The sequence below is a fragment of the Adiantum capillus-veneris genome, chromosome 30 (genome assembly GCF_014529385.1).
Source record: "Adiantum capillus-veneris isolate H3 chromosome 30, ASM1452938v2, whole genome shotgun sequence".
NCBI classification, from domain to species: Eukaryota; Viridiplantae; Streptophyta; class Polypodiopsida; order Polypodiales; family Pteridaceae; genus Adiantum; species Adiantum capillus-veneris.
The window spans coordinates 74,486,217-74,558,305 of record NC_140960.1 but is presented as its reverse complement, the minus strand read 5'-3'; the positions used below and the strand labels follow the sequence as shown (position 1 = coordinate 74,558,305).

At 41.3% G+C, this 72,089-nt stretch overlaps 2 pseudogenes; both read right to left on the bottom strand.

Annotated features, from left to right (window-relative positions):
• Positions 1–37,191: 37,191 nt before the first annotated feature.
• On the bottom strand, positions 37,192–39,034 carry LOC147418216 (uncharacterized; annotated as a pseudogene).
• A 4,287-nt stretch (positions 39,035–43,321) lies between these two features.
• LOC147418215 (uncharacterized) lies at positions 43,322–46,085 on the bottom strand (annotated as a pseudogene).
• Positions 46,086–72,089: the final 26,004 nt, after the last annotated feature.

The following is a 72,089-nucleotide window of genomic DNA, read 5'->3' as shown; positions in this document are numbered from 1 at the left end:
TTTGTTTTCTCCTTTTGGACATGTGGTCAAGGACACAATGAATTCTCCATTCTCTTTTATATATCCTTCTCTAGAAAATGCGAACTTTAGACCACTGACATCATATTGTAAGCCCTAAACTCTCCCATGTGGAATGAGCTTGCATAGTGGCATAGGAGGACACTTGAAGCAACTAAAAACTAGAGTTTTAGACAAGATATCCTCCCCTCTATCCATACGCAATGTGCTATGAGTATCATCAACAACACCATGTCAGATTGAAGGTTAGGCACTATCTACAATGAGAGTTCAATTGTTGCTTCCTCCTAGTCTAGCTCATGGAGGGACCCTAAACCTATATCTTGATCGTCACTGTCGTTGAAGCTATGTCTATGCGATCGAACTAACGTAGTCACTACACATAGGCAAGAGAGAAGTTGGGCACTATCTGCAATGAAAGTTCAGTTGTTGCTTCCTTGTGATCTAGCTCACAGAAATACCCTGAATTTATATCTTGATTGTCGCTATCATGAATCTATGTCTATGCGACCGAATGAAACTATCTATGTGATCAAACTAACCTAGTCACTACACAGAGGCAAGAGAGGCAGTTGCACTCACAACAACTACATAGGTGTCATCGCATGTGTCATAAAAAACGCGGTTTCATTCACAACGGTGTCAAATTGGCATCCCACAATGTACATAGCCAAACCCCAATGCAATAGCAACAATCTCGGATTACTATTGTCAAAACAACCAAACTATGATTGCAGGCGAGTCTACTACGACTATCTTTAAGACTAGCAAGTTTGTTTGTAATGTCGTGTGAACTATCCTCAAAATATCATTAAAACATAATAATCATGAGAATAGGGACATTAACTCAACAGATTGACAATGGAGTGACAAAGTAGCGCCAGTGGGTGATGAGAAATTGAACTTGCGATAGCGATCACAACGGGCTTCGCATATATTATGCCAGTGGTAAGCGCATGTCAAAAGAGAGCAACAACAATAACAATAGGCTATTGCTAGCATGCAGCCACAATAATCTTGTGAGCAGCAAATTGCCTGCCAAGTAGTCTCTATGAATGCCACCCTGCTTTGTGCCCAAAACACTATCGTGTTGGCGTAGCATACATTTGGATAGAGTAACGGCAACAACATGCTCTTGTCAGCATGCATCCACAACATCGTTAGTAGCAAATTACTTGCCCCTAGATTGTGGGATATCTATGCAAATCCCCTCATAGTTGAACCATACTTAGACAATTGTATTAAATAATATATTGAATAACAATATTTTAAAACAAGATGTCATAAAACTCAATTAACATTTCATATACACCAATACAACATTCTGTATCTAATGGATAATACATCCGTTTAGATCAAAAGTTTGATCTTTGATCATTACAAATTGATATCTTAATGCTGTATCTTTGTGTGTTCACCCTTTGGGATGAGCTTCCACTACATTTACATGGAGAAGAATCCAGTTCTTACTTGCATCTATACAAAAACATTCAATTAGAACTAGTTATGTTTGTGCGTATTGCAGGTGTCAACACTGGATCTAGTTGTCATCCATGTCACACCTGTAGACCTAGTTTATAGCTTACCCTTAGGATTGACTATTAAGTTAAGATTTTAAGTAAGATAACCTCTGAATGTAGATTCATGTGTATCCCAATATTCCCTGAGTTCTTGCAAAAAACTACTAGTGTCGATTAACATATATGATGCAAATACCTATGTTATTTTGGGTTAAAGCTCAATGTAAAACACCTGGCCAAAATCGGACAGCACCTCCTTTGTAATTTGAGTAGTATTTCAAAAAAATCAGTTTATGCCATCTCCCAAAAAGATCCTCCAAATGAGGTTTACGGCTTCAGTAACTAAAATATATCTCATGTATCACAAACTAGCAGTATATCATATGTTACTAGCTCAAAAATATGGTAACATTCTCAAAACAAATTAGAGACTACTATACTTTGCAAGAAACTCTTTTTTAACATTCCTTCATATCATATATGTTCAATCATGAATGAGAATCAATAGTCCTCATGAACCCACCAGTATCGATGATTTTTCAGCTTATGTATTGTCAATCACCATGCACGAACATGAATGAAATGTCTATACCGCATAAGTAATTACTATCCCTTACCTTAGATAGTAACTTATCTTTTAAGATATAAAGATAAGAGCATTCTCAAGTCTTTCTTTGATGAATAGATCATCATCTAAGTTACTCGTGAAGTAGAAACATGTCAAAAAATAATAATGTGACAAATGAATTTTAAGAAATATCAACATGTCAGGCATACCAAAATGAGAAGTCTCCTAAAATATATTTTTTCGATAATCATCTACTCATATGTTAGCTAGGCATATGTCCTAGTAGCTGACATTCATTTTTTACTTGGATTAGCAAAATCTCGACAGCATCTCCCGTGTATTCTGAATACAATTTCAAAAAACTCCAAAAATTTATGCCATCTCACTTAGAGACCCTCACAGGAGGATTAAGGTCAAACTATATATCATCTGACTCAACGTCTGCATTCCATGTTCAAAATCACCTTACCAAAATGCTTTAAAAGTCATAAAGCTCAAAATTTATATTCCCTTGCTCAAATTGAACCCATGAACGGTTCCATACTATCAGTCTGATTAACTTGGATACTCCATCGTCAATCTGCTTGTACTATTAAATCGGTAATGAGTATTAAAACTTATTATTTAGGAAACCAACCCAGATTTAAATAAGCTTCAAACAAGATGCATAAATCCTCATTCAAAAAAGGTCCTTAACAAAGCTTGTTTTACCCTGCTTTTCAATTGTAAAACAGAAACCAAATGGTGGTAATATTCTATCCATATCAAGAGCTACCATGTTCAAGTTTTCATATGCAAATGTGCACAGTAAATTATATTTAAGTAAATTATAACATATTTTCCTACTGCTTTTGTTGATAGTAACAATTCACCAGAACCATTCTAATAGGTGAAAATCACCTAATTCTGATGTTGTGCATATACCGGATGTGTGAGAATGTCTCCATTGCGAGTCGATTTCCAAAAAAGTGAGCTTCAATGGCTTCGTGATTTCCTCCCATCTGTGTAGGCGGTTGTTGCATATTGCCCTTATGATAGATAGAGAGCCAATTGTTGTAGTTCAGGCCTAACCATTGAGAGAGCCGATCTTTTCAAGCCAAGGCCAAAGAAGACACATCGAGAGAGGGTGAGAGTTCATCGGTCCTCATTGATGCAAGAACCTCATTGCATGTTCGTGCGGTGTGTTGATAGGGTATGTAGAACTGGAGGACTACGTCTACATGCACTAGCAGAAGGGTATCTCTTGTGAGCAAGCCCAGGATGATTCAAGACCTATGCGGCATGCCAAGAAGCACCCAAGAAAGGGTGTGAAGCTTACATAAGGGTGTGTGTGTGTGTGTGTGTGTGTGTGTGTGTGTGTGTGTGTGTGTGTGTGTGTGTGTGTGTGTGTGTGTGTGTGTGTGTGGGTAACGCTCGCACGTAAAGCAAAGCATATGAGGAAAGCAACCCAACTCATAGAGCAATGGTAGCGAGAACCGCATACAAATCAGCACGAATTGGGCTTGACCAAATATAAACGCTTCATATTGAGCCATTTAATTGCAAGTGGCATGTCTCACATACGAAGCACACCTGGATTCCTTTATGAGTGCCCAGATATAGATATGTATTATTAGTATCAACTAAGTTTGGTTTTCAATGGCATTATCCATATTAGGCATACAAGCCAAGATACTAAAAAGCAAAGACAACTGTAAGGTCTCTACTTTCGAATTTCACACAAGTTCTATTACGCAGTTGAATTTTCTTTAACCATCACTCATTATTTAAGATATTTGAGTTCAAATTATGAATCGTAGGTTGAGAAAACCTAGAATTTAAAATTTACGCTACAAAATTCTGACATGTTTAGCTATATGAATCACTAACTAACTTATTGTAAAACTTAGTTACTGATTGTAGAATTTTCTTTTACTACTGTAAAGTTAATATAAAACTGTAAAGTTTAACTTAAAAATGTAAAGTTAATTATCATTAAGGAAATAAATAAAATAATTATAAAGACAAAAGAATACACAGGGATGACAAATGAAGGCACATGGACTCACTTTGACTCACATAGGAGGGGACAAAGTGGGACACACTGTCACATGAAAAGGAGAGGCTAGTCTTGACTAATCTTAATGAGGGGGGGTTGTGTGGCCTTATCTTTTGATGATAATGACAAAGTGGTCAAGCTGATGGGTACCACAAGGGTACCAAAAACGCGGGTATGATTTTTGAGAAAAATAAAAAATAAAAACTTATTTTTTAAAAAATATTATTTTTTTTTGAAAAAAAAAAGTTGGGCGTTTTCTTTTCTGCTATAAATAGAGCATCCATGCTCACACTTTAGACATAGAGATTGCTTCTATAGTGCTCACGAAGTGCTGCCACTTCTCTTAGAGAGAAGGCGTCCACAAACCACTAAGAGAGCAAAAACTCTAGTGGACTATTAAGGTGCGTATTAATTAAGCATTCAATTAACTTTAGGAATGATGTATGTGTGCTATCTCTTACTCTAATCTCTCTAATAGATTAGTAAGATTCAATTAACTATGAGTGTGTGTGTGATATCTCTTACTCTAATTTCTCTAATAGATTAGTAAGATTCAAGTAGTTTTAAGAAGGATATGTGTGTGTGTGTGCTATCTCTTACTCTAATCTCTCTAATAGATTAGTAAGATTCAATTAGCTATGTGTGTGTGTGTGTGTGCTATCTCTTACTCTAATTTCTCTAATAGATTAGAAAGATTCAATTAACTTTAGAAAAGATGTGTGTGTATGTTTTCTTTTACTCCAATCTCTCTAAGTATATCTACTCTCTCTAGTTAGTACATCTTCACTATTAACTTATGTATAGTTAATTGAAAGTTAATACATAAGAGAACTCATCATATTCTTATTATACATGATGAAATTCTCATTCACTAATTTTATTGTCAATTAAATTAAGTAGAATTTTGAATAATACTAAAATTTTGATTTAATTGAAGTATAGAAATGGAAGTTAGAATTGGACTAGAAATGTGAAGCATAAAAGTAATGCATTCCTAAACTTTCACTCATAGTTTACACACTTAATTTTTTATTAATTACGATTAGCAAATATTTGATGTATAGAAATTAGATATAGAACAACAACACTAAGTGTGAATCCGAGTTGGCGAGGGTTCAAATTACAGACTCTCTTTGGAAACAAGAGGTTACTAGGGAAATTGACCAATTTAAAGTTCTAAGTGTATAACATAAGTGTAGTACAAAAAAATGGCTCCAAAGCGTGTTCGAACCCAAGGCGCTAATGATCATGAAGCTGGTACAAGTAACGGTGGAACCCCTGCGGAACATGCTATGTCTCCACCAATCGGAGCTATGGTACAGGTTAGTATTGCAGTTTCAAGTTATGCATCATTGCATATGCGAGACCATAGGAATATATTATTTACCTTATGAAAAGAAAACACGGACCGAAACCACGGGGCTTAACCCCAAGAAACTCGGCATATGTTTGACAAGTAGGAAAGAATGTCCAGTTAAACTGGTTGCTATAGGAAAGAATGTTTGTCCAAAACCTTCAGTATGGTTTCTCTCAAGTCTCTCTACTTATTAGCACTGGTATTATGTGGCAGATTTGCCGAGGCGTGAGATGACGCCAAGGATGGCACCGCTGATGCTATGGTGGGAGTACACCCAGATTAGCACAGCTGGACACTACAGTTTTTTTTTACCGTGGCGTGAGGATGATGCTCAGATTGGCACCGTTGTTGTTGTGGCGGGAGTACGTCCAGATTAGCACAATGAGTACTTGTCGAGCGGTATGGGACGCTCATGAGGACAAGGGTTTTTGTAAATAATGTATATACCGATCGGACATAATACCGCCAGTAGAGATTCTTGAGTGAACCTATTCCAAGGGTTGTTGGTTTAAAATTGGACGACTTCTTGTTTGACTATTGTTTGTAATACTGTTTGAAGGGCTGTTTTAATGAACCAGTATCATAAATAAAGTAAAGGAACATGTACGTTTAAACAGTGTGGTAGTAATTAGATAACAAAAGAAGGGTGAGTGAGGAGTGGAAAGTGGGAGAATGATACCCCGACGATATCATTGTATGGACCGGTGGACCCGATGAGTCGAGTAACTTTCCAATGCTAGAAATTACTTTTTTAATTCATAGATCTTAAAAGAGACAAACCTTGGCGGCTGTGCTTCTGAAACATGGGGAAAAAAGCGCACAGGTTGGTCACTCTAAGATTTATACTTTTAGGTATAATTGATTATAGATAGTTTTTAGATAGGTTTATGGTGGTCACGCTACGCCATAGCGAGATACGACCAATCCTTCACTAACGGTTCATGCCCGTGGCTACGTAGTAGCTAAGGCAATGTCTGTTGGTTTTTCCTTTTCAGGATTGGAGACCTATCAAAGGTACTCCGCTCCTCTCGACAAGGGGCAAGGACCTCACACTGGTATCAGAGCCTAGGTTAAAGCTTGGGGAGATTTTTAGATTGATGTTTGGATATTGAAGGATGCGAAAATTTGAAATAATAGAAGAACCTAGAAAAATTGTTTTGAGTTTTTATATGGTATTGAAGACTGAACTTTCCTAGTACAGGAAAATGTTCATTCAGCCTACCAGAAATTCCACGTGTTCACCATCATGTTTGAAAATGCATGTCAATCACCAAATTATCAGTTTCAAAAAAGGGTGATGATGATTTTGGATAGGGTGTTTGCACCACCTATCCCAAGGGTGCATAGAGGATGGGGCATCAACTGGAGTCCATCTGGAGGAATCTATACCATCGATGCTGATAAGATATGGTGCATGGATACCAACCTCAAGAAACTTCGATGGGCAGAGGAGTTAAAAGTCATCGAAGTTTATCTTTTCATTGGTACTAAGAATTCGGATGCTACCATTACCTTGGGAGGAGAAAAGATATCTCAGACTCAATGGGTCTATAACCAAGTTACCAAAGTTATCCATGGTGGTAATATTCGACCCATATGTGTATCTCGTAGCTTTCAGGGGTCAAAAGAAACTTATTATTTTGATCCTTTAGCCTATCCTTTTGTAGTCACTAAACTCAAAATATAGAGACATTACAATCCTTGTACCTAAAGACTACCAACCTTGGTAGCAAATAATGTGTATATAAATAAAGTTTGGATTAATACTATCTTTTGTTTGTATTATTGTCTGATCAAGTCTTGCCTTAAAGTGGATTAAAGTTAGAGTATCCAATAAAGTTTCACTTAATCTATATTGCACAGAGTGCGGTGTACACATCTCTTCAAGAGAAAAAGCTACTTCTCAAGCAAGCTAAACTTCCCTCTTTCAAAGGGGAAGGAGCCCTAGTTGAGCGCGATGCAGAAGTGTGGCTCAAAGAGATGGAGGATTATTTTGTTGCTGTTGGTACTACTCCCGACAACCAAGCAATGTTGGCTATGTTTCGTCTCACGGGGGATGCCAAGCTTTGGTGGAAACAACGCCGCAAAGATAATCAAGTAGCTGAAAACACTCAAACTTGGGAAGACATTAAGTATGCTGTCAAAGGACGTTATCTTCCACCTGCAGACGAATCCCTTAAGATGAATGAATTCTTCAACTTACGTCGGTTTCATCGTACAGTGGAAGAATACTACTCCAAATTTGTAACTCTTAGGCGCTATGCTCCGCCAATGACCGCAGATCAACAAGTAGCCCGTTTCTGCCAAGGGCTAAATGCTCCTTTAAATACACGTCTAGAAGCCATGAGGCCTGTAAATTTGCAAGATGCTCTTTTAAGAGCTAAACCCTTAGCTAAAGAGATGTCAAACTCTCAAAGGGTACGAAATGGAAATTTAAGGAATTCTGGAAGGAGAGGACGGCCTATGATGTGGAACCAAAGGCGAGTTCACCCAGTTCACCAAACTCATCCAATAGTTGCAGCTTCAGCAAATGGAGCTCAAAATTCAAATCTTAGATGCTATGAATGCAACGAGCTAGGACATTTCAAGAATGTTTGTCCTAGGCGAGTCTCTGCAACAAATACACCTAATCGAGCTAGAGGACGAGGCCAAATAATAAATCGTGGAGGAAGAAATGGTGGACAAGGTCGAGGATGCGGAATGGCTGCCAGAGTCAATGCTATCATAGGAGAACCAACATTGGGAGAAGAAAAAGAGGAAAGAGCAACTCTACATGCTGCAATTGATAACCCAAGAGCAAGACAACAATATGCTGTCATTCAAACACCTGCAAATCACCAAGGTGAAAAATTTGAGCTTCTTATTGATTGTGGCAGTACTCATTCTTTCTTGTCACCTAAATGTTTAAGGAGGTTAGGACTTAATCAACACCCTGCAAGAAAGATGAGAGTAGAATTAGCCAATGGAAAGGAGGTGTTATCTCAGTACACTGTGGGAAAAATAGATTTCAAGTTGGGAGAATACTCTACTTCTGCTACTTTTCGAACCTTACCCATACGAATCTATGACGGAATTCTTGGAATGGATTGGTTAGCTAGTCATAATACCAATATCCATTGTACCCAAGGAAGTGTTACTTTTGTGGACAACCAAGGTCAAGAAGTCACTATTCAAGGCCAGAATGGACGACCAAAAGCTTACTTGGTCAAAGCTAATCGTCTTTTGAAAGGGTTACGCAAGGGTCAACAAATTTTTATAGTCAAGCTAAACAAAGTAGAAAAATCTTCTTCCAACCCTGAACCAATGTGGCTAGAAGAATTTTTGGATGTTTTCCCCGCTGAACTTTCTGAACTACCACCACCTAGGGAGGTAGACCATGAAATCAAAATTTTTCCAGGTAGTGAACAAGTCTCAAGAGCGCCGTACAAGATGTCACTTCCACAGGCTATAGAACTCAAGGAGCAGCTCAAGCAGTTGATTGAGCAAGGGTTTATCCGACCTAGTACATCTCCATGGGGTGCACCTGTTCTCTTTTCAAAGAAAAAGGATGGCTCTCTTCGACTTTGCATAGATTATAGGGGCTTAAATCAGGTTACCATCAAGAATAAATATCCAATTTCTCGTATTGATGAGATGCTGGACAGATTACATGGAGCCAAAATATTCACAAAGATTGATCTTCGATGTGGCTATCATCAAATTCGAATCGAGGAGGCTGATATCTCCAAAACAGCTTTCAACACTCGTTATGGTCATTACGAATTTACAGTGATGGCTTTTGGACTTACGAATGCTCCTGCAACTTTCAATCGTCTGATGCACGATATCTTTAGAGAATTCTTGGATGATTTTGTCCTAGTATTCCTTCACGATATCTTAATTTATTCTAAATCAAAAGAAGAGCATGAAGGACATGTTAGGAAAGTGTTAGAGCTTTTACGCTGAAATAAGTTGTATGCAAAGAAAAGCAAATGTACCTTCTTTACCCCTAAGGTCTGTTACTTAGGGTTTATCATTTCACGTGAAGGAGTCTCTGTTGACCCTGACAAAGTCAAAGATATTGTGGAATGGCCTCAACCCACTTCACAAACCGAAGTCAGAGGGTTCTTGGGTATCACAAGGTGGTACAGGATCTTTGTAAAGGACTATGCTCTTAAAGTTGCACCACTAACCGACTTGCTAAAGAAAGGAGCTACGATACTTTGGGAAGAAAAACATGAATCTTTCTTCAAACAGCTTAAGGAGTATCTTGCTTCAGAACCTCTCTTAAAACTTCCAGACTTCACCCAAGAATTCGAGGTGATCACAGATGCTAGTAACCTTGCATTAGGAGGAGTCCTTACTCAAGAAGGAAGGCCTGTAGCTTATACTTCTCGGAAGCTTAGGATTCATGAAGTGAATTATGCTACACATGATTTACAATTGCTAGCAGTTATTCATGCTCTCAAGCTATGGAGACATTATCTATTGGGACGCAAATTCCAGTTGGTAACAGATCACAAGACCCTTAAGTGGATTTTTACCCAACCTAACCTTAACATGAGACAGAGGAGATGGATAGAACTCATGCACGAATATGATTTTGATATTAAATTTAGACCAGGTAAGGATAATGTTGTGGCAGATGCCCTAAGCCGTAAAGCTTTTCTAGGGGCAGTTTCCATGGCTAACAACCCTATTTTAGACAAGGTCTCGGATGCTGCTGTCAGAGATGCAGATTACCAGATGCTTGCTAGTATCCTACATGAAGAGAGGGTATCATCAAATCAGCCTAAACCTCTACATTACTCCTTAGAAGATGGGAAAATTTACTATAGGAATCGACTATGCATACCTAAGGATTCTACCCTAAGGAATGCTATCCTATATGAAGCACATGATGGCCCAACTTCAAGACATCTAGGTTATACCAAAACCATCAATGCAATTCGCAGAAGTTACTATTGGCAAGGTATGAAGGGTGATGTCCTTCGCTATGTCAAGTAGTGTTTGTCTTGTCAAAGGATTAAGGCAGAGAGACTAAAGATGCCAGGTAAATTACATCCTTTAGATATTCCCCAAATGAAATGGGAATGTATTAGCATGGACTTTATCACCGGGTTTCCTTCTGTCCAAGCTGGCTATGATTCAATCATGGTCATAGTCGACTTGCTTACTAAAGTGGCTCACTTAATCCTAGTCAAGACAACCTTTACAGCTTCAGATATTGCTCGTCTGTTTGTGAAGGAGGTTTTCAGAATTCATGGTTTACCCAAGAGGATTGTCAGCGATCGTGATGCCAAGTTTACTTCAAAGTTTTGGGTATCATTGTTTCAAGCTATTGGAACCCAGTTATGTTTTAGTATTGCTTATCATCCTCAAACTGATGGCCAAACTGAAAGAGTTAATCAAGTAATTGAAGACATCCTCAGAGCTTACTACAATAGATAACCTCGCAAGTGGATTCAATACCTACCCTTGGTAGAGTATGCATACAATTCCTCTACTCATAGAAGTATTGGAATGACACCTTTTAATGCTCTTTATGGTCAAGAATGTTTATCACCTCTTAACTTTTATGACCCCACTATAAGGATAGAAGCCTCAAAGAAAATGCTTGAAGAAATGGAAGCTCAAACCAAAGCTATTCGAAGGGATATTCAAGCGGCTCAAGATCGACAAAACAGGTACGCCGACTTAAAAAGATATGATCGGATTTTCAAAGAAGGTGACAAAGTTTTCTTACGAGTAAAGCCCAAAAACAGCAATCTGTCTCTCGGAAGGTATAAGAAGCTTAGCTACCGATATTGTGGACCTTACGAAATAATCAAGGTTGTAAGTGATCAAGCTTATAGACTAAAACTCCCTTCTCATCTCAAAGTGCATGATGTATTTCATGTAAGTCTGTTAAAACCTTATGTATATAACCCTGACCATGTCCTTGATGATGAGCAAATCATTTTACCTGCTCAAGATGTTCTACAACTCCAACCTGATACTATCCTAGAAACTCGGGAGAGAAAACTTAATAGATCCATCAAAGAACATCTTATCTTATGGAAGCATTTCCCTAGAGAAGATGCTACTTGGGAAGATGAGACATCCCTTCTTAAGAATTATCCTTCACTGTTCTTGAGATGAGGGCATTTCAAATTCTAAGTTGGGGAGATTCTAAGGTCTCTACTTTCGAAATTCACACAAGTTCTATTACGCAATTGAATTTTCTTTAACCATCACTCATTATTTAAGATATTCGAGTTCAAATTATGAATCGTAGGTTGAGCAAACCTAGAATTTAAAATTTACGCTACAAAATTCTGACATGTTTAGCTATATGAATCACTAGCTAACTTATTGTAAGACTTAGTTACTGATTGTAGAATTTTCTTTTACTACTGTAAAGTTAATATAAGACTGTAAAGTTTAACTTAAAAATGTAAAGTTAATTATCATTAAGGAAATAAATTAAATAATTATAAAGACAAAAGAATACACAGAGATGACAAATGAAGGCACGTGGACTCACTTTGACTCACATAGGAGGGGACAAAGTGAGACACACTGTCACATGAAAAGGAGAGGCTAGTCTTGACTAATCTTAATGAGGGGGGGCTGTGTGGCCTTATCTTTTGATGATAATGACAAAGTGGTCAAGCTGATGGGTACCACAAGAGTACCAAAAACGCGGGTATGATTTTTAAGAAAAAATAAATAAAAATTTATTTTTAAAAAAAAATTTAAAAAATTTTGAAAAAAAAAAGTTGGACGTTTTCTTTTCTGCTATAAATAGAGCATCCATGCTCACACTTTAGACATAGAGATTGCCTCTATAGTGCTCACGAAGTGCTGCCACTTCTCTTAGAGAGAAGGCGTCCACAAACCACTAAGAGAGCAAAAACTCTAGTGGACCAATAAGGTGCGTATTAATTAAGCATTCAATTAACTTTAGGAATGATGTATGTGTGCTATCTCTTACTCTAATCTCTCTAATAGATTAGTAAGATTCAATTAGCTATGAGTGTGTGTGTGTGTGATATCTCTTACTCTAATTTCTCTAATAGATTAATAAGATTCAATAAGTTTTAAGAAGGATATGTGTGTGTGTGTGTGTGCTATCTCTTACTCCAATCTCTCTAATAGATTAGTAAGATTCAATTAGCTATGTGTGTGTGTGTGTGCTATCTCTTACTCTAATTTCTCTAATATATTAGTAAGATTCAATTAACTTTAGAAAAAATGTGTGTGTATGTTTTCTTTTACTCCAATCTCTCTAAGTATATCTACTCTCTCTAGTTAGTACATCTTCACTATTAAATTATGTATAGTTAATTGAAAGTTAATACATAAGAGAACTCATCATATTCTTATTATACATGATGAAATTATCATTCACCAATTTTATTGTCAATTAGATTTAGTAGAATTTTGAATAATACTAAAAAATTGATTTAATTGAAGTATAGAAATTGAAGTTAGAAATTGACTAGAAATGTAAAGAATAAAAGTAATGCATTCCTAAACTTTCACTCATAGTTTACACACTTAATTTTTTATTAATTACGATTAGCAAATATTTGATGTATAGAAATTAGATGTAGAACAACAACACTAAGTGTGAATCCGAGTTGGCGAGGGTTCAAATTACAGACTCTCTTTGGAAACAAGAGGTTACTAGGAAAATTGACCAATTTAAAGTTCTAAGTGTATAACATAAGTGTAGTACAAAAAAATGGCTCCAAAGCGTGTTCGAACCCAAGGCACTAATGATCATGAAGCTGGTACAAGTAACGGTGGAACCCCTGCGGAACATGCTATGTCTCCACCAATCGGAGCTATGGTACAGGTTAGTATTGCAGTTTCAAGTTATGCATCATTGCATATGCGAGACCATAGGAATATATTATTTACCTTATGAAAAGAAAACACGGACCGAAACCACGGGGCTTAACCCCAAGAAACTCGGCATATGTTTGACAAGTAGGAAACAATGTCTGGTTAAAGTGGTTGCTATAGGAAAGAATGTTTGTCCAAAACCTTCGGTATGGTTTCTCTCAAGTCTCTCTACTTATTAGCGCTGGTATTATGTGGCAGATTTGCCGAGGCGTGAGATGACGCCCAGGATGGCACCGCTGATGCTATGGTGGGAGTACACCCAGATTAGCACAGCTGGACACTATAGTTTTTTTTTGCCGTGGCGTGAGGATGATGCTCAGATTGGCACCGTTGTTGTTGTGGCGGGAGTACGTCCAGATTAGCACAATGAGTACTTGTCGAGCGGTATGGGATGCTCATGAGGACAAGGGTTTTTATAAATAATGTATATACCGATAGGACATAATAGCGCCAGTAGAGATTCTTGAGTGAACCTAATCCAAGGGTTGTTGGTTTAAAATTGGACGACTTCTTGTTTGACTATTGTTTGTAATACTGTTTGAAGGGCTGTTTTAAGGAACCAGTATCATAAATAAAGTAAAGGAACATGTATGTTTAAAAGTGTGGTAGTAATTAGATAACAAAAGAAGGGTGAGTGCGGGGTGGAAAGTGGGAGAATGATACCCCGACGGTATCATTCTATGGATGGGTAGACCCGATGAGTCGGGTAACTTTCCAACGCTAGAAATTATTTTTTTAAGTCATAAATCTTAAAAGAGACAAACCTTGGCGGCTATGCTTCTGAAACATGGGGAAAAAAGCGCACAGGTTGGTCACTCTAAGATTTATACTTTTAGGTATAATTGATTATAGATAGTTTTTAGATAGGGTTATGGTGGTCACGCTCCGCCATAGCGAGATAGGACCAATCCTTCACTAACGGTTCATGCCCGTGGCTACGTAGTAGCTAAGGCAATGGCCGTTGGTTTTTCCTTCTCAGGATTGGAGACCTATCAAAGGTACTCCGCTCCTCTCGACAAGGTGCAGGGACCTCACAACAACTTATATAAGTAAGTAACATGTTTCGAGATATACCTAGGTAGGTAGCATGCTCAAAATGTTACATAGGGAAAATTGGAATCAATTTATCATTGAAGGTAACGGTAACTTATGTAAGCCGGCATTTCACAGTCATACACTACTGTAGAAAAACCCGAGCACGGAGAATTAGCACTATTCCACAAAGGGCGTGTATGTTAAGCCTTGTGTAGGTCTACATTTCAAGAGGAGGGGACTAGTTTACTAGCACTTGTGTCCCCTTATATGCCGAGGTAAAGGCAAGATTCAAATCCTTTTATGTGAGATTTTTTACCAGTATATTGGATGAGGTATACTTAAAAATGTGTCATGTCAAGCAGCTCTCAATATATATGAGCAACCAATACTCCGATTTACTATGAGAGAAGATTGTGTGGGTGTGTGTATGTGAACCGTTCATCCAACAATGGATATGCCCATGTAGATGTGTGTGTGTGTGTGTTGGGGGAGGGGGGTGTGGGTGGCCCTTCCCCATCCCAGATGAGAGATCCAATCACTCTCTGTCATGTAGATAATGTGTGTGTGTGTGTGTGTGTGTGTGTGTGTGTGTGTGTGTGTGAGACTGAGACACAAAAGGATGCCTTGTTTAGAAGACAAAAAGCTTCGAACAACAAGAAAAAACATTTCTACCTTGGAAGCATTTTTTCACATGTTAGTCAAAATGAGTATTCATTCCAATTATCCTATACATCAAGACAAGAAGTGAGTCTACAAATAAACTAGGTCTTCATTTTCAAAGTTAGACGAGAACTAATAAAGGATAGGACTCTCACTACATCCATATAAAGAGAAAAATAGATATTGTCAACCTTGGATATATATTACAAGTGTCAAAGAGCCTATCCATTGTTATCCTTGTCAAAAACTTAAAATTATTATATTAATCAAAGTCTTATTTAGTTCAATATTTTGATATATGTAAGTTAATAATGTTTTTTACCAAATAAAGTTGAAAATCTAGAGTCAATGATATCATCAAAGGTTCCAATAAATGTTTCTTTTTAAGGTAAAATTTTAATATTTTCTCCTTCTATTTAACTATCTCGGTTTCCTCAAAATTTCATCACCCCTTTTGATTAACATATGGTTTTGCCAACCAGTTTTGGTTTGTTGAAGCACAATATATATCCTTACTACGATGGTAGGAAGTAGCACCAGTGTACTCTTAAATGGTCCTATTAGGAACATCCGAGGAAAATAATCTCCTTTGCCATTGTATTTTATTAATTAGCAAAAAACAAAGAGAGCTTCTAAGACTTAGTGAGAAAAACTTAGTCCATACAAGCTTTGGTAGGCTACAACATAGTATATACTTTTGAGTAGATGGAGCTAGTATCACAACACATCAGGGTTAAAGACCACAGGTACAACCAAGAAGGAGTAAACAAATTATCCAAAGCAATCCCATCTACCATAGAAACACCATAACTAAGAGTCAAAAAGAGTACAATAAAAAAGAGGAAGCAAGTACCCCTAAATACCAACATGAATGTGAGAAATCATCCAAAGCTAACTCCAAAAAATCATCGAGCAACCCATCCCTCAAGTGTATCTTAACAAAGAGTAAATCATTACGTCAAAAGATAATTCAAATTGGTAAACATTATGGGTTAAGAGCACTAAAAAATTTAGTGGAAAAAGCTTTGAATAGGTGAATGGTCTAGATTGCAACACAAGGTATGTAACCGTACATTGCACACATGGTCATATCTAGATAGTCTACTAAGGTAAGAGCTAGTCAAGATTACCCTACCCATTTTGGGAACCTATATTCTGAGACAAGGAACCATCAAGCATTAGGACCCATAAAAAGGTGACAAACTTTAATGTTCAAAAAATAGCATAAGCAACCCCAATATTTCAAACCATGCCAAAGCAAAGGGCTCAAGTCAAAGTAAGAACAGACTCGGGGCAAGAAACCCCTAGTTCTCCAACAATCTCAAGTCAAACAAGTGAAAAGGTCACGACGGCTTTCAAAAACAATAAGAAAGTGATAAAATTGTTAGGTTGAATTAAACTAGTATCAGTGTTTGGGAAAGGATTGCCTCAATTTAGTCTTTAGCCGATTGAAAATCGAGACTAGTTAGCTGCAAACCATGGTAAACGGAAGAAAAACCGATGAAATATGCGAGAAAGTCGTCCAAAAATTCAACAAATCTCAAATTTTTTGCTAATATTTTTGGTGTTTTTCTTTGTGAGGAGGAAACTCGACCAGTAGCCACTTAATAAAAGAGACTTTCTCGAACGTTAACACTGATTGGAATCAAGCTATAGAATGCAAGAAATGTAAAGCCATGTGAAGTAGTGAAATGAAATGTGAAATAAAAAAAGAACTAATTAATATACGTGTATGTGTATAGAATTTATTAGAATTATGCAAGATGAAGCTTCACTTTAGCATTCTAAAACAATAGAATTCAAAACAAAGGTAAATACTTCACAATGGCCTCAAGAAGGCATCATTTTTTGTTGTAATAAATGATTATTAGAACACATTTGACATGTTAATAGTCTGTATTGGAGAAAAATGTGTCTCAACTTAATATCTTGTCGTTTATGGCTAGAAAAATACATGTTTGCTAAAGAGTCAAAATAAGAGGAAACTTGAAATTCGCTCGGTTTATAGGTCAAAATTTGAATCTTTTGCCGACAATTACACTAAAATTTGTGTAAATTTGTCGGTTTTCTTAAAGGCAAGCTTAAAATTTAGTCGGGATTTTTCAATTTTAACCGGTCAAAATACACTAGATTCTGGTTTTTTTCTAACACTGATGCCGTTTTCAATTACAAAAATGTCAGTTGAGAGCAAGGGAAAAAGGAGAAGTTCCACCCCGAAATAGAGAAAAATAATGTAAAAACTTAAAAAATAAATCTAATTTTTAACATTTTCTTTAGGCATATTCAAGAAAAGAAATTTTGTATGTCTGTAAAAATTTTTCCGAACACTTTAACGGAGAGAGATTAGAGAGAGAGAGAGAGAGAGAGATGCACGTACGCGCGCACACACACACACTCATTCTCATAATGAAAATATTCAAATGAATATACTAAGACTTGAAATGACTTAAAATTTCACCTATAAAAGTTAATGTGAGGGTGACCACTTGATGGTGAGAGAATTGCACGTTTTTCTCTACCACTTCCTTATGGCCTTCTTGGTCAAAAAAACATATATGTGTGTGTGTAAAATTTACTAAAATTATGCAAGGCTAAGCTTCACTTTAGCCTTCTATAAAACAATAGAATGCAAAAAAAGTAAAGACATATCGAGATGTGAAATGAAAAGTAAGTCTCCTTGGTACAATAAAAACAATGAAAGTTTCCGTAACCTAACACAACACTAAGGGTTTCTTTTAGAAAGCCAACAAAAAATCCAATAACCACCATTTTAGAGAAAAGCAGGCGGCCCTATGTCTAGAGCATTCTCAAGCATTAAAATAGCCCAAAAGTCAAAAGGAAAAAACAAACATGCTCTTTAAATATCTATACTAATAGATAATGGGGGAAGGGATTCCGGCCCCTCCCCCTTGATACATGTCAACATTTGCTTCATCTGGCGTTCAGCAGGCGGGATTGTGCCCTGCAGTTAGCGTGTTGTGTGTGTGTGTGTGTGTGTGTGTGTGTGTGTGTGTGTGTGTGTGTGTGTGTGTGTGAGAGAGAGAGAGAGAGAGAGAGAGAGAGAAGACAGAGCCAGTGCGCACTACGACTGTGTGACGGCTGAGTCTTCAAGGTTGATTTGGAGACGGGCACGCGCGATGCGAGGTGACTGTCTAACGGCTAAGTCTTCAAGGTCGTGAGGGATCTGGCACGCGCGATTGCATCACTGGCGTGCTGAGGCTGACCAGGGCTGACCCATTGACACAGGCAACACAGGGCAGCGCTCGGGAAAAATGTGTCTCAGCTTAATATCACGCCGTTTTCAATTTCCAAAATGTGTCTCAGCTTTTAATATCATGCCGTTTTCAATTTCCAACGGGGAGCCCTGCACCCGTTGACACAGGCAACACAGGGCTGCAGCGCTCGAGAAAAATGTGTCTCAGCTTAATATCATGCCGTTTTCAATTTCCATAATGCCGGTTGAGGGCAAGGGTAAAAGGAGAAATTCCGCCCCAAAATAGAGAAACTAGCCTAATTTTCTAAATTTCCTCTTGGAAAAATGTGTCTCAGCTTAATATCACGCCGTTTTCAATTTCCAAAATGCCGGTTGAGAGAGAGAGAGAGAGAGAGAGAGAGAGAGAGAGAGAGAGAGAGAGAGAGAGAGAGAACCTCAAAATCCTCGCATCCTCATTAAGGTCCTCGAGAGCGCAACAGCGCATAGGCGATTAATAGCACTGGACTCGCAGTGTTCGGGAAAAATGTGTCTCAGCTAAATATCGTGCCATTTTGGATTTCAAAAATGCCAGTTGAGACCAAGCGCGAAAGGAGAAAAATAGAACCTTAATTTTTTAAATTTCCTCTTGGCAAATTCAAGTATGGTTTTTTCCGAATACTGTGTGACTGGAGACTAGAGAGAGAGAGAGAGAGAGAGAGAGAGAGAGAGAGAGAGAGAGAGAGAGAGAGAGAGAGAGAGAGAGAGAGAGAGAGAGAGATGCTAACACTCAAAAACGGATCTCTCTTATCGAAAGGAATAAAGATTAGAAAACCTTGAACAATCCGACCAAAATAGATAAATTAGAAATTAGAACTTTTTAAAATTTTGATGGGTATTTTGGGAATTTCCACAAATTAGAGGGCTTCTGGCTCCTCCCTCTCCCTACACGTGGCAACAACAACTCAGTTCTGGCAATGTTCCTTGAAGCCCAGCGGTGACGCAAATGGACAGCGAGACAGAGGGAGAAAGAGAGATTGTCTGAGAGAGAGAGAGAGAGAGAGAGAGAGAGAGAGAGAGAGAGAGAGAGAGAGAGAGAGAGAGAGAGAGAGAGAGAGAGAGAGTGGTCACTGCCTGGGCCGGCCTGCGCACTTCGAATGCAAGGGGAGAGAGAGAGAGAGAGAGAGAGAGAGAGAGAGAGAGAGAGAGAGAGAGAGAGAGTGGTCACTAACTGGGCCAGCCTACACACTACAAATTAGAGGGATTCCGGCTTCCCCCTCCCCCTACACATGGCAACAGCAACTCAGGTCTGGCAATGTTCCTTGAAGCCCAGCGGTGGCGCAAATGGACAGCGAGACAGAGGGAGAAAGAGAGATTGTCTGAGCCAGAGAGAGAGAGAGAGAGAGAGAGAGAGAGAGAGAGAGAGAGAGAGAGAGAGAGAGAGAGAGAGAGAGAGAGAGAGAGAGAGAGAGAGAGAGAGAGAGAGAGAGTGGTCACTGCCTGGGCCAGCCTGGGCACTTCGAATGCAAGGAGTATTTGCCGCTTCTCATTGCCGCCGCTCAGTGAGGACAAAGTTCAAACCAGTGAACCGTGACCGTGAGGACAGGGAGCCCCGAAGCTGGCTTGGTTCCATGCAAGCGTACCTGCGTCCGTGCATCATCACACCAGTATCCGAATAGACAGCGAGACAGAGGGAGAAAGAGAGACTATCTGAGCCAGAGAGAGAGAGAGAGGGGGGGGGGGGGGGAGAGAGAGAGAGAGTGGTCACTGACTGCCTGGGCCGACCTGCGCACTTCGAATGCAAGGAGTATTTGCCGCTACTCATTGCCGCCGATTGGAGGAGGAGCATGTCACGACCCTTCAACATTGCAGGGGATAACAAGTATGCAAGGGAAGGACACGTTCCTTGTAGTCTATAATAATCGGGTGAGGACGGTGTCAGTATGTTGCTACAATTTTGGCAACAGGTCAAATTAGAAGGTATCTCATGATATACCCTGGATGCGCCGAGTCTTTCTCCCTCGTCGAATTTAGCTACAGGCGCGGAGTTTTTCTCCCAGAGCGGAGACAAGAGCAGAGAGAGGGAGACGTAGAGCCTTCAGCGCACAGATGCTCACAAGTAGGAATGGACCCAGAGAGCAGGGAAGGGAGCATGGCAGGAGGGTGGTGCCGATCAAGGCGAGGCTGACGGGCGCGATGAGTGGGGTGGGCGCATTTTCCCTGATCGTCGGAGGGGAGAAAAGTGGTGAGTGCACACGCAGAGCAGGACCAAGCTTCTCTCTCTCTCTCTCTCTCTCTCTCTCTCTCTCTCTCTCTCTCTCTCTCTCTCTCTCTCTCTCGTGTTATTTCCTCTGCACGCAAAAGGCACGCATGCCGTGTGCATTAGGAGCTGCAGGAGAAAGAGCACATTTCCCTCGCTTGCATGCTCAGGGCAGGAACAAGAGCAGGAACGGAGTCGAAAGGCGATGCGGAGCTGCTCAGGGCAACATGGATCGTGTGCACCTGATGCAACAAAGAGATTCGGCTCGATTGTTAAGGTCTAGGGGAATCTTGTAAAGAAATTAATTAATGGATCGTGCAATAGACCCATATGCAATATATGCAATAATCGGCAAATATTCCTAGCCATAACTATACTTTTTTCTTTAATTTTGGAGAACAACATGTGACTGCATAATGCATTATTCATTATCTTTAATGTTAACAAGTTTTTATTTCTATCGACATACGCTAACTCTTAATTTCTACAATCTTGCGAGGTTTGGACATACGGATCAACTTTCAAAAAATTGAATTAATTTCCGCTCAAGATTCGCATCAAATCTCGAAATCCAAAGGCAAAATAGGCCCTCGTGTTGCCGTCATCCACCCTACTCACCCCTTCCGACCATGGCCATGTGCCCCTTCCCTTCTATGGCAGCACCGAGTGCAGAGACACATCCATCTCTCTCCCCCCCCGCATCCTGTTGTCTAGCAGGATGATGAGGTCCACCGACACACACTGCGTTGTGTTCCCTGCTTTGCAACATCATGCAGAGAAGTCCCCCCCCCCCAAAAACAAATGATCCGTGTTATTTAGTCCTAAGGGAGACACACCTTCATAATCGGGATTCGACTCCTCTTGCTTCTCCTGGGTCCCTCTATGCTGGAAACACGTGGAAAGTTCAAACATTATCCTCCCAATCCAAAGGGGTATCTCTTTAGATGCCCCTTAATAAAACACCTATTTGGATCAACGCTAATAAAATAAATGTTGGGATCTTCCTAAAATGTAAAACTTAGGTATACTATTAACTTTAGTTTCTAGATATACTATTACCTTTGCATGCCATTACATTTCTTCTGGATGCAATAAAACAATTAGTTGCACTCCATGAATGTTTACATGGGAACCACATGGGAAGCGTAAGAGAAAATTTTGCTTTCTACTATTGGGTCTACTTTCTAAAAACCCCATTAATTTTTTGTCGAGATTCTCAAGGAATCTCAACATTCCAAGCCAAAAGTCTTGGAGCTGTTTACCGCATGTCGCCATCACCGCCATGGTGCCCTGCTCTGCATCCGCATGGCATTGCAACCTCCCTAGGCTACCCTGCTCTATATTACCGCGTCCAGGCCCGACCCTGCTCTGCTGGCTCCCTTCTGCAGTCGCACCGACCTCACAACATACCTGCTATGCTTGACGTGCTTGCAAGAGCTTGAGGGTGCACACAACCCACCCACAGAACCACTTGAATAAGCGCATGACACACAGAGGGAGGTCATGGCGATCAAAGCAGAAAAAAACAACCTTCTCTCTCTCTCTCTCTCTCTCTCTCTCTCTCTCTCTCTCTCTCTCTCTCTCTCTCTCTGCTGCAGCGCGTCGGACTACAGTCCGCCATCCGTCCGTCCCCCGCCGCCCCCGCTGCGAAAGGCAAAAGAAACAATGGCTCTGCAATGCGAGACCTCGCCTCGTTACCAGCACGAGACAGAGAGAGCGAGATGGCTTGCACCTGTGCCTCGGAGCTCCGCTCCCTTCCGTACATCAAAACAATATACCCTCTCTCTCTTCCTTCCCTACATCAAAACAATCTACCCTCTCTCTCTCTCTCTCTCTCTCTCTCTCTCTCTCTCAGCGTCACGTGGCCTACTCAATTTCCCTCTCCTCTTCCATTAACTTTTGCTGTGAAAAGATCAAAGCATCTCCGCAGATCCATCTAATGAGACCCAAAAACAAAATTGGGCGGGCCTACTCATGTGGTTGTGTACTCATCACAAAAAATAAAGTAGGCTCTGCTTGATGCAAAAATAATGTAGGCTTGTTAGGCTTGCAAAAATTGGGGAGGAAAGGATAGGCTCGACAAAATTCTAGACGAAAAGACAACAATGATGGAACAACATCAGAGGAGGCATCGTCGACAAACCTGCCAACTTGTTAGAAGCATGTAGGAGTTTCACCTTTTGAACCAGAAGGCCTCCTACAAACAATGCACTCTTTCATGATGTGTTTGATACGCAATTAACTATTCACAAGAAGTTTTGGACACAATAATTCCCACATTATGACTTACCTCAACATCATGCGCTTCTGTGAGGGAGGCATGGCATACCTAGCTAGGTACGATTGGGACCACCGGCCCCCCCAGCCGGTGGTCCCCTGCCCCCAATCGTACCTAGCTAGGTATGCATGCCTCCCGAGCAGAAGCTCATGATGTTATGAATTGTATGAAAAACACTGAAAAAGGCATTGTATGATGTTATGCATTGTATGAAAAAGCACTCCAAAACAGTACTCAAATAGAGATAAGATGTGTACCTCCTATTACTTCCATGAACAACTGACTTTCAACAACGACAAAGTTTAACATCATACAAACACAAATTGACGACAACTTCCATGAACAGGTGACTTTCAACAAGAGCAAGTTTAACATCATACAAACACACATTGACTTGTCAATATTGGACATTATTACTAGCTGGAGACCCTCTCACAAATTCAATGACAAAGATGAGCATTTTTCCACCATTGTTAGCCACATAGCACCTATAAATTGAAGCTATGGTTTCATGTATGCATTGTGTCCTCTAAATCATTGGTACTCGGACATGAGGTGAAAATTTCACATTACAACAAACAAAGAAAACTATACTTGTTTGATTGAAATTTTTGGATGTGCAAAGATTTTTAAGTTTTATGAATATATGATGCCAATGTTTGGTTATGGTATGGACAATTAAGTGCTTGTTAAGGAAAATTTTTAAGCTTGGAAGACTAGCCAGTGAGCAAACCCACAAACTAACTAGCTTGAATATGGTTCAAAATTAAAAAATTTAATGAAAATGCCTTCTTGAGATTCTCACTTTCAACACTACAAGCTCAAACTTAGCTCCTAACATTACAAGTTCCCTGCCCTAAAGAAAAGGAAGGTCCGTCTTTTTGTGATCATATTGTTACGAGAGAATACTGCCACCTTCCCCGCACACTCATTTAATGATCATATGTGCAATATGTCCATTCACTTGTGTAAAGCGTGCACGAAAGTTACTACTCCAAACTAAGTTTTTTGACATAAGTACTAGAAGGTAGTTACCGACATAAGTACTAGAAAGTAGTTATTGATATAGAGTTTTCATGCTTATTTGTGCAAGGAGAGTAACAAGCGATATAGAGGAGGACTAGTATGTGACCCGCGTGTTGCTGCGGCCAAGAAAAGCATGGCAGTTGGACCTCTCTCTCTCTCTCTCATACATACACACACACACAATGGAAACGTAGTCCTTGGAATCACTAAGAAAGACAACAATGCATGTATACGCCTTCTCTCTATCTTTATATCTCTCTAAAAAAGCATGGTAATTGGATCTCTCTCTCTCTCTCTCTCTCTCTCTCTCTCTCTCTCTCTCTCTCTCTCTCTCTCTCTCTGATACACACACACACACACACACACACAAAAAAATGGAATAGTAATCCTAGGAATCACAAGTAGGTCTTTGGTATCTCTTTTATCACCTTCTTTCCTCCATTTCTCAATTCTTTTAAGTTGAATAGAGGGCTTATTATGCATTTGAGAATATGTGCAATGCAGGAGAGATCAAGTGTTGGGCTCTCAAAAAGTACCTCTTTGACACATTGGTGACACCAGTGCTTCTTTATGGAGTGGAGGTGTGGGGTGGAAGCATCGGGAAGTCTACTTGGAAAGAGTTTGAGAATGTCCAAAAGCGTTTTCTCACCAACTTTCTCCAAGTCAAGACACAAACACCCTACATGCTCTTACTTCTTGAGTCCGGATCGCTTCCCATTGAGGTCTTGGGCATGGAAAGGGTTGTGGAGTACATGCGTAAGACACAACGTAGCCCTTTGCATCGACTTCCTAGAATCGCATATGAAGCAAATCAAAAGGTTCAAAAGACATGCAAGAGCAAAATACTAAGTTTGGGGTGGATGCTTGATATCAAGAAATGGTTTGGAAGATGGGATGCATGTCACTTGGTCAAGGATGCGTCGATCGACTCCCAAGTTAATGAGGCCTTCTTACAACGCCAATGTATCATGGCTTGGGAGAAATCCGGAGGTTCTCGCTTCAGCCATTACACCACACAAGTTGCCCCAAACTACAAATCTTTCTTCTTCTCGGAACGAGGTAACCGAACCCATTCCTACATCCTTGAGCCCATCCCGTTGAGTGCGATCCGCACCATTGCCTCCATTCGTCTTAGCTCCCATTCTCTACGCTGCGAGACAGGACGTTGGGGCACTGGCGAGGAGTGTCATCGACTTTGCACCTTATGCCCTCGTCAAGTGCGAGAGAGTGAGTACCACACACTACTTGAGTGCTCAGCTTTTGACCACGTTAGGTCCTCTTTTCCCCATATACTCAGCCATGAGCTCTCCCTACATACCTTCCTCTCCCAACCACGATGTGGACTCTCTATTGCGACGCTCATTTCAGCCATTTTTGAGCATCGAGAGTCACTTATGAACTCCACTCACACCACGTGACATGTTCATTTGGTCCCATAGGTCATATTTGACCTCCCAGGACGATAATAGAACTATCTATCTCTCTCTCTCTCTCTCTCTCTCTCTCTCTCTCTCTCTCTCTCTCTTCACATAGAGTGCTTAAAGCCGATCGGTTGCCATCAACTCATCCTTCACACAACTTCTAACTAATTTGAGTTGTCCATATCTCCCCACTCATCAATCAATGATGATGTACCACATTTCTACCAACTTGCTACTATTGCACCATGCTATCAAAACCATGGCTTGCCAATATACGGGCTTCTCATGACTCTCACTTGGTTGGAGGTAGACAGATTTTGATGCTTCGTAGTCATTTTGGTGGGCTACCAAGTTGCCAAGGAAAGGCTCTCTCTCTCTCTCTCTCTCTCTCTCTCTCTCTCTCTCTCTCTCTCTCTCTCTCTCTCTCTCTCTCTCTGTAACATTGACACGCACGTACACACAGAGCATGTACACACACATGCAAACTATCAGGTGCACAATTTTGGTTACTACAATCTCTATGTTGTTGAAAAAGGTTGGATTTGCATATTCTACATTCTCTCTCTCTCTCTCTCTCTCTCTCTCTCTCTCTCTCTCTCTCTCACACACACACACACACACACACACATACACACACAGATTGACAACAACTTGTCAGACTCACAAATTTCACCTACAAATTTCAAGATTTACCTCTAATTTTTTTAAATTTTTGTTTTCAGCAGCACTCACTCAATGATACTGAATTAGAAACATAAAAAATACAACATCGCCATGCTCCAACTAAGCCATGGATGCAAAAAGAATGACACTTAGCATCACAACCTTAACTTTTAAATTGAAATACACCTCCAAAGTTCAAAGAAACTACAAAGTTCAGAAAACCTAAATCAAAGTTTAGAGAATCTACAAAGTGCAAAGAAGTTTAATTCAAAAACCTTCAAATTTTATAGTAAATTTGCCTCTAATTTTTTTTTGGGAAAAATCATAGTATAGACAAATGCTCGGAAAAACCTAGATCTAGTGTAATCTCACCTACAAATTTAAAAATTATCTCTATACGGACAAAGTATTAAAAAATTGAGTGCAAAAGCCTTCAAATATAATAAAGTTATCCCTAAAATTTCTCATACGTAAGTTTTTCATGTTTTGGGGAAAAAACGTTGCGTCTCAACTCGATTTAGTATAATCCCTCTTACAAATTTTTATGATTTGCCTCAAAAATTCTAATTTGCCTTTAAGCGGTTGAAAAAATCTAGGCTATGTATAATCCCACCTACAAATTTTGAGATTTACTTTTAAATTCTAAGTCAATTCGAAGGAAACCACAAAGCTTACAAAAATGTAGCGTAAAAACCTTCAAAAATATCAAAGAGTTGTTGGAGTTGCCTCCCATTGTCCGCCTTTGCCATCTGTTGAGGTCCGCTCCTGCCTTGGGTATGCACGCTTTCTACCTTGAATTCATTGGATCAAACTTTTTTTATTACGTCGATTCTCGATTCTGTAGATAGTCAATTCTCGATTCTCGATTGCAAATTTCATCGATTGTTGATGTAAGACCAATGTTTATTCTCCCTTCCCTTTGACTCTAGTTCTGGTGTGAGAGCCCTCTCTCTCTCTCTCTCTCTCTCTCTCTCTCTCACACACACACACATGCACGCACGCACGCACACGCACATGTACACACACAATGTGTCTAATCCACAACAAATTATTAGACTCCTATGGATGAATTGTCGAGCTCATTGCACTTCATTGCTGCAATGCAAATGTGGAAGACCTCCGCAACACTCCAATACCACAACAAATGGGACGCCAACTCTATCTCTCATACACACATCTGCAACGGGTCTCTCTCTCTCTCTCTCTCTCTCTCTCTCTCTCTCTCTCTCTCTTTCACACACACACACACACACACACAAACACGAATGTGCCGAGATCGAAGATCATTTACCGTATGGAAGGTTCATTGTGAAAGCGTGTTGAGAGAGGTTCATTGTGCAAGCGTGTTGAGAGAGGTTAATTAAGCGACACGTAGAGAGGAGTTCTTCATGGCCTTCAAAATGAAAAGTAAAGCTACTCTTCAAATGGCTTTCAAAAAAGAAGTAGGTAGCCAATGGTCACCCTTGACATATGTGGACACAAGTGAAACTCCATGGCCTTCCCAACAATTGTAAATAGGGAGTACTACTTTTTGAGTTTAAATTACCAAGACTAAGTTCTAATCTCTTGACTTTACATTGTCGTCAATCAATCATTCAAAAAGTCTTTTCATTTTTTACCATCTAAGTACTTACCTCTTCACTTTTGCATGTCAAATGAAATGTCTCCAAAGGTTTTCTTTGAAATGAACCAGAGTGTGACCCATGGAGGCTCTCTCCTTCCTTCAAAATTTTATGTTACATTATAAAGAGTATAGATGTCTTTGAAGTTTTCTAAGTTTGAATGAGTACGGAGAATATGTATGGGGTGTTCGGGAAAAATGTGTCTTAGCTTAATATCATGCCGTTTTCAATTTCAAAAATGTCTGTTGAGAGCAAGGAGAAAAGGAGAAATTCCATCCGAAAATAGAGAAAAATAGTGTAAAAACTTGAAAAATAAATGTAATTTTCTAAAATTTCCTCTTGCCAAATTCAATAAAAGGAATTTTGTACGTTTGGAAAAATGATTTTTCCCGAACACTGCATGTATGGCTCTCTTCTTCCAAAAGAGTGGTTGACTTTGGAGAACAACACACTTACAAGCAGTGTTCGAAAAAAACTTTTTTCCAAAAACTTGGCAAACCTACATATGTGAAACAACAGAGGTAAATCGACAAAATTTGAAAGTTTTTACACCGAATTACACTAATTTTTTCAAAATTTTGTAGGTTTTCTTACCTTCAAATATAAAATTTAGAGGTAAGTTTCAAAATTTGTAGGTGGGATTACACTAAACTTAGCACTGCTTACAAGGTAAACACCACTAATTCATTTGGGCTCTCTCTCTCTCTCTCTCCTCTTAACATGTAGAGAAGGAAAAAGTATACTTGTGATAACGATGCACTTGTCAGAGCACAACAAATCTTTGGCAAGTCTCCACTCCAGGGCTAGAAAAATTCATTTTTCTTAGCCGATCAAAATAAGGGAAAACTTGAAATTCTCCCGGTTTTTAGGTCAAAATTAGAAGCTTTTATCGGTTATTACACTAAAACTTGTGTAAATTTGCCGGTTTTCTTAAAGGCAAGCTCAAAATCTAACCGGGATTTTATCATCTCGGCCAGTTAAAATACACTAGACCCCGGTTTTTTTCTAACACTGCGAGTCCACTCTTATATAATGTTACTTGGAGTTCATTGATTAATGTGCGTTATGCCTAGGAAGGTTAGGAGAGAGAAGATCCTGGACATGCAAATATTTTCACCAAAGCCATTGAAGTGATTCAAATGATTTTATTGTTTGATTTTCCTCTACTTTTGTCTCCTCTTTTAGGTACTCGACACCGAGTACCAAGGCGATGCGAAGAGAACTTGGCCATGGAGTACCCAGACCTACGTACAACACTGAGAGAGAGAGAGAGAGACAGAGAAGCAGAACCCTGCAATGCTTAAGTCTTGCACTGCGAGCTACATGCGGGACCCGCCCTGCAGATCACCATGACATCGTCTCCAAGCCCGTCAAGGACTTCCCTCTGTCCATTTGCGTGCAGTCGATAGACCCCTACGACTCATCTTCTGCCCCACACAGTCTAGACAATATTCCAGGGTCGGCAAAATAAGGGAAAACTTGAAATTCTCCCGGTTTTTAGGTCAAAATGAGAAGCTTTTATCGGTTATTACACTAAAACTTGTGTAAATTTGCCGGTTTTCTTAAAGGCAAGCTCAAAATCTAATCGGGATTTTATAATCTCAGCCGGTTAAAATACACTAGACCCACCGGGTTTTTTCTAACACTGCGAGTCCACTCTGATATAATGTTACTTGGAGTTCATTGATTAATGTGCGTTATGCCTAGGAAGGTTAGGAGAGAGAAGATCCTGGACATGCAAATATTTTCACCAAAGCCATTGAAGTGATTCAAATGATTTTATTGTTTGATTTTCCTCTACTTTTGTCTCCTCTTTTAGGTGCTTTTGTCTTCTCTTTAAGGTACTCAACACCGAATACCAGGGCGATGCGAAGAGAACTTGGCCATGGACGCCCTCGTAGCACCTAGACCTACGTGCAACACTGAGAGAGAGAGAGAGAGAGAGAGAGAGAGAGAGAAGCAGAACCCTGCAATGCTTAAGTCTTGCACTGCGAGCTACATACGGGACCCGCCCTGCAGATCACCATGACATCGTCTCCAAGCCCGTCAAGGACTTCCCTCTGTCCATTTGCGTGCAGTCGATAGACCCCTGCGACTCATCTTCTGCCTCACACAGTCCAGACAATATTCCAGGGGTCGGCAAAATTTGGCGCATGTTCTCTCTCTCTCTCTCTCTCTCTCTCTCTCTCTCTCTCTCTCTCTCTCTCTCTCTCTCTCAACACACCCAACAGTGGCCACAAAGTACGGTCACCAAGGTCGGGTGCGATGATGACACATGTCATAAAAATCTATTTCTTTCTCTCTCTCTCTCTCTCTCTCTCTCTCTCTCTCTCTCTCTCTCTCTCTCTCTCTCTCTCTCTCTCTGTGTCTCTCTCTCTCCCCAAGTCCCTTTCCTGCTTCACCTTGGACTTTTTCTTTATAACTCAAAGGGAATCTACCTAGATTCTAGTAAATGAGACCTGCTTCAAAAATTAAGGGGGCATACCTCAATCTTATCATTCAAACATTTTTCCTTTCCAAACTCTTCTCGTTAATAGAATATTAGATAATTTGTCTCTTTTCCTCTAGTTATGAAATAAAATAAAAACCCCTATTACTCAAGTATGTTCCCTCCCCCTATTGGGAGCCCTCTCCCACTTCCCTTGCCTGTCTTTCTTTCTTCACCCTCGACTCCTCATGCCCCCACCATCTATAGTAACCCTTGCGAGTAATGCCCCCATACATTCAATCTCCCCTCCTTCTTTCTCTCTGTCCACTTCTGCATATTACCCTTGGGTAGCACTCTCAACGTGAATACTCGGGCAAAGACAAACGCCTCGCGGCCCTGCCTTGCACAGAGAGAGACATACATAGAAATACGCAACAGTCCAACAACCTTGCATTGGAGCCTTTTTCCAGCCTTGCCCATGCTTAGACTTGGTGCAACTCAGTCCTTAGGAGCTTCTCAAAATGGTAACTAATGGGAATTCGCCCCTTATATTTCTCCTTTTTTTTAGGTGAGCCCACAATGTATTTTGCTTTATAGCTCACTAGTATAGCCGGCAGCGAAGCCGCCTCTCTCTCTCTCTCTCTCTCTCTCTCTCTCTCTCTCTCTCTCTCTCTCTCTCTCTCTCTCTCTCTCTCTCTCTCTCTGCGTCGCTGTGCTCCTGGAGCTGCAGGCCATACCCACCGGTTGAAGCAGCTTCTGACGCGTGGCAGGGGGGGGAGGCGGAATTCCCTCCCCCTTTATCTATTAGTATAGATGTAACATCTTTTCCAGTGCCTCAAGTGGGATTACATTACAAAATGGACCTTTTTTTTTTTTGCAAAACTCACAATTGTGAGTGAATTATATTAATCAACCCAAAAAATTACAATGTCTTGTCATGCCATGACATCATCCAAGGACCATAATTACATCGGCTATCAGGGCAGCCATCCCAACCAACTCGCCCCCTTATCCATTCCAAGTCCACCAGAATGGACTTTTTCTTAATCTCAGGAGGGGGTACCATTGATTTTTATTCATAAAATGAAGAGGATCTTGGCTAAATTCTCTCTCTCTCTCTCTCTCTCTCTCTCTCTCTCTCTCTCTCTCTCTCTCTCTCTCTCTCTCTCTCTCTCTCTCTCTCTCTCTCTCCGTCTCTCCGTTAAAGCCGGGGTGGCAAGGGGAGCCCAGCTAGCCCTTCTCTCTCTCTTTTATCTTTCTATTGCGGGCGGCCCAACTGGCTTCTCTCTCTCTCTCTCTCTCTCTCTCTCTCTCTCTCTCTCTCTCTCTCTCTCCCCCCCCCCCCCCCCCCCCCCCCCATACGAAGGCATGCATCGTCACTATGTCTCTTTGTCTTGCATATTGTAGGTCCACAACAATGCTTGATTACCTCCTGCTGAAAAGCCTATGCCTTGCTTGTTTTGTGGTTGAAGTGCTCTTCAAGGTTGGTTCAAGGCTCGTCGAGGTTTGCAGTTCAAGGTTGTGAATAGGTGGAGAGGTGAGAATGAATGCATGCATGGGAGTGCATTAGCGATGAGTGCATGCGATGGAGCATTAGCGATGACGAAGAGGGAGGGTGTGTGTAGGCAAGAAAGCTTAAGCTTTAGGCGGGGGATGAGAATCTCATTAATAAAAGGATTCAAAAAAATGTGTTGCTAATACGTATGGGGCACCCAATCAGTTTTAATCTCTTATTAGCAAGAATCTGGGAAGATCCCCTTGCTACTTGAACGAGGAAGCGCGAGCGCGGGTGAGCGAGCGAAGGCGTCAGCCATCCAAGGCAGAGGGTGATGCACAAGCGAGGGCGTCAACCATCCAAGGCAGAGGTGGGCGATGCACAATGAAAAAGTATGAGGTGGTGAAGCAGCAGGAGACAGAGGCGAAGATGGAGCAGGTGGAGAGTTCGCTGCTCTTTTTTAAAATGTACCACTGATGGCAACACCAACAGTCGGTGCTTGTGGTTAGTCCTGGTAGCGATTTTCTCTGCACGCCCTCGAGGCTTGAGATCGACTCCTGGCATTCCACTTTTAAAGGGTGAGGTCCTGACTCCTCAAAAGCCGGAGAATGAGATTCGCATAGGAATCTGCGCTGAATTGAATAAATTGATAAAGCTGCCAGTAGTAGTAGTAGCAGTAGTAGTAGTATATGTACGTATAGAAAAGAGCACCCACATCATAAGATAATGCTCCGCAAAGAGTTTTCTTTCAAATTGTAAAATTGTAAAGAAAAAAACTTTCTATTATTAAAATAAAAAGCCCCCCAAAATCTAAAGCGACCCAACTCTCTCTTTCTCTCTCTCATACTCAATGTGCCTCTCTCCGTCACTACCTTCGCACAACGTCTACAAGCTCTTGGCTCGACGAGGCTGCACCATGGGCTTGTGAGGGGGTAGGAGCCTCCCCCCGCCCCTCCTCCCTCAAGACTATCTAACACGGGCGAAGCGGGATTGGATCAACGCATAAAAAAGTTGGATAGTTGAGGGTCGTTGATTTTATGGGCATCCGATTAGGGTAAAGGGCTCAACTTAAGGCCACCTAAGAGGAAACACACACTCCGGAAAGCACGCTAAACAGAATCGAGTGCTTAGACACTCAAAATGAAGATCGAGATCGTCTCTACCAGCAGCAAAAATCTGGAATCAAGTTGCATTTATACAGGCGAAGAACGCCCGCACAACATTTTTTATGTGTATAAAAAATGGGTGTAAATAGGAAACCAGAATGGGGGGTCATTTAGAGCCATTGTGCCAACAAGGCTTGAACCCAAGATCTGATGGCCATGATTGCAAGTTGGCTACATTGTCCACCCCAACTCTCACCCATTTGTGTCTCACAATGGGTCCAAAAGTGCACAAAAAAACTGGCCCCGGCAGTCCTCCTAAAGGGGGGTGGTTTTTTATTGGCCCCTTTACCCTACGAGCGTTTTTTTTAACGGAAGGAAAACGGACGTCCCTTATTAGCGCGAGGCAGGCAGCAACTCACGCTTGGAGAACGTGGGCAGGCCGAGGACAGGTGTGCGGGACGCCAGGACGTGCAGGATGGAGGATAGTCCCTCTTAGGTGGACTCTCTCTCTCTCTCTCTCTCTCTCTCTCTCTCTCTCTCTCTCTCTCTCACACACACACACACACACACACACACACACACACCATACACACACAACACATACAGGGTCATGGCCATGGTATATACACTTGGGCGTCAACTGGTTGCTATGTTGGAACATGGAGTAAGGACCTCTTCACATAACACTTTTGTGTGGTTTATCAATGAGCAACGATGGAAGTGAAGCTCTTGGAACTTGCAGGCATTCTATTGCATTCTGGCGCACATCATCAATTGATCCCATGAAAGTCACCTCACAACCTAGCCAATTAGCTGCTCCATGTGGATCAAACACGAGATTTTTTATAAAAGCCGAGTCATTACCTACCAAGGCTGTAGCTCTTGATATGAAACGTAGCTTGGAGGTTACCTTTGAGAAGTTTCTTGGTCAGGATATTTCGCCTTTAATAGGGGAAACTATTCTCAAAGATAATGAATCGAGCTTTGAAAAGTCTGTAGTTTTGCCAATTGTTGAGAGGGAGTATGCACAAGTGGTTCTTATTAATGAGAGACGGAAAACCCTTCCATCCACTATGCTTGTCGATTGTTGTTCATTGTCACGGGTACATCAATTGCCAATATGCATGAGGCACACCATCATGTCACTTGTGTGGTCAATCTTTTGTATTCCAATTGGTGTGAATGTGTTAAGATATCATGATTGGGGGCAAAGACAACCACGAGGGTAAAATGGGTCACTTTCTATTGCAAAACTTAGCGGGGAGTGTAAGAGGCATATACAAGAGTTGAAGCTCGATTCTTTAGATGACGTAGGTGTCCTTCCTATTCTTGAAGATGTTGCATGCCTTCTTTTCTACTGGGATAAGTGTATGAGTCGTCGAATCCCATCATACCATGTCTCTTGTCATCTGAATTTGGAACACGGTATGACATTGTTTACATACAAACAATCATCATATACCTAGACGTATACAATGGGCCTCAAGAGCATTTTATGTTTTTGTCTTTTTGTGAATAGGATAATGATTTCTATTTAGAAGTCACACGTGAGCGTGACAACGCTCTATTGCAATATTGTCGTGCATCAAAAGATTGTCCACAAAGAAATAGGGGCTTTGACAAAAGAGTAGACATGATGCGTCATTTGGAGACGCATCAAGTATTCATTACTATTTTGAAACGTCCGGGTGGTCGACCAAAGAATGGAGAGGAATATAATCCAAGCCCCTTGCGATCGCAAAGCTAATGTAAAAATCGGTTCAATAATCTAGAATTGAAGATAGCCAATGCCAGAAAAAAGCATATGCATGATCTAAAATCCAAATCTCCATCCATATGGGAAACTCAACAAAGCAGAAAGAAAAGTGGCATTCCGTATGAGCAATGGGAGAGTTCATACATAGAAAGAAAGATAGAAGAGTGTGAAAAAGGGATGCTAAGTCGAAGAGCCCTCATCGAAAAACATAGAAAATCAGGTTACAAAAATTGGGTACGTGAATTGGAGATTATTTTCATTGTTTATATGTATCGATATTGGTCCATTTAGTGATTTTATATTCTTATTACAGAGAAGAAAACATTCAAATAAAGAGAAGGAGTCACATGAGGATGACGATGACGATGATGAGCTCAAAAAAGATGATGCACTTGGCAAGGACAACAATATTCACACAACTCCTGTAAGACGATTGTGCATTCTTGAGAGTTAATTTGAGAGTCACTTTAAGCATTAAAAGAGTTTGTGTGTAGCTTACTTTTGTATTGTATACTTTGGGTATAGACATCAACTAGAGCTATGGATTCAAATTCACCAATGACTCCATGCAAAGCATTAAATAAAAGAGTTTCTTCCTCTTTTTCTCACTTTAATAGACATTGAAAGGTAAAAGGCAATTCTATAACTTATTATTATAAAGTTAGATTATACGTTGCCATTGTTTATGAAAGTAATTGTTGTACTTCAAAGAAGCTCCCTTTATATAAAAGGACAAGGACCACACCAATAGAGATCAACTCACCCAATGATAGCTTTGCAAGTCAAAGTGTACACGTTACATTTTCAAAGGGTGATTTTGGCTGGAAAAGTCCTCCACCAAAGACCGCGACATCATTCTTGGACAAGTATGTTTTTTTTTCATTATGTCAAAGTCACATATTTGCAACTGGATATTCAACTTCATGAATATTTCTTGTTTGAAATTTGTATGTCATAGAATTAATAGAGGAACAATGTTCCATTTGATTTCTACTCGATACGGCTACTCGGTGGATTTTGACGTTAAAATCATGGATGAGTTTGAGAATGTTGAGGCAAGCACTAGAGCCATGAATTTCTTTTCCTTGTGAGTTGTTTGTCGTATATACAAATTACTTGCCAAGTATAACTTGTTGGTGTGTACTAAGCATGCAAGCTAACTTTTGGACTAGGTGGATAGACTTTACATCCTCCAATGAGATCGTTGAACAAGTGTGGTTTTGATAGCTTATGGTACTCATGCGTGCTCTCCATACAAAGTCTTTTAGCGATGGTGAACTTTTTGGAAAGGTGGACTTGGCTACTCCTTTATCTTTTTGCCCATTGTTGATCAGTAGGCATAATGTACTTTCCATTAGATTACCAATTTTTGTGCATGTCTGCTATAATCTATTGTTGTTGCAGGTCACATTAGACATTGATTGTGTTTTTCAATGGTCATATACATTGCTTTCCGGGATTACCATTTGGGCAAAGTGCTATTTTATATTTTGATTCACTATCTATGCACTCAATCCATGATTACTTTACTCATGTAGAGAGTTATGTTATATCATATTTAAATAAGTAAAGTAGACGACCATTGTACGCTATATTACTTTTGTATAGGGTCCTTGCGCACTATGCCGAATATTATTCTAATGAAACGATAAAAGAGGAGTTGGAAAATATATGTACCAATTGTTACAACGACACTGTCGAGATATCATACATTTTTTTATTTCAATGTTTGGTATGGTTTCTCATATGTGTGGAATATATCTAAATCTTTTTGTTTTATAAAACCACAACAACCAAACAGATATGATTGTGGATTTTACGTCATGCCAGTTATGAGATATCTGATCATTGGAGCTCTAGAGCACAAAAGACCAAGAAATTGGGTATGTTTCGAGTTTATGTCCATTGCTTGCATCTTCTATACTTGGGCAAAAAATCATGTTTTATATCTAGGCTTTTTTTGTAGCTCTCAAAAAAGTGGTTCACACATGACGATGTAGAGAAGCTGAAAGAGGAACTTCAAGGATGGATACGGACCATGCTAATAAGGGCCGCCTCATCTCCGCCAAAATAGAATTAGCACATTTGTGCTTAGGAGAATGATCTACTTTGATCTCCACTTTTGTGCCTATGACAATGGTCCACATTGACATCTACTTTTGTACTTATGACAATGGTCTATATTGATCTTCACTTTTGTATTTGTCACAATGCTCCAAATTGATCTCCAATTTTGTACTCATGACAACGGTCTGTTTTCATCTTCGCTTATCTACTGTAAAAATTCACTGAATTATCTCTTGATATGTTATGTCAATTAATTGAAGTTTCTCTTGGTAATCACTTAGATGGTTTACAAGGTATTTTGTGTGTAACATTACGATGTACCTAGCAAGGTAATTTTGAGTAATTTTTTAGAAAAATACACCATGAAGTACATGGTGAAGTAATTTTGGGTATGCTAGATTACTTTTCAGCAAATTGAGGTATACAATACCTGTGCAAGTAATCTCGGGTACCCGAGATTTACCTTTCTGCAAATTGCAGCACAAAATACCTGGCGAAGTAATCTCGGGTACCCGACATTACTTTTCTACAGATTGTGACACAAAATACCTGGCGAAGTAATCTCGGTTATCCGAGATTACTTTTCCATAGATTGTGGCACAAAATACCTAGTGAAGTAATCTCGGGTATCCGAGATTACTTTTCTATAGATTGTGGCACAAAATACCTTGCAAAGTAATCTTGGGTATCCGAGATTACTTTTTAACAGATTGCACCACAAAATACCTGGCAAAGTTATGACAAAGGAAAATATCGGGTACAAAAAATGTGGAAAACAAGCCATTACGAGAGCTACATTTTGATGATATTATCAAAAGATATTCAATTCCATTGGAATTGAGTTTCTATATACAAGTACAATCCTAGTAGTAGATGCAATTGTTTTAATATCCTCACTTGCATCTTGCACACTCAACGTAAATATACGCTCTTCATCATGTGACAAAGGATATTCACATGACTTAATTCTACAGTAAAAACTATTGGAGTTACAAACTTCAGCACTTTGTACAATAAGAGTAGACTCCATCCATTGGAGCATATCCATTTTGTTAAGGGCAGCAAAGCATGACATGTTTGACAAGAAATTGTTATTGCAGAGTCAACAGTAAGGTTCTTATGCAACAATGCGGACACCAAACATGAGGGTCTTTTATCAAGGTGGACTTGTTTGTGCCCCCCTTGATGCTTTCTTCTAAGAACACCTGTTTGGCGAGACGGCTTCTGAGGTTGAGTGTTGGATGTATCACTAACTTCTGCATTGTTTTCAAGTTCAAGAAGCCTTTTAGGTTGACCATGACGCCGAGTCTTTGTTACATTTTCTTGAATTTGGAGCACATGACCACTCATTGGCATGCCAACTTGAGATGGAGATGCCAAAGATCGAAGGGTGTCCATAGCTAGTTGCACTTCGTGTCTGATTAGTTATTTTTCCTTTCCACTATCAATAGCCCACGCATTGTTTTGAGAAAAACGCATGGCTATCTCAAGCATCCACTCATCCTGTATAATGAGAATGAAAGGCCTATCTTTTACATCAATTGATGATCAGTTATAGTGTTGAACATATAACATCTACAAGATAAAACATTGTGAGAGTCACACAATATACTTAGAGACATCACATAGCTCAACACATCACCTTTTGCTGTTTTTGTAGAGATAAAGCTTCGCTATACATTGTGGTCCAATCATTGTTATTAACTCTATCTACAATAAAACTTGAGAGGTCATAACTTGTCAACTTGCATATGGTTGCATGAGTAGAAGAACGTGGTTTTGAAAAGCACCTTGAATGCGAGCCTGATATGATAACATCCATATCTCTTTTGGAATCATAAAGAATCGATAGATCACACGATCAAGTGTGGAAGCCCTTTGCATTTGAAGTTTTTCTTTGGAAATTGACATTTGAGCAACGTGAAGAGAACTTCCAACATCAAACAAGTCATCAGTGCAACATTTCACAACATATGGATGAACTGGTAAATGATATAGATCAGTTCTTGACCATGGAATATGTCCCTCATGAAGTGGACTAAAATGCGGACATAATGGCTATCTTGTGTGAACTCTAGTTGTACCTTGAATGGACAACCACACTTCTTTGATGTTCGCAATCTTTTTATCTTTACACTTCGTGTACAAAATTCTGCTTGATGACACACATAATCAACTTTGACCTTGTTAGGGGTCTGCTTTTTTGAGGACCTCACCTTAACTAGTCTTACCTTCTGTTCTATCGCAAGACCTTCAAGATAGCTTTCCACATTATCCTTATGCATGTTTGTTATGGTCACTGCTGGCTTGTTGAGATCAAAATTGTTTTGTCGAGTAGATTTTTCATGTAATTGATGCTTTCGAACAATGCAACCACAAGAATCAACAAAAGCTTTTATGTAAGCAAGTGGTATGCCATGGCGATGAGGATCAATACACCAATGTGCTTGAAGCGCATCTAATGTGGTCGTGATTCCTTTATGAGCTTCCAAGTTGGCATTGCAATGAGCGTCTTTCACAATGCTTTCCCAGTCCTCAATGCATGCAATCCTTAGCTTAGGTTCCACTTTTTGACGTAGATAATGTAAACCACCTTCTTCTTGAACCAAGCAAAGGGCCTCTTGAAGTCTTCGCCATTTTTCTAAATCCAACATTCCTCTTCCATTACACATCTTTATAGCTTCCAATGTTATGGGGATGTCTTCACGTAAAGTCGTGACCATCAAATCATATGCTTTTCTATCAAAAGAGTAATATGTTGAAGATAAAAATTGTAGAGGATTTGGAGCAACTCTTGCTTGCTCTTCATCTTCTTGATCAAGATCTTCTTGGCTTGTGCTAGTTTCAAGATAATCTTCAATGCCATCACTCTCTTCATCTTCAAATATCCAATCCATGTCAAGACTATTGTGTGTGTGCATAATATAATGAAAAAGATAATGTGCAAAAGGTATGCCTTTTGTTTGGGTCAAAGTACTTACACCTACATGCACGACAATTTTTAGCTCTCTGGAAAAGTACCCGAGATTACTTTTTCATGAAATGCGCTCAAATTATGTAGCTTTAAAAGAACTTGTACTTTTAAGATATGATATTTAATGAGAATTTACAAAATTCCTCACAAATGATTGCACATACTTCCCTTTTTCTTATCAAATACATAAAGAAATATTTCGCCGTTATCCCACCCGAGATCTGGTGGGTCTAAAATAGTCTCCTTTTTTTTCCAACAAGTGTGTGCCATCAAGATCTTGTTGTTTCTATGCTGCTGCCCCGTCTAAACTCGGCTTTAGGCCATGTTCAGATGAGCCTCAACGATAGTTGCCAAGGGTGTCAGCTGCCTCCACCTTGCTTGTTCACAAGAGACTGAGAAAAGAAAATATATTTACTTTACAAACTTTGCTTTCAATGAATTAGCATCAGCCTAATGGTAAGGCGCTCGTCGTTCTCCGGGTTGTTTTGAGTTCAACTTGCGTAGCCCGTATTTCTTGCTGGAAGAGTGCGTGTCAATGTTGCATTTCCGGGAAGGGGGGTCTCGCCCGAAATTTGATGGGTCCGAGACAGTCTCCCTTTTTTTTGTCCAATAAGTGTGTGCCATCAAGGATGCACACACCTTGCTGTTTCTGCCTCGTCTAAACGGGGTCTAAACCTGGCCTTAGCCTGTGTTCAAACGAGTCCGGAGGAAGATTTGCTTGCTACAGATTTGTCACCGCATCGTCTGAACAGTTAGCGACAACCCAATGGTAAGGCGCTCATCGTTTTCTTGGATGTTTTGAGTTCAATTTGCGTAGCCCGTATTTCTTGCTGGAAGAGTGTGTGGCAATGTTGCATTTCCGGGGGGGGAGGGTCTCTCCCAAAATCTGATGGGTCTGAAAACAATCTCTTTTTTTGGGTCTAATAAGCATGTGCCATCAAGGATGCACGCACCTTGTTGTTTTTGCCCCGTCTAAACTTGGCCTTAGGCTGGGTTTAGACAAGGCCGAAGGAAGATTCGCTTGCTACAAATCTACGGTCGCCTCGTCTGAACATTGTTGGAGGAAGAAGAGCGAAAAAGAGAGAGTGATTGAGAGGCTAGGGCTGTTTCGGGGGGGGGTTGTCGGTAGAGAAAAGGAGGGCCTAGAGTAAGACACTTCTTCACCTGCAGTGAATCAGCTAACGCCAAGTAGTTTTGACGCCCCTTTGCATGCGGTTTCCACCGCAGTGTCTGAAACCAGCATTTAGCCGCGTAAAGGCTGGGTTCAGTCTACGTGGTGGAAGATTTCAACTTTTTCTTCTTTCCCTGCAGTATGTGATTCACATAGAGTGGAGGCAAGGCACACCAACGGCTTGGGTCATGTTGATAGCTTGAACTGAGGGTGAATTTGAAGCAAAGGTTAAGTCTAAATCCTTGTGTGGCAGGCGGAAGACGTTTTCTTTCGAGGGAAAGGGGGGCTCACCCATGCACTCATGGGTCTGAAAATGTGTCTTGCTTTTGCTGGACAATAAGTAAATGCCAAGCGGGATCAATTGAGTTGCATCTTCCGTCCGCCCTCATGTCTAAGTAACACATAGCATTAAGGGGGGGGGGGGGGGGGGGGGGGGGGGGGGGGGGGTAAGGGGATCAAGGGCGGGGAAGCTCGTGGACAAAAATCGAGGAGATCGCAACCGTAGATGTAAACTTAAAAACTAAACCCGATCACAAATTAAACACAGGCAACGACTGTGTTTAAATAATAAAACCTCACAAAAACGGCCCAAGGTTACAACATGCATGTGCGGGTGAGACGATTAGGCCATGCATCTCCATCTGGGCAGCTAGGTCGTGGGTCCAAATCGAGTCGATGGGGGGTCCTATTATTTTGCTAAACCCGGGCCACATTTTTGCCTCGATTCTCGTGCGTCTGGGCTAAATCCACCTTGGCCTTCCCGAGTCCTCTTCCGGACCATCGATCCCCTTAAGTCCCCTCTTTAATGCTATGTGTCACTTAGTGTCATGGTCCGCCGCGCCTTTATTGGCACTGCCGTAAGGCAGGGTCTATAGGGAGGAAATTTGCTAGCATGGCCATAAGGGCTTAGGCCAATGCGGAGTGCCCGAGTAAGGGTGTGTTTTTTTGGGTGGAGGGCATGCATGGGATTTTTGTTTTTGTTCGTTGGATTGGGTGCATTTTGGGCGTGTAAATTTGGTAGAGAGAGAGAGTGTGTGTGTGTGTGTGTGTGTGTGTGTACTTTTTCTGTGTTGCAGGTGATAGCGAGAGGGGGAAGTGTAAGTAGGCTAGGTTGTATTGCTGAAGAACTATAATTAATCTCTCTCTCTCTCTCTCTCTCTCTCTCTCTCTCTCTCTCTCTCTCTCCCATCGTACACAATGTGACTATGGTAGTTTGGTTTGCATTGGCAGCATATGTGGCCTCAGCTTCGAGATCTGACTGTTATTGAAGAGGACCTATAAAGGTTCAATATCTTCCACAATTAAAACGATTTCCATTTGATGATGTTAGTGACTTGTTTCAAGCCTGGGCATCCCACTAGGAATTAGCCTTTCTCTTGCAATAAATACAGCTTATTTGTTTCCTTGCTTCTCTAAGTCTATGAAGATTTCTCTATCGCTTTCCTGTATTGTTCACCATCAAGTTTGAAATATATTTGCTTGACAATTGTGTTGTTTGCATCCCTCAATAAGCACAGCACACCATGTACCCAATCCTCTTCTACACTACATTGTGGACGTGTTCGCAACATGGACATGGCAGTGACTTGTGTTGTCTGCTGTTAGATTCCACAGCACAAACTCGGGATGCATTTGCAAGGAATGTTGGATGCAATGTTCAGAGCGCCCAATGTCTACTTGACACAAAAAACAATGGGCCTCCCTATCGACAAAACACACACCTTCTTTGCGAGATTTATGTATGAAGGGGACATGACCGCACCCCTTGCAAACATCACTACGTTCGGAGTCGAGAATCTCTTCCTCTTCTACAGCATTGCGAAGGTTTCGCTTGTCCCAATATCTAAATTGTGGATCTCTTGGGGGAAGCATGCACATACAAAGACCTACAGAAGCACCTACCTGGCGTATGAAATGGTTAACACGACCAATGGTCATTCTTTCCAGTCTTGATACAATAAAAGTGACTTTTGATGGAAGTAAAAACTCTTGTAATGTCCATACTCTGTGGAACAAGCGTTGCAGAGCTGGTCAAAATTCCTTAAATTTGTAATGCTCTTCAAGGAGTGTACATTGATCTGCACCAAGTGAAATTTCTACCTTATCTTCATTGAAAGCCTAGAGTAAGTAACCCATACCGACTCCATGGGCATCTCAGCCTTTGTTGTGTTCGTAATATTCTCCCATGCGAGCAATTTTCCTCTTTTTCTCATCATTCATGAGCCTATTGATGCAGAGTGAGTCAAACCACAACGCCTTCACTCCCTCACCCAGTAGCAACCTAAAAAGGCGAGCAGATGACGGTAGCATTCAAGTGCCTCCTTACAGATCTGTGGATCATCAAAGAAGATGGGGTTGTCATTGAGGAAATTGGCATCTTTAAAGACCCCGTCATAAACCATTTTTGCACAGCCATGGACAATGTGCGGACACCTGAGCTTCATGTATGGGAACTGGTATGAAATGATCAATTGATGGGCTTGTATAACATATCCCATCATGACTAGAAACAGTAGCTTGGAGATTATTTACTCTGATTGGCAATGACTCTGGGTCAATGGATGTCTGATTGGCTACCTCTAGCAACCCCTGTTGATCATTGATGAAATGTGGATAAACTGGCGAGCTTAGGCTTCTGGGGGTGAGGGGTGACCTATCTGAGGTGGCTATATTGAAGAGCTTCCCAGAAGCATATCCCATTTTCTCTCTGTATAGCGCCAGAGATTCCGGGAAGATAAAGCTCCACATAGTTGAAGTCCATTCCATTACCGTGCATCCTACATTTTATTACAATCACTAGATATGGATCAACCTTGACTTTAAAATTAATGTCGTGACTACCATAAGATCTGGATTCGTCTCTCCCCAGCGACTTCCATAACTTAGATTGAACCGATTTTTTGTGAATGATGGTGGTTTCTTGAGGTATTCCTCAAATAGCCTGTCATGGCATCTGTTAATGATGCCCAGTCCATGGAACATTGATCATTGTTGAGGAGTGGGTCAGGGGAAACATGACGAAGCTGGGATAGTGAATGCACAAAGAAGCAAACAGGGCACTTACAAGTGTTTCCACTTTTGCAAAGCCGGGTGCGGTAGTGAGTCGGGTGTAGCCATCACTCAAAAAACCCATGTGAGAGTTTAGACGAGTCACCTTTCTTGCATGTTCCCCTTCAAAAGTCAGAACATGCTGTAGTTGCTAAGTACAAACAGTAAGGACCTCTGCGCCTGGCTTTCTCGCCAGGATGGGTAAACGGGTACGCAACCCAATCATGGCTTTTTCCGTGCATGCACCTGTGCACTTTGAACCAATACATGCAAAATTCAGCACCGGAGGTCAAATCCATGCTGTGTTTCTCCTTTTTGGAAGGAAAAAACCTCCAAAAAATGGCACTCTTCTAGAGGGGACTCACAGCCTCTCTTGCCCATGCACTCTGTAAATATGCCCGGATGGTTGTGGCCCGTCATTGGCATAACGTTAAAAGAAATGAGCTTAAAACTCAGAATCATTGTTCACAAGGCCCTTGAATCCAACATACGATCGACCTTGATACCACTTGCTGGTGGAGCCATGGAAGCTTGAGCATTGCATGTATGGTGGCTTTTCTCACTATTTACATAGCCATTTGATCTTTCATACTTTTGACATGTCTCTTGACATGCAGGCAACCTACTCCTCGCCTTGAGAAAATCCCCATCAAATATTCCCATGTGTGGATTGCCTCGACGCACATACTCCTCAAGGTTTTGATTCTTCTCTGTAGAAGGGATTACCATGTTTTGAAGCTCATGGAGCTCCAAAGTGTTAGATTCAGATGACAAATGGAATAAATCTTCATAGATACACGTTGGCCAGCTTTCAAGGCCCCTTTTTCCTACAAGTGTTGAGGTTTTGATGTTGTTGCTTTACGATGAAGAGGGAATTTGGAGGGGCTGCAGGTTACCCTCAAATTCAGCCTCCTGTTTGGGATGGGGAGAGAACATGGTATGCTCATGACCCACCAGGTTGAAGAAAGAGTGAAAGGAGGAGAAGTTTGAGTGCAGAAGAGCAGGCTTCTCAACCTGAAATCCTTTTATGTTTTTTGCAATGTGAGTTTTTAAGCTAGTATCCCTCTTTCTTTTTTGAAGAGATTCAAACAAGACTGCTCTCTCTCTCTCTCTCTCTCTCTCTCTCTCTCTCTCTCTCTCTCTCTCTCTCTCTCTCTCTCTCTCTCTCTCTCTCTCTCTCTCTCTCTCTCTCTCTCTCTCTCTCTCTCTCTGAGCTTGATGCTTAATGCTAAAAGCTTGATTTCTTAATAGTTTGGAACCCAAGCTTGACTCTGGACTCTATGGAAGAAGACTTCTATGGACTATTTTTGTATTCTAAGCATGCAAATCATTATCCTTTTAATATCGCCCCTTCTTCTTCCAAGCAAACCCCATAGGCATGGCATTCTTCTCTTCATGGTTCGAGGTATCAATACTAGGCTTCTAGCCACATTTCAAGACGTTGAGGGCAAGCTATGGATGATGCAAGACTTGCCAGGGGTGATGCAATGTTGGAGTCTTTGTATAGCATGCCTCTGAGGAGGTTGTCAATTAGGGTTAGTAAGGATGGACCCATTGAGAGAGAGTTTGTTGGAGAGGATGGCAGCATGGACGTTGTTATCGGATGCATTGTGAGCAAGATGTTGGATGAAGGGCATGCTATCAGTGAGCATGAGGTAGAGGCTCTAGATATCTACGCGAATGGTACTCAATAAAATTATTTTGCAGGCTAGGATTCATGTACACTTATGTAGTATTCTGCATTTTAATGGATATAGTTGATCTAGGATCATGGTTGTGAAAAAACACATTCTTGAGCTTAATGTCATGGTGGATGATTCCCTGACTATGGCACATGGTCCAGGCTCATCAGAATGATGGGCAACCTCTGTTACGTGAATTCTCCTATCCATAGCAATGACTTGCACAATGTGACATGTCCATAAGGTGTACGCATATGCTGAAAACATTCATCTAGAACTTCTGAAGCTTTCTTGGGAGTGCTATATTTGGAACCCATATTTAAGAAATCATCTCCAAGAATGACATGTTTCTCTAGCAAGACTTGACTAGCAAGTATGCCAATGTCTTGCAAAATCTCACAGGCCTTCAAGGTGCAAGAGCAGCCATGTTGGGCATATCATGTAATGGATGCATTCTAAGTGATAACATCCGAGGACCTTTTCCAAAGCATTTTGAGATTTTGTGAGTGCACCATATTTTGCATACATGTTGACCAAAGCATGACATGTTTCTTCGATAGCGGTTCACTAGCAATCTCATCGTGTACTCTCTTGCCCAAGGCAATGTCTTGCACAATGCCACAATACTAGGTGACTGCATTAGGAGAGAGGCCCTTTTCACTTCACAAATCAAAAGAGGTGTGTTTATGCACTTGCATCTCTATGTTGTTGTGTGTGCATCTCGATCTATCCCCACGGGCATACCTTGTTGCATCTGGAGAGCCCTTTTTTGCTTCATATATGGTAAAAATGGTCCAGGTCAGCTTCCTTGTCATGGCAATGTCATACATATCTTGCAATCGACACACTCCAAGAGACAATATCCTTGGGAGGACCTCTTTCAACAAAGAACTTCTAGAGAAATTCATGAGGGCATCACTTTTCGCATATATAGCGATCAAAATATTGCAATCTCATCATGTATTCTTTGGTGGAAGGCATTGTCTTATACAAAGCCATAGCTTCCAAGGTGCATGGATAGGTGATTGCATCCAAAGAGATGCCATGTCAGGCACACTTTGCAAGAATAAGTTACAAGAGACGAGCTGATTTTGGGAAGGGATTTCATCCAAAACATTTTAAGCTTGTGTGTGGGAATCGCTAGTGAAAATAGTCCAGATATTCCTTGGCACTACCATGTTGGGCATATCTTGCAAATAATTGATTCTGAGAGAGGAGATCCGGGCCAGGGATCAGCCAAAAATTTTCAAGCTTTTGTGAGGGTACTACATTTGGCATACATGGATGTCTACGGCTTTTGGATCATTCATTACGGATCTTGTAACATCGAATGAGTACAACCCAATTAGCATAAAGTTATTTGAGATTAGACATCTTCTGTTGATGTATTAATGCAATGTTGATCAGTTGGTATTACTATTGTTGCACCATTCAGTGAAAGTTTTCATATACTGGTTTGAGTTCTTGTCTCCCCAATCTTTGTGGTGCGATATGTTGGTGCTCCTCTTTGCAGGATGCATCTCGTTCAATTTTAACATATATGATCAACAGTTAGGTCCTATGAATATTCCTCATGTCCATTTCAATGCATTAGCATTTTTGATTGGCTTCTGCTTCAATTGATCTTAGTAGATAAAGGAAGAGGCACTAGCTATTTTTGTTCAATTGGGCATGCAAACTTCGAAGAGGATCTACAAGTGTGTTAATAAAAGAGGATCGACTTCATGCAGAAGCTTCAACATTCCCTCATGTCAGCATACGACAAGTTATTCATTGAGCACCAACATTGACAATAACTCTTGTGCCCCTGCGTTCTGTGCTACAGACTTAAAGTCGAGAGTTGTTGCAGCCTGCTCAGGAATCAAGCGTGTCCTTCTGCCTCCTTGGAGCTTGGCTAGGATTGCGTTTAATTTAGCCACAGGAGTGCTGCTCTCCCCTCTAGAATAGACGCAACATTTGAGAGACTGACGAGCTCTCAACTCAACAAGTCGGATATCAAAGAAAGATGGTGAAGTGCCATAGCTGCATCTTGGCGAGCCCCATTTGGCCCTATGTGATGAATTTGTGCAATGTGATCGGGGACTGCATTCAAAGCACCCAATGGTGCTTGTTCTCATCAACAATCACTAGACTAAATGTTGTCCTATTAGCATGCTCTTGGGCCTCTTGACACCCATTGGAAAGTGCGTCCACAAGGAAAAAAAGACCTCCCGCATGCACAATATTCTTGACCTTGTTTGGTTTCTCTATTGAAAAGTTAGCAAGCAATGCGACAACATCCACCTGCACACTTGGTTTCTTTGATCTCAAGAATGGAAGAAAAGCTTCAATAATATCTGGGTGACACTATGAAATGTGCTTTCGGAACAGTCGTCGAAGCTCAGCAATCGTCCCTTCCTATCGCTTTTCTATTCCTTAGCTGATTTCAATCTTTGAAGAAGGGTAGATACCATAGATGGTGGGCATGCAAAAGATTGTGTTAACTCAAGGGATGAATATGCATAAGGTCTGGTTAGAAAATGGGTGGTAATTCCTTCACGTAAAAAGAGGTTGATATTCTACATGCAGGGTTGTGTTGGCGGCCTACTGAGCCCATGGCTCCACGACAATATCACCCTCCCTATGTCTCTCTCTTGCTTCTACTTGCAATCTCTTGCTGATGTGCAATCGCTGCTTGCTAGTGGTCTCAGTGCCCATGGCAACGCAAGAAGAGGACTTCTACAGCCTGCAAGGATTGATCGTCGGGGCTAGAAATTGCCCTGAGAAGGGAAGATGAAAAACAATTTTAATATCATGGGAGACAGGTTAACCCTTCAAATAATATTGGCTTGTGATTTAGCTTTGTTCATGGTCAAGTAATGGTGCTGATGTGATCTAGCTTATGGTTGTGATTTAGCTTTACCTTTATACTAGTCTACATGAGTAAATGATGGCACATCTATGAGAAAAACAACTCAGGCAGAGTAGATTTTGAATTATGTCTCTAGTCAAGTGCAAGCATAGAGACAACCCTCATACCAACCCATAAACAATATCCATGTGAATACTTCCCAAACGACAATCCAAAACACAATGTATGAATCAGGCACAGGAGATCTATCATGACTGCTAGTGTAATAGAAACTGAAGCACACATCTTTGAGCCATTTCAAAGCATGGATTAAACTTGAAAACTCCAGGGCAAAAAACAAAGATAAGTAATTAGAGGAAGATTACATCAGAAAGCATATGATTTGTGCGTTAGTCCATGAGTAGAAAGAGAAATTGCATACCTTGTCTATGTGGGATTAAGTTGAAAAGAAGAGTAATCAGCCTACGTGGCATGCCTTATTTTGGAGGACTGTAGGTGGCGGCTTGCCTCCAAAGAAGGTGCACTACAAAACTTTGTTTGCAAGAACTCTGATGTTACATTACAATGCAGTTACAAAAATTGAGTAGTTCGATTTACTCTACATAAAAACTGTGTGTCGTTGTTAAATTGCTGCATACTGCCTTCCCGCATACCAAATGGGAAAATTTCTTTTTAGCAGGTCCGCAACTATTTGACGTTAACAAGGGGAAAAGACGGATATGATGGTGTTAAGCTCTCTAAATTGAGATACGTAAGAAAATTGAGACATTAACTAGCTATGATCTCGATTTGAATTCCATGGGAGGTGTTTAGGGGATGAAAGTAAGCCCATCACAACTCCTCCACACACACACACACACACACACGTGACACAATGGAAAGTTGTGCACAATCAAAGAGGACAAAAAGCGTTACTGTGGACAATGTATGAAGAGAGTAAAGGGCATAGGGGAATATGATTGTTTTTCTCTTTCTGCTCTGCAACAATCCTTGATGAAAGTGTAAGCTAGGCGCGACATAGCTAGTTGTTGGTGTTGAGGGTGTTAATTGTAGAGAGAGAGAGAGAGAGAGAGAGAGAGAGAGAGTAACATTGTGTGTGTTGATGGTGGTTTCAAGGAACAGGGACGAATACTTGTTGAAATGTACTCTATTCTCAATGTTAAAAGAGCTACATAGCATGTTTAAGCAAAAGAAAATCTAGAACACCAATACCTTACTAGTTTTGTGGCCTGCATTATTGTGGTGCATGTAATGTAGAGGCTTAGCAAGTCTCAACTCTCACATCACATCCTTAGAACTAACGTGCTACAATTCATTTTTTAAATGGTATCCCAAGATATAAATGAAACAAATTAGGTTTATGATTTTTTTTGTGCGCCATAGCAAAGAACATACTTTTTGTAATGAGTAGGAACATGTCAAAAATGAGACACAAGTTTGAGATCGTCTCTTTGAGAATATTCTCAAGATGTGTCCACAATTATCGAGTGCACTCAAAATTGCTAATTCATCAGCCATTGAGTAGTAGCCTCATCAATATCATGCACCTCTCCACATGCCTTCAAGGTGCATGCATGCCCGGGGGCGGGCGGGCGTGCGGGCGGAGGTAATGGGATCAAGGCTGGAGAGATCACACCCACAGATGTTTGCTCAAAAACTAAACCTAGGCACGCACTAAACCTGGACAACCTAGTCAATGCATGTCAACTTCTAATATTTCGTCATAAAAATGGTTGTGGATACGCAATGTGTGCGCGGGTGAGGTGGTTAGCCTATGTGACCCTAAACTAATTGGACTGCAAGGTCACAAGTTAAAATCTCATTGGCGCGCCTCATTTTTCTCGCTGGCCAGGTTTAGTGCGCCTTGAGGGCGCGCCTCGTTTTGCCCGCTGGCCAGGTTTAGTGCGCCTCTAGATCCCGCCCTCCAACCCCGACTGTCGATCCATTACTCTCCCCCGCATTAAATATAGGTGTTACTTAGTGCCGAGGGCATGCGTAGCTGATTGCATAGGGAGAGGTCTTTTTCGGTTCATAAATTGTCAAAACAGTCCAGGTTAGTTTCCTTGTCATGGCAATGTCAGGCATATTTTGCAATCGATGCACTCTAAGGGATGACATCTTAGGGAGAAGCTCTTTCAAAGAACCTCTGGAGAAATTTGTGAGGCCATCACATTTCGCACACGAAGCGACCAAAACACCTCGAAGCACTCCCTACCTAGCAATCTCATCGTGTATTCTTTGGCGTAAGGCACTGCCTTGCAGAAAGCCACATGCTTTTAAGATGCATAGATAGGTGATTGCATCCAAAGAGAGGCCATGTTGGGCATATCTTGCAAAAAAGTAGTTATAAGAGACGAGATTCTGGGAAGGAAGTTCATCCAGAATATTTTAAGCTTGCATGAGGGAATCACATCTAGTGAAAACAATCCAGATATTTCTTACAACGACCATATTGGGCATGTCTTGCAAACAACCGATTTTGAGGACATTGGAGCCAAGGATAAACCATTAGAGGGAACAATGTAGAGACTAACCGACAACCGTGGACAATTAGGATCAAAGAGAGAGATAAAAAGAGAATGTCTATATAAACTATACAAAATTCGTATACATGTTTGTTTCTGTAAACTAACAGATTTTGGCTTATGGTAGTTCAATTTTAAGTTTCTTTTTTTATCTTACAAATTTAATTTGATATGTTACTCTGAGAATATAGTTATGCAAATAAAGAAGAATTAGTAATGATAATGATTCATAGAAATTAAGTATGCTTTCAAAAGAAATTGGAACTCCAAATCATATATGAAATTAATTTTTATTTAGAACATGCTTTTTTTTTTGGAGATGCACTTTGATGTAATCTAATTTCTTTCACAAATCAAAGTTTAGTATTTTTATAGATCACAATTTAAATCATTTGCTATTGTAAATTGCCAAGCATAAAGTATATTTATATGATTTCTCACACATATAGTTCAATAACATTTTTAACCAGCATTTTTAATTTTTAATTGTATAAAGTATATTTATATGCATTCTCACACATACAATTCAATACCATTTTAAACCAACAATTTCAATTTTTACTTCGTTAGTGTAGAAGGCGCGTTTGAATTCTTGCCCTCTCAATCGTCCACGTAGCCTCATTAAAAATAGCGGCTTTACCTATCTAGTCAAATCTCTCTCTCTCTCTCTCTCTCTCTCTCTCTCTCTCTCTCTCTCTCTCTCTCTCTCTCTCTCTCTCTCTCTCTCTCTCTCTGTGTGTGTGTGTGTGTGTGTGTGTGTGTGTGTGTGTGTGTGTACATAGCAATCACACCCACACGATCTAAGCCGTCTACCACACACGCCCACTCTGCTCTATTGATTCGCCTCTAATGATGTAGGCCATCGCGTCTGTGCCATCTACTACAATAATTTTGTGAGAAACACCTCCCCTCTGCTAACCCTTCGTGCACTTCCACTCCTGGTCTTTTCTCAAATTTTGGGCAAAAATGTCAACAGACCTCCAAGATGCCGATATAGGCTTAAAAATTCATGATGATATTGTTAGTCAAGGGCTGTTGCAAATAATTGTCGTGCTTGACAATGCCTTGGTCGATATGTATGCCAAATGTGGTGCGGAATGTCATCTTTTGGAACGCATTGATTGCAGGATATGCCCGACAAGGGCATATCCTGCGGAATGTCATGTTTTGGAACGCATTGATTGCAGGATATGCCCGACAGGATATGCCCGACAAGGGCCGGGTCATGAAAATTTCAATTGTTTTTACCAGGTGCTTGAGGAGCTTACATTTAAGAATGACGTCAACTGATTGCAGGATACACACAAAAAGAGTAGGACGAAAAGCTCTAGCCTGTTTTTAGCGGATGCAAAGTGAGGGGCTCTGTCTATATGCAACCTACGTGTGCATCTTGAAGGCATGTGACTCTACACAAGATGCTGATATCAGCTTAAAAATCCAGTTTGATATTGTTAGTTAGGGACTGTTGCAAAAAATTGTCGTACTTGGCAATGCCTTGGTCGATATGTATGCCAAATGTGGTGGACTTCAAAAAGCACAAAACGTGCCTAAGGAGCTTCTTGCGAATGCCGTCTCTTGGAGTGCATTGATTGCGAGATGCGTGCAATAGGAGCAAGGCCAGGAAGCTCTGACTGTTTTCAATGGATGTAAAGTGAGGCCCTCTCTCTAGATGCATTCACATATGCGTGCATCTTGAAGGCATGTGTTGGTACGCAAGATGTCGATATGGGCTTAAAAATTCACTCTGATATTGTTAGTCAAGCGTTGTTGCAAAAAACTGCCATGTTTGGCAATGCCTTGGTTGATATGTATGCGAAATGTGGTATGGGATGTCGTCTTTCGGAACGCACTGATTGCAAGATATGCCCGACAAGGGCCAGGCCAGGCATTAGGAAATTTCGGAGGTCATTTGGAGGGCCTTCTAAGAAAATGTATTTTTTGCACTCTCTCTCTAGAAAAAATGGCAAATAGAGCTGGGTCTTTCATGGTAAAAGTTCAAAAAGTGTACTTTAAGTAGATTCCTTACTCTTCTGAACATTCGTTCGTAATGATTGAGGGATAATATTCTTTTCACTTGCATTGAATGAACCTCGTCAATATGGAGGGAATGAGGCTAACATGGAGGGACGAAGGCGCAACCGCTATTCACTTTCCATTAAACCTGCACATTTGGCTAATGGCGCACTCCTCAAATGGCACAAATGTTACGCAGAAACGAGCCAAATATCACCTTCACATTGATTTGGACAATGAGTACCAACCATTGATTAAGCGTAGTAAAACAAACACACATATACCTCCCGCTTCCATAGACACGCTCAGAGCTCAGGGTGCTAAACACATAGATATATGGATGAGAGGCTCTCTTTACCCTAAGAATCCAATGACTAATGCGTCTCCACCGTTTGTTAATCCTACAAGCTTATTGACCTTTGCTTGTGATGGAAAAAAGGGCCTTCTAGGTTATTGTAAATCTCTTACAAGAGAAGCTGAAACTTATAAGGGCATTCTCCAAGCTCAACAATGTGAGATTGTTCGTCTTTCACATTTACATTCTACAGATCAGGTTACCATTTTGCAACACAAAACAGAGGTGCAGGAACTCAAAGGAAAGGTACAAAGTTGTCAAATGAAGGACACCATCTTGGGTGGTCGTATCCGAAAGAAGAAATTGCGCAATCTTGAAACATTGCAGGTTGCATCCAGAGGTCTCAAGAAAAGAATCCGAGCATTAAGGTGATGCTTCTTGGTTGGCTACATTGTATTAGTTAAGTAATCTTTTTGTTTTTTCTTGTTATGCATTGTTTTCATATGCCTAAATAGTGTTAGTGAAGTAAATTTTTTGTTATTTACTTATGCATTGTCTTCATGTAGAGATTCAATCTATCCTGACAAGGAAAACATTGACCCCAAAGCCAATATAGGAAAGAGATTGAAGCCACCTATAAGTAGAAGCCTGGCAGCAGATATAGTACATGACAAGAAGTTTAAGGTCCTACAACGAAATGTAGTGGACCGCTTTATTTCAGAGAACTCGGTGCCTGCAAAAGAGATACAAGGCACACTTGATTCACTTGGTGTAAGTAAAAGAGGATATTCGGCTATACAAAAATCTGTCTCATCCATCTTTGTTAAGAAGGGTATAAAATCTAAACTTTTACCATCAGCCTCAAGTGTTTGGAAAGAGAGGCTTCAACTTAACGAGGCACAGGGAGACTATCTTGGACAGCCCTTTCATATTAAAGCAACTTACAGTGGCCATGGAGAAAACATGGCATATGATAAGTTCAATAATATTTTTATGGACCTGCAGATGTTACAGAAGAGAATGGTGGAGTTTTACAACATCACATTTGAAGAGTCACGAGGGGTATTACATTTTGTGTTATAACTGGATGAGTGTGAGCTTGTTAAAGAGAAAAAGCTAGAGCGTGTTACTATTACTTTAATGAATAGAGCCCTCTCAAAGTGTCCCAGTGATGATCCTTTGTATTTTAGTGTTCAATCAAAATCTAACATATGGTGGCTTGGTGCGTTTGAGGTAAGTGAGATTCTCAGGTAAGATCAAATGTTCACATCTACTTAAGTCTCATTTATTTTGTGTTGCAGGTAAAGAAAGAAGATCATGAGATTCTATATTGGGTGTTCCATCGAACTAATATTCCGGAGGTGATTGATCGACAGACTAACCAGGGAGAGGTACTACGTCTAGATGGAAGGGGAGACTTTCAAGTTCAGTGGCATCTTGCAGGTGACCTCAAAACATTAAAGTGCATGTATAATTGTGGAATGGGTGCAATGGCAAAGTCACCGTGTTTGTTCTGCATGGAGCCTGCAAAGGTCATGGACCCAAAGTGGTGAAGAAAAGCTCCAATACGTCACATTGAGGACCCTGCTTTTCGACAGGTTTTGAAAATACCACTTGTGAATGTCCACATCTGTACAATGCATGCCCTTTGTAGAATTGTGGAGAAATTGGTCTACTTATATATCGGGTTTGCTTGGAAAATTAAGAACTCAGCAGAGTGACAAGTAGCCCTGCAATGCTTAGAATTGGTACTGTCGGATATGGGGCTTCATGGTGGCAATGTGAAAATCCAGCGGGATGAAAAGAGATCAACTGCTGAGAAGGATGTCCCATGCAAACCATCCATCGGTGGGGTGAAGGCACGGATGTTTTTATCTAAACCCCAAGGTATACGAGATGCGAAGCTAACAAAACATGGAAAAATATATAACACATCTTATGTTAGCAAGGTAGAGTATCAGAGCTGGAAAAAGCTACATATTGCAGTCAAAAACCAAGAACCAACTACTCGTAACGCGAAGGCTGAGGTTTGGCGATCAATAGACATCCTATTTTTGATGTGCGACAAAGATGACTGGTCACAAGGTGATATGAACAAGTTCAAGGAGAATCTCAACCTTCTCAAAAAATCATTCAAGACAACATGGACAGACACCCAGATTACTCACTACATGGTATTATCGTGTATTTGATTCTCTTTTATGTGCAACTGTGTGAGTGTAAAACATTCTAACTAATCTGTTTTCATATCCAGCACATCATCTTCAATCATTTACCATATTTTATACAAAAGTATGGGAACCCTGCAATATGGAATACCCAAGGGATGGAAAAGTCTCATTACATGGCGAGAAATGCTTATTTCAGGCACACACGACATGGTGGCTCTCGAATCAAGGCTAACAGTTTGAGAGAACTATTTGAATGGTTCTATCGTAGAATCATTCATCGAATGCAGGCAAAAGAAGTCTTGGCCTCTTCAGCAACAGCACAAGCCATCAGACATTTACAACAACAAAAAGTTAAAAGATCAATGGCATACAACAACTCCGGTGCTCGTGAAAGTCAACGAAGGTGGAGAGAGACAATGGTGTATGTGAACCACAAGTGGAGAAAGATACTCTGAGTGGATGACATTGTACAAAATTTCTGTAATACATGATCTTATACAATTGCTACTTGAAGTGTATCAAGATTTTGAAGGTTCAATTTTGTTTTTTGGCATGTCACCCTTGTAACGAATCATGAGATGTTTGCCCTACTCTAAAAGTTCATCTGGGTTTTGTCTACCAAGAGCTAGTGCCATTGCTGTGTAAGTGTAGTAATACGCTGCCCGACCACCTGTATAGCCTAGGCAGTAACCAAAACAATCTCTAGCAAACACTTTGTCCACAAGAATGACTTTATCTGCACTTTTGGGCAGCACGGGTCCACCCAAGAAGTGTGATAGTGTCTTTAATGTGTAAGTTGCTATTGAACCCTCTTGTGACATGGAATTGTGAAAAACTACTATCGGCGACTCGCAAAGCTTTGAAAGGTACTGCGCTAGGGCCGCATCCCTTCCGCAATACTCTCGAGTCCGCCGCCGAAGGAAGTCATCCTTGTCAACAATCCAAGACTCCACATATCATGTCTGAGTAAGTGACACACAAAGAGAGAGAGAGAGAGAGAGAGAGAGAGAGAGAGAGAGAGAGAGAGAGTTACCATGAAGTCATCCTTGTCAATAATCCAAGACTGCACATATCATGTCTGAGTAAGTGACACACAAAGAGAGAGAGAGAGAGAGAGAGAGAGAGAGAGTTACCATGAAGCTCTCATCCTGCAGAAAGAGGTTTTCCTGCCACAGGTCTACAGATGTAGTTGACCCCTGACCTGAATGGTTAATTCAATCCTCCACTTCTTTGTTACTTGTTGATGGTCTTAGGCTTTGTCTTATTGCTTGGAAGGTGGATTCATCAGGTAGTTTCTCCTTGTATTTTTCAGCTTTCTCAAAGCATCTTTGGAGGCATTCCATTGGATTGCTGGATGTTTCCATTGCCTCATCATCACTACTATCCTCTGAAACAAATCCACTCCTCTCCTCTTGGACTCTGGAAATGATAGCCGGTGAGAAGTCCTCCCTTAAATAAAAGATGCTTTGCACATCATGTAAAAAGATATAGGTCCTGTCTCCAATCCTGAAGTCAAGCACAACAGGCAGCATCATCTGAGCATGCTTCTGAGTGAAGTTACTGACATCCAAAGGTAGTTTGATTTCTGTGGTTTTCACAGAGAGCATCCTACTTCTTTGTACTTCAATTTCCTCAACCTCAAGGTCGTCTGTATCTTCAACCTCCTCGACTGCTTGTATATGTGTTGTCTCCTCGCATTCTTCATCTGGTGCTGCATCCTGCTCCTCTAACACCTCTTCAGGATTCTGCATGAGGAATCCAAACAAGTTGTTCAGGTAAATCATAAAGCCAAAGGGTTCCTGAATAAGTTTGCACTCTTTTTGGTGCAAAGGGCAGGCTGAATGTCGACAAGCATGTGGTAATTCCCTATACTTCTTCAGTCCCTGTCCCTTTCCACCACAGTCATTTAAATGCACAACAGTCATACTGGGCAGAACAACCCTCCCTACCTGCACCATCACTTCAAATTTATCTCTGTAGGACTGCAAGAATTCACTGTGCTGAGCTAACAGGTCTTCAATGTCAAATTTTGGGTTAAACATAGAATGAACTAGATCATATTTGTCCCCAGCACCACAAGATGCTGCAAAATCAAACAGCCTCTCATCAGTTGCAGTTGGGTCTTCATAAGAAGACATCCTCTTTGGCTCTACCTTTACTTGCACAGGGACTGCTTTCTGGGACATCTGCATCATCTGAGAAATCTATATTTCTCTTTCTTGTATTTTTCTTGACAAGTACTGTAGAGGGTGAAGGACCCTTGTAGGGTGAGGAATCCTCTTGGCTTGGTGACCTCTTTGACAGATCTTCACCAATTGACTCTTCTTCAGATATGTCCTGACAAAAGTCAACAGTTCTTTTGGCAGAAACATTAAGAAACTGAGCTTGCAAAGGCTGATATCCTGGCACAAGCTCTGGGTCTGGTTTCAGCCTCTTCTGCCTACTGGACCTTAATCCTATTCATCAGGAAACATGACAAGTCTCTCTCTCTCTCTCTCTCTCTCTCTCTCTCTCTCTCTCTCTCTCTCTCTCTCTCTCTGTGTGTGTGTGTGTGTGTGTGTGTGTGTGTGTGTGTGTGTGTGTGTGTGTGTGTGTGTGTGTGTGTGTGTGTGTCTTTGTACTAAAGGCGCGCATAGACAAAAACATACTCTTTGAAACTCTCTATGCGCGCCTTGAGAGAGAGAGAGAGAGAGAGAGAGAGAGAGAGAGAGAGAGATCGCACGTGTCATGAATGTACTATAGGCACGCGGAGAGAGCTGCAGCTAGTGTTTGGTTGGCTCTGTGCGCCGTTAGTACACGGGGACAGAGAGAGAGGGAGAGAGAGAGAGAGAGTGTGTGTGTGTGTGTGTGTTTGTGTGTGTGTGTGTGTGTGTGTGTGTGTGTGTTTTTGTGTGTGTGTATGTGTCTGTCTATGTAAGTATGTGTTGAGGTGTGTGTGTGTGTGTCTGTGTGTGTGTGTATGTGTTGACCGACAGTATGGGTTTTTCTTTGTTTCCACACACACACACACACACAATTTGCTACCAACTGTTGGAAATACAGAGAGACAGAGTGAGAGATTACCTTTTGTTGGTGGAGTTTGCAGAAACTCTATGGGAGGTGTCTCCTCCATTGCTTTCTCTCTCTCTCTCTCTCTCTCTCTCTCTCTCTCTCTCTCTCTCTCTCTCTCTCTCTCTCTCTCTCTCTATGGTTCTCTCTCTCAAAATCACACTTATAACGGATACACACGGCGACGCCCCACGTGTTACTATAAAAGAGAATATAATTGCATGATACCGCACGTGCGGTGATTATTGAGCCCCTATACTTTCGTACGTCACATATAAAGGTGATGAGGGAGAGAAACCACACCGCGTCAAAGAGAGTGAGAGAAAGAGAGAGAGAGAGAGAGAGAGTCGTCTGCGTCTCCGACAGAAAGCACCTGCAAGATTGACTTGACCCATCTTCGACATAACGTAGGTCTGCGTCTTTAGAAGGTTTGGCCCTCTCTCTCTCTATCTCTCTCTCCCTCTGCTTCTGAAATGTCCCTCTACCTCTCCCTCTCTCTCTCTCTCTATGTTTCTCTGTCTGTTTTTCTCTCTCTGTTTCTGTCAGAGTATATTCCATATCTAGCTATGTCTTAACAAACAACACACACATACACACACAAACACACACAGACACACAAATATAACACACACACACGTACATACACACACAGACTGACTGACTGACTGACACACGTACATACACACACACACACACAGACAAAAATAACATACACACAAACACACAGACACACAACTATAACATACACACACACACCGACACACACACACACGTACATACACACACACACACACGTACATACACACACAGACAAAAATAACAAACACACAGAGACACAAATATAACATACACACACACAAACACACAGATACAACACACACACACACACACACACAAACACAACACACACACACACAAATACAACACACACACACACAACCTCTCTCTCTCTCTCTCTCTCTCTCTCTCTCTCTCTCTCTCTCTCTCTCTCTCTCTCTCTCTCTCTCTCTCTCTCTCTCTCTCTCTCTCTACTAAAGACGCGTGTAGACAGGCACATCCGGTTTGTATGTCTCTTTGCGCGCCTTTAGTAATGTGTATCCACGAGTGTGTGTGTTTGTCTGTGTATGTGTGTGTGTGTTATAGAGAGAGGAAGAAAAAGTGTAGAGACTTGGGAAGGCGGGAGAAAGAGAGAGAGAGAGAGAGAGTCTTTCTGTACCCTTATACTAATGGCGCGCGGAGGTGTATTTTGGGGTCAAAACGTGTTTCACGCGCGACGTTAGTAATGGGAGTCTCTCACTCTCTCTCTTTAAATATGCTAGGCTATAGAAAGGGGAGAGAGAGAGAGAGAGAGAGAGAGAGAGAGAGAGAGAGAGACTCCTCTCTTTTTTTACAGTGAAATGGCTAGAACGAAGGCCACTACAAGGAAGGCAGGCAAGGGACTAGGATTAGCAGCTAAGGCAAGTAGCAGATCTGCAACCCCAAAGAAGAGACCTGGAAAACCAAATAAAATTTTGAAAGGTCTAAGGGTGAAGAAGTTACAGAGCTGCATGGGTCTTTTTAGAGAAATCAGAAAGGCACAGAAATGTGTAGATTTGTGCATACCAAAGCTGTCCTTTCAGAGGATGGTGAGGTCCATATGTGAAGAAGCTACCTAGGGCACTAAAAGGTGGAAGGTGGTGGAATTGATGGCTCTACAAGAAGCAGCAGAGGACTTCCTATTTGAGTACTTCAGTGACATCACCATTGTAGCAGCCCATGCTCACAGGGTTACTGTAATGGACAAAGATAGTGAGACACTAAAAAGAATAAGGTGGAGGTATGACAAACTACTGGTCCCCAATGTCTGCAGGGATAAGAAAATGAGGGAAATTTTGTTATACCCCCCTGAGCTATTGCCATAACTCACAGTTGTAGATGTCACACATGATGTGAATACAAGGGCAAGGGCAGAGATGGTTGCTCGCCAAACAGAGGACATGAGGGAAGCAGAGCTTAAGGAGAAAGCAAAAGTAGCAGTGGAGTCCCAGAGGCAAACAGAATGCAATGTGACCCTGTCCATAGAGGCAAGCAACAAAGAAACTCTACTTTCAATGAAGGATCGTTTGCTTGCAGAGATACCATTTGTAGATGGAGCCAGAAAGCTGGCTCTGGAAAAAGTGGACATTAATTTATTGTTGAATCTAGATGCTCAGATCTCAGACACAATTATCTATGCTTGTCTGAAGTAAGTGTTACTATCTTGCTAACTTTGAAAACTCAGATAATAGGTTTACTAACTCAGGTATACTCTCTGCAGCTTGATCAAAAGTCAACTCCCACCGCACACCCACACGGAGGTGTTTCTTCTTGATCCACAAATGTCAGTGATTATTAGACAGAAGAACAGTCCATCAAGGACCTTTGAGAGTTGGTTTCTCCACTGTGCTATGCTGGAAGTAACTGTCATCATCTTTCCATATGAGAACAACCATCACTGGAGTCTCATATGCCTTGATGTTGATCAACCAGCAGTGTGGGTGTTCAATTCAATAAAAGGAACCCACCTTGAAATTAGGCTGTAAGTGTTATGTATCAGAAAGTGTTTCTTATAGATATCCATGTAAATTTGAAGCCTCAAGCTAACATCTTGATACTGCTTTGTGCAGTTGTATAAAGAGGTTGTTGCTTGCTTATGGCAAGCTATGTGGAAAGTATGAACTATACAAGGCCCCAATCAAAGATGTACCTGTCCCAAATCAAACCGATGGAAATTCTTGCGGCTGGAGATGTCTTCTCCATGCAGAATATGTCCTACAAAGCTACTTTGCATTAAAACCTGTTACCATATACATGTGGTAGTGATGTGTGTGAACACACTAGGACCGTCGGGGCATTTTTTCCCTCTTTAGGAGGTTTTTTCCCCCGTGCATTGTATATACGCCCATCACTCTAGGACTATCTATCTTTCCATTGCACACTAAGTAACACACTCTCTATTGTGTGCCTTGAGCTTCCTTCGTCTTCTCCAAGCTGTGTGTGTCGGGGCATTTTTTCCCTCTTCAGGAGGTTTTTTCCCCCGTGCATTGTATATACGCCCATCACTCTAGGGCTATCTATCTTTCCATTGCACACTAAGTAACACACTCTCTATTGTGTGCCTTGAGCTTCCTTCATCTTCTCCAAGCTGTGTGTGTTTCTCTACAACCCTAATTCCAACAATTGGTATCAGAGCAGGTCACGTCCTCCCGGGCTTAGTCGCCAGCTGCTCCAGCACACGCCTGCTCACTTTCTCCGATTTCAGTGAGCTTTGGCGAGCGTTCGCAGGTCGACAAAAATTTTGGGCTCGTTTCGGCCTCCGTTTCCATTACAGGCAGTACTGCACAGAGTATTTCATCATTTTGTGCAGAATTTCTGTCAGTGTCGTTTTCTGCATAACAGGTGCCTTATAGTCTTCTACGATTTGTGCTATATAGCACAGGTTGTTCCCGCTCCGTTTCTCCTATTTTCGGACAGTTTTCACATCAGGTGCAGCATTTACCATGGCTGACAACAACAACACAGATGTGTTCAAGATGTTTGCTGTTGAGGACAGGTTGGATGGGAACAACTACCCTATGTGGGCTTATATGATGCAACATGTTCTTATGTCAAAGGGTGTTTGGAACATTGTGCAGGGCATTGATGTACGTCCTGGTTCTGAGGATGTAGGCGATGTTGAGGATGTTGCAGGTCTTGCTGCAAGGATTGCAGCTGTTAGAGTTGTTTTGCCTACGGCAGAACAAGCTCGTTGGGATGTTAAGGATGCACAGGCTCATGCATTGATTGCGTTGTCTGTGAAGCGCACCATTGTTCCTCACATTCGTTCAGCAAAATCTGCAAAACAGGCTTGGGATATTTTAGCATGTCTTTATGCAAGCCGCAATGAGGCTAAAATTGCTTTGTTGCGTAAAGAGCTGGAGTCGAAGATTATGCATGAGGAAGATGATATGGATACTTTCCTTGCTAGTGTCAAGGATATCAATGAGCAGCTTATTTCTGCAGGTGAAGTCATTTCAGATAGTTCCCTTGTGCAGATTGTTCTTGATGCCTTACCAGATTCCTACCAGACTTTTGCTAGTACTTGGAGACTTATGACCCAAGGAAATCCTGAAGTTGTCAAGTTTGATGCATTATGCACATTGCTGTTGCAAGAGTCACTTTCCAGAAAATACAGGACTAGGCAGCGTGCAGTTGAACAGGCTTTTATTGCTTCTCAAAGAAAGGGTGGTAACAATAATGCAACCACTTCTTATGGTTCTGCTGCGAGTGGCAAAAATAATGTTCCTAATGTTTCTGCTAGCAGTACTTTGTCTGGCAATTCTGGTGATAAGGGCAAAAAGAAGATGCGTTGCCATTATTGTAAAGCCAATGATCACTTGATCAAGTCGTGTCCTAAGTTGAAGGCCAAAGAGGCTAAGAAGAAAGAGGGTGGTTCCACTGCAAATGCTGGTTCCACTACAAATGCAGCCATTGTTGAGTCTTCTGTGAAAGGAGATTATGTTGCTGATGTTGATGCAGAATGGGCGTTTAGCGCAGAGTGCACTTACAATCGTGCTGTCCATGATGCATGCTTGTCAGTTGCTGTAGATTCACATGTGTGGTATTTTGACAGTGGTGCTACAAAGCACATTACCTCACATCGTGAATTGTTTACCTCTCTCGAGTTTGTCCCTCATGGGAATTCAGTCACTTGTGCCAACAATGCCTCTTATCCAGTTCAGGGAGTTGGAAAGATTGTGCTTACTACTGCTCATGGCAGTTCTTTCACACTTGTTGATGCACTTTATGTACCTGGGATCAAGAAGAATCTCTTGTCTGTATCCGCACTTGCTAGACTTGGACTTGTAGTCGAATTTGTGGATGACAGATGTACAGTTCATGATCTCAGTTTTGGTGATGAAATTGTTGCATTTGGCCTTTTGTGCCGTGGGTTGTATAAGCTCACTTTGTATGACAAGTGTGGACAAAATTATGCAAATGCTGTTGCAGATTCAAGGGCTATTTCAGATGCAAAACTTTGGCATGCACGTTTTGGTCATCTGAATTTTGCCAGTTTGCTGCGTTTGCAGAAATCTGATATGGTTGCTTCTTTGCTGCCTCTTGAAGCACCTGTCAAACATGTTTGTGAAGGCTGTATTTTGGGTAAGATGCAGCGTTCTATGCAGGTTGCAGCTTGTGCATAGTGATGTTTGTGGGCCCATGCAAACTCCGTCCTTGGGCAATTACCTGTACTTCGTGACTTTCATTGATGATTACTCCAGGCATGCATGGGTATTTTCGCTTAAAGCGAAGTCCGAAGTTTTTATGTGCTTCAAACAATTTCTGGCTATGGTTGAAAATGTCTCGAAATGTACTATGGGCACCCTCCATTCTGATCGAGAGGGGGAGTATATGTCTCATGAATTTAATGCATTTCTGGCTAGTCGTCGGATAAAACACCAATGTACAATGCCTTATACACCTCAGCAAAATGGTGTTACTGAGAGGAAAAACAGGTCACTGACGGAAATGGCACGATGTATGGTCAAAAGTCAAGCTTTGCCGCATTCTTTTTGGCTTGAGGCCATTATGTGTGCCACTTATGTACTTAACAGGTGTCCTATGAAAGCTTTGCAGTCTATTACTCCATATGAAGCATGGCATGATAGAAAGCCTTCTATTGAGCACATGCGTGTTTTTGGCTATTTGGCATATGCTTTGGTGCCACAAGTGCAGCGCAGAAAATTGGATGATAAGGCTGTCAAATGTATTTTTGTTGGTTATAGTGCTGAAAGCAAAGGTTACAGGTTGTATCATCCGCAAACAAAACGTATTCTGGTTTCTCGGGATGTAGTGTTTGTGGAAGATTCTGTTCAGCCCTTGCTGTCATGTACTAGAGACAATAATGTAAGCTCACAGGACATTTATGACACTTTGTTGCCTCTTTTCAGTGGTGGAAATACGAATGTAAGTTCCAATGAGGCAAATGTACAGCCTATGGGGGTTTCTGAAAATGTTCTAGATCAACCTATGACTGATGTAGATGTACATGATGTACTTGATGAGGAAAGGGCTGAAAATGAGCAGACTAGAGGTATGCCAAAATGGCTGGTGCACACTTTGCGTGACAGTAAATTGGATGCACCTTTGTCTAGTCGTACTCGTTTAGGCTCTCGCCATGCATCTTATGCATCAGATTGTTATGCTTTGGCTGTGTCTAGCTTACATGATGTTGAGGAGCCTCTGACTTTTGATGAAGCACAAAATTCAGAAAATTGGATGGCTGCCATGCAATCAGAATATGATGCACTTATAGAAAATGACACATGGACTTTATGTGATTTGCCTCCTGAAAAAAAGGCCATTGGTACGAAGTGGGTTTACAAGTTGAAACGCAAGCCGGATGGTGAGATCGATCGCCATAAGGCTTTACTTGTTGCAAAGGGTTGTGCACAGCAAAAAGGCATAGATTATGAAGAGACTTTTGCTCCCACTTGTCGTATGACTACTGTGCGTTTTCTATGTGCATTGGCAGCTCATTTTGGTTGGGATGTACATCAATCAGACATTGTTACTGCTTTCTTGAATGGTGACATATTTGAGGAAGTTTATGTAACGCAGCCTCGCGGTTTTGTCATAAAAGGACAAGAGGACAAAGTGTGCAAATGTAACAAGGCTTTGTATGGGTTGAAGCAATCTCCTCGTGCTTGGTATGAGAAAGCTGACACTCATTTGGTCAAACAAGGCTTTCGTAATAGTCCAACAGAAAGCACATTGTATGTAAAGAGTGAGGGTGATGTACTTCTCATTGTGGTTCTTTATGTTGATGATTTGCTGATCACTGGACCAAATGAGAGACATATTGCTGAATTTAAGGCTGATTTGAATGCTACTTTCAAGATGAAAGATTTGGGGCTGTTGCATCATTATTTGGGTATACAGTTTAAGCAGTGTGATGGTGGTATTGCCTTGTGTCAGAAAAGTTACATAGAGACATTGCTATGTAAGTTTGGACTTGAGGATTGCAAACCTATTGCCACTCCCATGGAAACAGGTTTGAAGTTGAGTCTACATGATGCTGGTGATCCTGCTGATGTCACTCTTTACCAAACTGCTGTTGGCTGCCTCATTTATGTATGCAACACGAGGCCGGATATTCAGTTTGCAGTCTCACAGGTCAGCAGATTTATGCATAGCCCAGGGTCTAAGCATTGGCAGGCTGTCAAGAGGATTTCCGCTACCTTAGTGGCACTTTACATCTTGGCTTGTTTTATCCCAAGGGGGGATCATTGCCGCCAGACTTACATGCTTTTTCGGACTCATATTGGGCTGGTTGTTTTGACACGCGAGTGTCCACAAGTGGTTTTGTTTCATGCTTGGCAGTTCATGTATATCATGGTTGAGCAAGAAGCAACCTACTGTGGCCACTTCGAGTTGTGAGGCTGAGTACAAGGCAGTCTTCACAGCTACGATTGAGTGTGTATGGCTCAGACGCCTTATGGCTGATGTGGGTGTTGGACAGGACACTGCCAACACTATCTAGACTGACAATCAGAGTGCATTGGCAGTTGCGAGGAACCCAGTTTTTCATGCTCACACAAAGCACATTGAGGTGCATTACCACTATGTCAGGGAGAGGCTCTCAGCAGGAGAGATCAGCTTGGCTTATGTGCCAACACATAACAATCTTGCAGATCTTTTCACAAAGGCATTGTCTCGTGAGAAGCTTGAAGCTTTCCGCAAAGCTTTGGGCTTACTCCCCTTTGTGGACTGATCCTGTCCTCAGGGCATGGCACTTCCCTTTACTCATGTGCCAGCTCTCGTTCACCGCATCACTCCAGGGGGATTTGTTACCATATACATGTGGTAGTGATGTGTGTGAACACACTAGGACCGCCGGGGCATTTTTTCCCTCTTTAGGAGGTTTTTTCCCCCGTGCATTGTATATACGCCCATCACTCTAGGGCTATCTATCTTTCCATTGCACACTAAGTAACACACTCTCTATTGTGTGCCTTGAGCTTCCTTCGTCTTCTCCAAGTTGTGTGTGTTTCTCTGCAACCCTAATTCTAACAAAACCTTTCATGACTAAGGTAACCATTTGGCAATGCATTCAGTCAGTTTTGGTTCAGTTTATACAAGACTTCTCACCATGTGGTCTTTCAATTTTGCAGAGTGCTTTAAAAAACTACACATATGTTTATTTGCAAAGATACCGGGTAAGTTTAATACAACACCTGCTTACTATGTCGAGCCCCAGAGAACCTGAAGATAGCGGCTTGGATGACCGCACAATTGATATGACAATACATGACGTGCCACCACGACAAACCCCTGCATCAGATACAGTGGAATCACAAAGGACTGAGGGGGTCATTTCAGCCGAAGATGAAAGAGCCAAGGATGAGGAAAGGTCAAATAAGCATATGGAAGGTGCTAGTGTACAACTAGAGGGGCTTATGGAGGAGACAATGAAAGAGCCAAGTCAGCCAGTGGAGGATCCAAAAGAGCCTATGGATGAAACCCTGGATGAGGAAATCAGGCCTAGGGATGAGCAAACTAATATGGATGAGGAAAGCAGGCCTAGAGATGAGCAAACTGATATGGATGATGCAAGCCGGCCAACCGAGGCAGAGGAAAAGACCTTGGAGGAAACCCTGAATGAGGCAGAAAGAGCCATGGGGGAGACCCTTGATGAAGATGTGAATGATGACTATGAAGATGTGAATGATAAAGCTAAAGCAGAGGAGAGCAACAACGACAACAACACTACAGAGACCCAATATGGACCCTTGCTACCTGTAGATACGGTTGTTCCGGGAATGTCTATTCAAGTATGGCAAAATATGTTCAGCTTCTAACTACTTATATGTACTTGTCAACTTTTACAGAGGTTGATTATCTTGGACCTCAATGGATTGTTGCTGATGCGCGTGCCTCTCGGTGACACAGAACCCTTTGAGGATTTGCAAACATTTTGGATGGGAACTTGTCGAGTCGTGGTTCATCGTCCAGGACCCAAGGAATTTATTCAGTTTCTTCTTCCGCGCTTCAGAGTTGCCATATGGTCTTCAATGCAAAGGCAAAACTTGTCGCCACTAGTTACAATAGTTTGCGGTGTATGCGGCACCCACACGTCAGATTTTGCCTTTTTGTATGATCAAAGAAAATGTTTTACCATCGAGGGCCACTACCACCCTAAAAAACCACATTTACCTCTTTTGTACAAACCGTTTAGCCAAATCAGTGTACCCTTTGATGCAACTAATACACTACTGATTGATGATACTCCTGAAAAGGGAGAACTAAATCCACCGGGAACAACTATCTCACCACCTTCTTTTGAGGGGCATTCCTTTGATTTTTACCTTGAAGACATTCTAATTCCATACTTACAGAAATTGTATCTGAGTCCATTGTTCACGGACGAGTTTGTACTTTCTAATGAATTAAGATGACTCTTCTATCATGTCTTTGTCTTGTCTAACATTGAGAGAGAGACAGAGAGAGAGAGATTTGACATGCTAAAGAAATGTATTTCAAGCACACTTATATTCACAGGGTACAATTGACAAATGAGCTCAAAAAACTTCATGTATTGAAAGTCATTCGTACACACTTGGGTTCACAAGAAACTTTGTTACATTGACACTATTTCAACCCGACCATCCAACTCTTTGAACAAAATATCTTTTTCCCTTCCTTGCATCAGCTTACGGCCAGCTAGGAAAAAGGAAAAATTTGATAGGTCCCTGTCCATTGACTCTTCAATTATGTCATGCCGCAACTGCAGAAGACTGCATAGCTCCCTTATTGTAACCACCAACATTAGGCCATGCTCTTTATCAATCACTTCCACATCCATAGCAGGATTATCTTCCAAACCTGCAGAAACCTGGTCCATAGGAATGTACTTACCTTTGAGCAGTTGTGATCGCATATACCAAAAGGAGATTAACAGTGATTGGCTTGACAACTAGAGTATCAAGCGCGACCTCGCACCGTAAGCCAATCTCTTCCTTTACATACCATCCTCTGTCAAGAAGTTTGTCACAGGATGACTGCTGAAATGACTTGCACATGAACATAGTTTTCATAACACAGATATTGTAGCTATGAAACAACTCTATGAAGAGTGCAGCAGGACAGAAGTTTGCAATTCTAACCAGTTTGGTGGGAATAGAGCTACGTAGAGACCTCTGTATATCCTTGTAGAGCTTACTTCGCATTGCCTCCACCATTGTTTCCTTGGGAATTGGCTAGTCCACAGTGTTCCAATCGGTTGGTAGAGGCAGTTTCACCAATATGCCATTCTTATTCCCTGAGCCGAGTTGGTAGAAGAGGTCATAGAAAAAAATTCCTTCATCAGCCAGGCTTTTGCTGCTCCTCCCTGAATACTGTAGAGAACCAATGTGGGCATGAACAACAAGGAAGAGGCCTATTATGCACTCCACAGGCTCCCATTGCTCATAAGAAGAGGGATAAACATCTGCAATATATATAACAAGAGTTAAACAAAGAGTATCAATAAGTAAAAATGACAAATCTAATGTAGTTGAGCTGTGAAGAATGGAGACATTGCTCATAAGAAGAGGGATAAACGTTGCAAAATATATAAGGAAAGTTATAATGAGAGTATCAATAAGTGAAATGACAAATCAAATGAAGTTCAGATGTCAAGAGTACTTACAATTGCAACGTGGTTGATGTATATCTGATACATTTCCATCGTTTGCTATCACGTCTAGATGGGTAAACACATGCTGAACAAGAACTTCCTTTACAGATCTTTTGCCAATTTCAACCTTGAAATCCAACACTCTGGCCTTCCATGCTAAGCGATAAACATTGATACCACTAGACCTCTTGGGTCTTCTTGGTTGCATAAGGACCCATGAACCTTTGTTTATCCTTTGTCCAACCCATTGGTTCTCTGCACTTATTGAAGTTGATATTGTAATTGAGGATATGCTACTACTTGGCCTTCTAGGCAAAGTGCAGTTGTTGGTTGTTGGTGTGAGAGACAGTAGACACCTAGAGCTTCTCGGGCGAGAAGACGTGGAAGCCATAGCTCTCAGAGAAAAGCTTTAGTGGAGGGAGATTCACTTTGAAAGTATTCTAATGGAGGGAAAGTGTTTTAGAATTCCAATATCTTGTGCGGGCTTAATGGTCACCCTCTAGTACGTTAATGACCATAAGAGAATATCAGCAGTGGGACCACTGGCAAGCACCTAACAACTCGGTAAATGCAAGGAAGTTACGATGACACAATCCTAGATTCGTGAAAGTTTTTAGGCTATTTTCCTATTTTTTGAGTCTTTCCACGTAACGTAGCCCTCCTGTTCATTGGACACGCTCTATTTTTCTCTCTCTTCATATGGCCCTCCAAATGACCTCCGAAATTTCCTAATATAGCTCTGGGTTGGTTTTAGCAGGTGCTTGAGGAGCTTACTGTTCGGAATGACGTCAGTTGATTGGGGGATACCCACAACGGGAGTAGGGACAGAAAGCTCCGGTTTTAGTGGATGCAAAGTGAGGGCATGTACCCAAATCACCTACGCGTGAATCTTGAAGGCATGTGGTTGTACGCAAGAAAATTCACTCTGATATTGTTAGTCAAGGGTTGTCGCAAAAAATTGTCATGCTTGGCAATGCCTTGGGCGATATGTATGACAAATGTAGTGCAATTCAAAAAGCACAAATCGTGCCCAAGGAGCTTCCTGTCCCGAATGCCGTCTCTTGGAGTGCATTGATTGCAAGATATGCGCAATAGGAGCAGGGCCAAAAAGCTCTTGGCTATTTTTAGCGGATGCAAAGCAAGTGCATCCCTCTAGATGCAATCAAATACACGTGCATCTTGAAGGCATGTGTCTGTACGTAAGTGTCGATATGGGCTTAAAAATTCACTCTGATATTGTTAGTCAAGGGCTATCGCAAAAAAAATTCATGCTTGGCAATGCCTTGGTCAATATGTATGACAAATGTGGTGCACTTCAGAAAGCACAAATCGTGCATGAGGAGCTTCTTGTCCCGAATGCCATCTCTTCGAGTGCATTGATTGTGTGATACGCGCATTAGGAGCAGGGCCAAAAAGTTCTCGACTGTTTTCAGCGGATGCAAAGCAAGGTCCTCTCTCTAGATGCAATCACATACGTGTGCATCTTGAAGGCATGTGTCTATACGCAAGATGCTGATATGGGCTTAAAAATTCACTCTGATATTGTTGGTCAAGGGCTGCTGCAAAAAACTATTGTGCTTGGAAATGCCTTGGTCGATATGTATGCCAAATGTGGTGTGGGATGTCGTCTTTTGGAACACACTAACTGCAAGATATACCCGACAAGGGCCAGGCCAGGAAGCTCTGGGCTATTTTCAGCAGGTGCTTGAGGAGCTTACTGTTTGAAACGACGTCAATCGATTGCGGGATACACACAACAGGAGTAGAGACAGAAAGCTCTGGGTTGTTTTCAGGAGGATGCAAAGTGAGGGCCTCTATCGAGATGTAATCATCACCTACGTGTGCATCTTGAAGGCATGTGGCTCTACGCAAGATGTTGATATGAGCTTAAAAATTCACTTTAGTATTGTTAGTCAAGGGCTATTGCAAAAAATTGTCGTGCTTGGCAATGCCTTCGTCGATATGTATGCCAAATGTGGTGCACTTGAGAAAGCACAAAATGTGCTTGAGGAGTTTTCTATCTTGAATGCCATCTCTTAGAGTGCATTGACTGTGGGATAGGCGCAACAGGAGCAGGGCCAAAAAGCTCTTAACTGTTTTCAACGGATGCAAAGTGAGGGACTCTGTCCAGATGCAATCACCTACGCATGCATCTTGAAGGCATGTGGCTCTATGCAAGATGATGATATGAGCTTAAAAATTCACTCTGATATTGTTAGTCAAGGGCTGTTGCAAAAAAATTCGTGCTTGGCAATGCCTTGGTTGATATGTGTCAAATGTGGTGCATTTCAAAAAGCACAAAACGTGCCTGAGGAGCTTCCTATCCCGAATGCCTTCTCTTGGAGTGTATTGATTGCGAGATACGTGCAACATGAGCAGGGCTAGAAAGCTCTCGACTATTTTCAGCGGATGCAAAGCGAGGCCCTCTCTCTAGATGCAATGAAATATGCGTGCATCTTAAGGCATGTGTCCGTACGCAAGATGTTGATATGGGCGTAAAAATTCACTATGATGTTGTTAGTCAAGGGTTGTTGCAAAAAAATAACGTGCTTGGCAATGCCTTGATCGATATGTATGCCAAATGTGGTGCTCCTATGCAGGATGTCGTCTTTTGGAACGCACTTACTGCAAGATATGCCCAACAAGGGCTGGCGGGCCAGAAGCTCTGGGCCGTTTTCAGCAGGTGTGAAGCAAGGGCCTTTCTCTAGACGCTATCACCTATGTGTGTAGCTTGCGAGCATGTGGCTTTATGTAAGATGCCCTTGAAAAGAGATGGCATGCTTGGCACTGCCTTAGTCGATATGTATGCCAAATGTGGGACACTTGAGCAAGCACAAAATGTGCTTGAGAAGCTTACTGTTTGGAACAACGTCAACTAATTGTGGGATACACACAACAGGAGTAGGGACAGAAAGCTCTAGGCTTTTTTCAACGGATACAAAGTGAGGGCCTCTGTCCAGATGCAATCACCTATGCATGCATCTTGAAGGCATGTGGCTCTACACAAGATGTTGATATGAGTTTAAAAATTCACTCTGATATTGTTAGTGAAGGGCTATTGCAAAAAAAAATTGTGCTTGGCAATGCCTTGGTTGATATGTATGCTATATGTGGTGCACTTCAAAAAGCACAGAACGTTCTTGAGGAGCTTCTTATCCCGAATGCCGTCTCTTGGGGTGCATTGATTGCGGGATAGGCGCTACAGGAGTAGGGCCAAAAAGGTCTTGGCTGTTTTCAGCGGATGCAAAGAGAGGTG